The sequence below is a fragment of the Leopardus geoffroyi genome, chromosome D3 (assembly GCF_018350155.1).
Source record: "Leopardus geoffroyi isolate Oge1 chromosome D3, O.geoffroyi_Oge1_pat1.0, whole genome shotgun sequence".
Lineage (NCBI taxonomy): Eukaryota > Metazoa > Chordata > Mammalia > Carnivora > Felidae > Leopardus > Leopardus geoffroyi.
In genome coordinates, this window is record NC_059339.1 from 34,417,577 (window position 1) to 34,489,665 (window position 72,089).

General features: G+C 39.3%; 2 protein-coding genes and 1 long non-coding RNA gene across 5 annotated transcripts in view; 1 reads left to right on the forward strand and 2 right to left on the reverse strand.

Moving 5' to 3' along the window:
* Positions 1–2,645: 2,645 nt before the first annotated feature.
* On the reverse strand, positions 2,646–48,563 carry VAPA (VAMP associated protein A). 2 transcript variants are annotated; one of them, XM_045459256.1, is made up of 7 exons: positions 48,153–48,464; positions 24,969–25,121; positions 20,904–21,007; positions 20,415–20,495; positions 11,241–11,375; positions 6,547–6,720; positions 2,646–3,427 (listed from the first exon to the last, which is right to left on the reverse strand). In XM_045459256.1, the coding sequence occupies exons 1-7, from the start codon at positions 48,229–48,231 to the stop codon at positions 3,269–3,271; spliced, it is 885 nt and encodes a 294-aa protein (XP_045315212.1). In that variant the 5' UTR covers positions 48,232–48,464; the 3' UTR covers positions 2,646–3,268. The 2 variants fall into 2 exon arrangements, with proteins under 2 accessions (XP_045315212.1, XP_045315213.1); XM_045459257.1 differs by lacking the exon at positions 11,241–11,375 and having other exon boundaries at positions 48,153–48,563.
* A 17-nt stretch (positions 48,564–48,580) lies between these two features.
* Positions 48,581–50,527, forward strand: LOC123588376. The gene is made up of 2 exons (XR_006707825.1): positions 48,581–48,775; positions 49,130–50,527. It is a non-coding gene; the product is annotated as an uncharacterized LOC123588376 (long non-coding RNA).
* An 18,520-nt stretch (positions 50,528–69,047) lies between these two features.
* The window catches only part of TXNDC2 (thioredoxin domain containing 2), a 4,284-nt gene continuing 1,242 nt past the window's right edge, over positions 69,048–72,089 (reverse strand). The window contains exons 1-2 of one of the 2 annotated variants that reach the window (XM_045458821.1): positions 71,094–72,089; positions 69,048–70,748 (exon numbers count right to left, since the gene is read on the reverse strand). The exon at positions 71,094–72,089 is cut by the window's right edge and continues 1,242 nt beyond it. In XM_045458821.1, coding sequence (XP_045314777.1) covers positions 69,220–70,748; positions 71,094–71,181 — 1,617 coding nt within the window. In that variant the 5' untranslated portion in view covers positions 71,182–72,089 and the 3' untranslated portion in view covers positions 69,048–69,219. Of the gene's footprint in view, positions 70,749–71,081 lie in introns of both variants that reach the window. The other variant, XM_045458820.1, reaches the window with a different exon arrangement.

Below are 72,089 nucleotides of genomic sequence, written 5' to 3' on the forward strand. Positions count from 1 at the left end.
AAGAGTTTATTTATTCACGCAATAGTTTGAGTTCTTTTGAAAGCTAGAAAATAAAGATCATTTACCTTCTTAGTTGGTTGTTTTTCCACACGGTAAACATTGATCTTTCCCTCTCATAAAGGTTAATTTTTAAAAATCTATGCACACACCAAAGTCAATGAATAGGAATGTGCAAAGCTCTAGGAAAATCATCACTTGAATGTTTTCAAAGTACCCTGGTAAGAACTTTGTGTTTATCTTGATAAAACTTGGTTTTCAATGTGGTGTATTTTGAATGATTAAAATCCAAAAGAAATCCCCAAAGCAGATAGTATCAGTTTTAAGAGAACTTCTTAGTTAAGATACTTGAAGGAGAAAGTAAAAATACTTTGTTTGACCAGAATTTTTTTTTTTTTTTTTTTTTTGAAATTAACACATACTTTTTTTCCAAGTGTCATCGCTTTTTTTTTTTTAGAGGTAACAAACCACACACTCAGAATACAATTCTTAAATAGGTTTCTTGTAAATACAAGAACGGGCAGAGTTAAGGTACATTAGTTATAGAAAGAATGAAATAAGGTAGTGCGTTTAGCGTCACATATGAACTTAAGGCCTTAGTTACTTGACTGTGATTTCAATATTAGCAACAGATTTCCCTCATGCTTACATAAGTAAGCAGGCAGACAAAGCAAAAATTTCTAAACATGTAAGGAGTGAAGACAAACAATTTAATCTATATATTATCAGTCAATTATAATACAGTTGGAGTCTTTCAAAGTAACTGTTGGTAGTAAAATAATCTGATCACATTTGATACAGCAATTAAAAAGAGTAGAAATTAAGTCTTCTATACAACAAGAGCATCTCCCGACATGTAAAGCAGTTAAAAAGCCCATGTATACTTTATTTTGCAGATGCTGCCCAGACTACAATCTACCCCAGGATCAACCTTTGCAGAATGCATTCTGTAAAATGCCTATCTAAAAATACATTCTATTTCACAGTATTCATTCCCGGGGGGGGGGGGGGGGGGGGGGGGGGGGCGGGGGGGGATTTCTAACCAAAACACTAAAACCAAACATATACATGAGACTATTCAACAGTAGCCTGGAATACAATCTTATGATGGGAAATTTCACATATGTTTATCAAATAGCATCTTATGTTTGTAATTTCAGTCATGTCAAATTAGGACAAATTTCTTTCTGCAAAGTTACCAGAAAAGACACTAGAGTCAGGAGAGCAGATTTCTAGTTCCAGCCTGCCTCTACCTACATGTGAGACACAGGACAAGTTCCCTTGATTCTCAGAAAGGCCTCAGATTCCATGACTATAAAACAAAGGGGCTGAAATAAATGAGTTCTAAGGAGCATTCCCATAAAACGGGATTTTGCTAAATTTTTGAGAACTTAAATTTTTAAAAAAATTATACCTATGAAATATTAAGCTTGGTACTTATCACCAATAATGCTGATTACATAGAGAGCTTTAAGCCATGGAAGTACTGATTCTGCATGTATGGGACAAAATGCAACACGTTTCGTGAGCATGCTTTTCCAGTTATCAGAAAGGGAGGGAAATTTTACAGTGACTATAAAGGGTTGGAACAACAATGGAAACATTACCTGTAGTAGCATGCTAGTGATGGACAGGCATTACTTGTGTTTTTAGTAACTTTTGCACACAAGCAAGAGGTTTTCTAAAAGATACCATAGAGCACAATGACACAATACATGTGACCTGACAAATTCAAAACATACTTGAAATGAAAAGGCCAACCAAAATACTTCAAGGGAACATTTCACTCGTTTATAAAATGTAGACACAGACCTGGGCCTAACATACTTCATTGTACCACATCAAGTCCCAAAGTCCAATTGCCCTTTCAGAAAGAAGTGCATCTTTTACAAAACTAACACATATTTTCAAGAATCAAGACTCACTTGTGACAGACTGCACTCAGTAGAAAACCCGAATATACTGTCTCTGGTTCCAAAGTTTTCTATGCTAGCACAAATGAAATTAATGAATACGTAAGACTAAGTGCATGAAAGTATCATACCTTAAAATGCGTATTTATACTGAAAATGTGTTTCACATTGACAGGTAGATTTGCAAAGGATAAAGTCATTTTCCACAAAGAAAATTCCCAAGGCTTGCTTAGTAATTCCAAATTTCCCTAACAGAAATTTCCTCTTGATGTCAGATTGGATAGGAAAAACAGCTACTTTTAACTATTATTATGAAATGTCCTAAAATAAAAGTAATTATTAGGCTGGTTAAAAAGCACTTGACGAGAACCACGAAGAATTAGTCTTCCTTGAGAAGACACTAGAAGAAACTGTTAAGAATGGGATAAAGCAAATGCAACAGAGCCACAAGGCACATACATATAAACTGACTAAAATTACAGTATTTTTATTCTCATGGGTTTCCTTATTTTATATTATCTTGAAGACAAACTGACTGTAATCTTCCAAAATACCAAAAGTAGCTTGAAATGTTATCAATTCCTTTCCTTAACAGAATGAGGACTTTTAACTACAAATACTGTAATATATGAAAGGGTTTCAATACAAGATAAAATTATGCATCATAAACTTCAAATTACCACACAGTGGACTCCCTGGCATCCCCACCTAATGACACGACACACAAACAAGCTATCGAGCAAGAATCTGTTAACAGTTTTATTTTTTTTTTTTATGTTAAATACCATGGGACAGGATTGTAAGGATGAAAAACTCAGTCAACAACTGCCTCACAAGGGATAAGAAAAATTCTGCCATGATATTAGCAAAGGTAAAGGAGAAAATTTACACTGTAAGAGGCACCATTTCCCCACAGAATACCTCTTGGCATTTCCTGAATGAGTGGGATTAGCAATCTAAATAAATCATATTTCAAGAGGTAACAGCAACAGATAAAATTTAAAGGGATTATTAAAATAACATTTACAAGACTCTGAACAATTCTTGAACTCTTATTAAAACCACAAAGAAAGAACAATTCTTTATTTATGAATTTCATAAAGGACTGAATGTGCAACTGACATCTGCTAGTGATGATCTGGTAATATACAATTTGTCCAGGAGCCGAACAGTTTGTTTTATTGTGTTTTCTAACCGTAAGAGATCATTAAAGGCAAAGCCTATATGACGCTGTATACACAAAAAAAAAAAAAAAAAAAAATGGTCACCGTGGGCCATACTACCAGTGAAATGGTAGGTAAACAAATCTTTTTCTGGTCAAGAGAAAAAAAAAGAAATAGCACTCTGCATGCTTCACTCTACAAGATGAACTTCCCTAGAAAGAACCCGATGAAAATGGCTGCAATTACGACAAGAAGGGAAGGAAGAGGACTGGCGACATTATCTCTGAAGGATGCAGCTGAGGTGGATCCAGGTTTATCCGAATGTGCTACCTTTCTGAGCCTTAAGCCTTCATCCTAGAAAAAAACATACGCACAAAAAGAGGTTTTAAAAACAAGTATGCACACGGTAAAACTGCCGAACTAAAAATCTATGGGCAGAAAGCAGATCAGTGTGCACGTGGCTGGGATGGGAACAGGGATTAACCACACTAACCAGCATTAAGAAGACTTTCTAGGGTGATTTTAAAAAATAGAGCTGAAAATTGTACTCCTGACAAACTGAAAAATCAGGTACAGCTATATTTATACAGAAGGAAAACACCCTGCTAAAATGTACTAATACAAGTAAGGAAGAGTTCTGTGCATGCACTGATTTCCGTGGTGGCCCATAGTATTTTTACACTGGTTACCAAAGACCACCAGGAACAAAGCTGTGGTGTGACAGGTTTATGGACACACTGCAACCAGGGCATCCACACAGCAGAGGCACAGGGACTATCCGGCCAAAAAGAAAAGGCAGGATTTTACAAGATTTGGAGGAAGAGGGAATTTCAGGATAAAACTTAAGTAACAAGTGTTTTGATAAACTCAAAGCAGGAGGCCCCTGTGTCAGCACTGGGTCTTGACTACAAAGGAGACACCAAACCCTGCTTCCTCGGAAACAACAAACTACAACAGCTACGGAATGTTGTATACAGAACCCACCCCCTCTTTTGACACCGTGCCCCTAGATCTGGAGAGAAAGGCTGCTTCTCTGTGTCAAAGTGACTCAGATCCTCTAGACAAGAGTGGGTCGCTTGGTTCTTACTGGTATCATTTCACACAGCAACGTTTTCTGACAGTATGATTTTAGGGGACAAGGTTTCTCAGTAAGAAAGCAGAAGTCACTCAAAGTAGGAAGTTGTTAGGACCCTTTACCGGCCACAGTGTGACCTTGGGAAAAATACTGATACCTGTTACCTAGGCAACTGACTTTATCTGTGTCCATCATCCCAGCCAGATGAATGACAGGGCAGATTTTTACTTCCTTACTGCAAGCTAATTTTTCTTTTCTCACATTGATTCCTCTAGTATGCTTACTAATACCAAGTAAAAGAGTCCACCTCAGCTCATACTGTTTTACGGGCAATTAGTAGATTCTCTGAGGGTTTGTGGGATTTTTTTTAGTCTTATGTTCATTAGTCCTGTGTGAAGAGAACAATGATTCTCAAACCTGGCATGAACTTTAGAGAATCCTCCTAGTGATTCTGATTTCCTAGGTCTGGGGAGGGCCTAGACATACGTATTTTTAAAAAGCGCTAAGAGATTCAGATGCACAGCCTGGATTAAGAACCATAGGCCTAGAGAGATAAAAAGGAACAGTGATCAGACATGTTCAAGAAAGTTAATCTGCCAACAAATTATCATGGGCCTTATGTATGAAATGTTAAAGGGCCTGTAACTGATTCTATAAGCCAATGGTCTTCAAGTTCTTTTGTTTCACCTTTTATACAGCAGAATGTTTTTTTCAAATAACATCTCCTACAGAACATCAGCCTATAAAGAGAGACCAGCACCCAAATCTCACTCACCTCTCTCCCCGTCCACTCTTCCTGTTTTCCAGCCCTGCCCTACTTATGCTATTCTTACTATTTCCACTTCTCCCCTCCCGCAAAGAGAGGAACAAATGTACTGAGTATGCTAAGGAGCACATCTTTCATCAAAGAAGAGAACTGTGCCACGGACGTCATGGCAGATAAAATAAAGGTAACGAAAACAGCATCCTTAAAAATCTATGGTGTGTAGATATAGGTGTGAAATGAAGATAATCTTTCCACTATCCAGAGAGGTGCTGGGGGCCCCTGAGGGGTACTGTGAAACAGGAAGAGACAATTATTTCAGCACAGATCAATTCAAGATACAGTGCTTCTGATCCAGAGTACATATAGTTCTATATACATCTAACAGATGGAATAATCAAATGTAGATTAAGTCCCTTCATTTAGCTTATTTATTACTTCTATACATTTTTGTATCATCTACTTTTGATACAAAAAGCTTCAAAGCCTAAAAAAGGTAATTTAAAAGTATTCAGGTCTTGAAATAAGTAATTATTTTTCAAAGGCGTATTATTAATACACTCCACACATATTCAAATTAGTCCTCATTCACCAGTTCATCCATTTATTCATATATATGAATGACTACTGTATGCATGTTCTATGAATGCAAAGATGAATGAGTACAGTCCTTGCCCCCAAAAGCACTACCGCCCACTAGAGGGAGAAAGACCTCTGACAAACAGGAACAGTAACTTGACAGAGTCTTCACAGAAACAAAGGAGACAGCATTCCAAAACCGTGTTTCTTGTCTTCTAAGGGGAAGAAAGTCCTAGAAAAGGTTATACTGAAAAGATGACAAGAACCGAGTACCAAAAGACAAGAGCACATGTATGAAAATGCTGGTCAGGGCAGAACAGGATTTCAGGACATTCCAGTCAGAAGGAAAAATTTGAGAAAGCAAAAAAGAGATCATAATCAGAGAGGCTTCTTCAGGATACTCTAGTCCAACGCTGTCCAATACAAACATAATCTGAGCTTCAAATGTGAGCCACTTACATACTTTTACATTTTCTAACAACACATTGAAAAGGTAAAAAGAAAATGGTTAAATGAATTTTAATAATAAAATGCAATCCAACAGAACCAAAATTCAATCCAATATATTCCATTTTATTCAATCCCATTTAACCAAAATACTATTTCAATAAATAACAATATAAAAAAGATCTATTTTACTTTTCTGTACTAAGTCGAATAAATCAAGGAGTATTTTACACTCCCAACGTGTCTCAATTCAAACCCCATTTCAAGTGCTGAACAGCCTCCTATGTCCCTACTTTGTGGGGCAGCACCATTTCAGGCGCTTCACATGACTAGGGCATATGTGAAGGAAGTTACTAACAAGAGAGGAAGCTTAATGCCACAGGCCAGATCACAAATAACTAAGACATCTAGTAGGGAAGGAACCTGCAGGCAATGAGAAGCCATGGTAAAACTGTAAAAGAGGCCAGAGTAGGAAGCAAAGATATAATCAAATTGGAAAAAAAGAACTGACCAAGGATAAATTTAAAAACGGACAGATAAAATGGCCTAATAATATTCACATATCCTATGCCTTCATTTAACCCAACTTATTTTCAAAAAGCAACTTACTCTCAGGTGTCGATTTTCTTCTGATAGTTTCATCATTTCTCCCTGAAGTCTTTTACATTCTTCCATGAGTTTCCTTGTTTCAGTATCATTGAGTGAAACACTATGCGGTTTTGGCATGGGTCCATCTTGTTTAGAGGCATTCAGTGGAACAGTTTTGCTGGGTTCCAGATCATTCTGTATTACAAAGACAGTGGGACTTTTTTAACTAACCAAATCTCCTTAGAGATTTTAAACAAATAAATACAAGTTGAAACTCCACACTTTTCTTTTCCAAAAAAATTATTTAAATGCAAATTTTTGAGGTTGTGATTCCATTAATACAAATTTTTTTTTAATTCCAAACATTACAGTCATCTGTGAACAATTTTTAGAAGGACTAAATCAATAAAGGTCGGCAGTTAGAAAAGTCAAAATAAGCAGCCCACTCCCTCCTCTAGTCCCCAAACCCTCTGCACTTACCTCTACCATAGCACTTATCATATATTATAATAATGTATTTTTGATGTTCTTTCCTACAACACTTCAAAGGCTAGGAGAGCAAGAGTCATTTCTCTTTGCATTTACCCCTAAACCCAGCACTTTGGCCAAGAGTGGTTATTCAATGAAAGTATGCTGACTGACGCCAACCAAAATCCAAATATGAAGGTCATTTTTAGTGCTCTGATTCTGCAATTCAAATGAGATTGGGGGGGGGGGACATTATCGTAATAATTCCAATGAAATTAGGAGACTACCTAAGAAAAACATTTAAAAGAAAACCTAACTTCTATTAATGGGAAAAATAATTGAAGGATATAAACACTAGAGGGGAGATAATGAACACAAACATATCATGGGGAAAAAAAGAGAAGGGGAGTTAAACGTAAATGATTCTTTCAAATCATTTTGAACACTGTTTGCTTTAACTCATGAAACTTAATATGGAATCACCATAGCACTCAGACAGCTTTAAAACTGTGAGCCCCAAAATTGTCATTCTTACCAGCTTACCCAATACAGGTAAACATCTAGGGCAGTGCCTAATTAAGTAAGCGTTCCTGAGCCTGTGGTCTAACGTGCCTCAATATCCTTTGCCCTTAAGTCATTTATACCATCACACACACATCTTAACAGTTATTAGTGCAATGAATCATCTCTTTAACTAAAATTTTACTTGCTAGAAATGTAACACGTTATATTTTAAAAATTGTTTTATTCAGATATAAGCTCTAAAAAAACACTTCAACTTTATGGCATTCCACAGTCCTCAGTAAGATTTAATTATAGGTTATACACCTATCACACCATCCCAGGTTCCAAATTTATATTAAATGTAAATAGTTGTTTGTTCAAGGGGTAAAACTAGTATTTCTTATGAAGGGAATGTGATTTGATCACTATCCCTAAATCCATTAAAAATTAATAATGTTATAATGAGGTTCCAATGTACAACACCACATTATCTGACCTGTCAACACTCAAGAGTTTTATATTTTCCTTCAGAAGCTTCTCAGGCTGTGATGGGTTTCTAAGAAGCCTACTTCCAATTTCCTCCTCTGAGTTTTTCTCTTGCTAGCTTTCTTGTTCTTCACCCTATCCTCCCTTGTCCCTCTCTATTATTAAAAATCTGTATCAGATCTATCTTCTCTCCACCAATCTTCTTACTCTTTCCCTTAACAGTAATTAGAATTCATTTCAAAATGACTTTTCAAGTATGCTCCGATTCCAACCTAGAACAAGTCCAAATTCTGAAAATAAGGGCAGTTCACTGCCTTCCTCTATAAAGATGAAACCAACAGTCAATACTACGCCAACTAAAGAATCCTCAGGTTCTAAGAATTTGGAAAAAAATAGACTCATACCAGAATGTTGACTAAAAATTAAGAGGAGATACATGAGGCCAATAAGAGAAAAAAATTAAAATGTAGAATCCTCAAAATCTTCACAACTGGCTTTTTTATTTTTAAATAAATTCTTTAAATTCCAGAAAATTTAGAATTATGAGAGGGAAGGAGAGGAAACTACCAATCTCATCAACTCAGCCCAACTATTATTTAAATAGTATCTTCCAGGGGCGCCTGGGTGGCTCAGTCAGTTGAGGATCCAACTTCGGCTCAGGTCATGACCTCACAGAGTTCATGGGTTTGAGTCCCACATCAGGTTCTGTGCTGACAGCTTGCTCAGAGCCTGCAGCCTGCTTCGGATTCTGTGTCTCCCTCTCTCTCTCTCTCTCTGCCCCTCCCCTGCTCGTGCTCTGTCTCTGTCTCTCAAAAATAAATAAATGTTAAAAAAAAAAAATTCAAATAGTATCTTCCAATATTTTCTCATATGCACATTTTATAAAACCAGCATGCACTGTAACATTTTTATCGTTATCCATTTATATGTATATGTTTTATCATTTTAAATGACATGGTGAAATTAATTACTCTATTCTGTGCCTAACTAAAATTACTTAGGATGCCTGGGTGGTTCAGTCAGTTAAGCCTCCAACTCTTGAGTTCAGCTCAGGTCACTATCTCAAGGTCATGAAATGGAGCCCATAGAGCTCCATGCTCAGTGTGGGGCCGGCTTGATATTCTCTCTTTCCCTCTGCCCCTCCCCGGCTTGTGTGTACATGTGTGCACACTCTCTCAAAAAATAATAAATAAATAAACATCTCACTCTTGTTACACATTTGATGGGTAGCTTCCCTCTCTCCAGCATTTTAAATAACATGTCAACAAATATCTCTCATGGTTGGTAGAATTTGATTTTTCTTTTTCACTGAAATTTTTCTTAATGTTATACTGCTTTTATAACAAAAGGAAAATGTCATAACCAATTTGTGGAGCATAAACATATAGAACACAAAGGATACAGTGAAGCTTAAACACATTTTCAACAGTGAATCAAGTAAGACATAAAACAAGTTACTTGGAGTACACTTCCACCAGATACTATTATTTAGGCCCCCTACAAACCAGTCAACATACGTAGCAGATGCAATGAAATCTAATTTATTTGTGTATATTTAAAGTATAAGCATATATAACCTAACTTAATTGTGAGTTAAAAAAAAAAAAGGGCAGGGGGCTGAGTCATTCATGTAGCAACCATCTGAAGAGCCTGATGGGAACACTAAGGCTGCTGGGACTTTAAGTATATACTTCCATTCAGGAGCTCCATTAGTGAGGTTTGGCTCCAGGAAAACAGCTCATTCCTTGAGAGTTGCTTCAGAAACTGGTCCAGAAAGAGGAGACTGGTTGCTCTGAGAACCATGAAACAAGCACACTAGAAGGATTCAACATGCTGTGACTCTTAGGAAACTTGATGAATAGTAACAGTATATGAACATTATATTTAACACTACAAACTAGAATAAATGGGAAGGTCAAGGCCATGGTATAAAGTAAGACAAGAAACTATGCCACATCTTGTACATTTTCCACTATTTTAGATTATTGAGCCTCTCTGCATTAATCCCTTTCCATCCATTCACTTCCGTATTCCTTTTTAACAACCTTCAGAATTTCAATTCTAATATTTTAAATTATTCCTGTTAGAGGTAATCAGAAAAAGAGAGCAAGGGATTGGAAACAGAAGGGGAAAAGTAAAATAGAAGGCAAAACAGGTGTTTGCAAGTGAAGCCCTGAGAAGGACAAAGGAGCTAAAGAATTTAACTACAGGGTTACGTTCTTGTGAGTATTAGCAGTTAAGTGGTATAAATGTACACAAAGGGAATTACAAGACTAACATTAACAGCTATGGCATAAAACTGTCAGAGGCATAATTAAGGCCTTAACCTGGGAAGAGAGAGTATTTGAATGACAAGGTTACTGAAGACTTATTTTCACTCTAAAAAACCAATTTACTATTTCTGTAGAATCATGATTCCCAGAAATAAGTAACTAAAATCACAAAATCAATAAAGTATTAGACATTTAGATAAAGGATCAAATTTTTAAGCCTTAGTATACATATTCTCTGCAAAGCCAAATCAAAGTATAACCAACCTGTTCAAACTATGGGGTTCCCGAAGTTTCTAGCAAGCAAACAATGGTAAAGAGAATCATATAGCAACCATTACACCACCCAAAGTCACCATTTATCTTATTGATGTGCTGTCATCTTACTTGAGTGAATGTTAACTGCACACACACACACATACAAACACACGCGTTCAACTATGACCTAAGATATTTAGGGTTTAACCACAAATCCTCCTACCATGGGTACTGTAAATAACTAACAATAACAGTTAAAGAGGGGTTACCATTATTCGTGTTTGATAACAAAATATAAAATAGTAATTTTATTTATCTTTTTTAAAAATATATATGACAAAATACTTGCCTGGATAGCAACATTTGCCAGCTCCTACCTTTACTGCTCATCTATTCAAATAAACTCCTAACTCCTTTTTTAGAGAATGAGCCCCAAATCTCAATGAAAGAAAAAATTATACCAACTTCATAATAATGTTCAACTTCCATTTGTCCTGCTCACTACTGAGATTTTATTAAGTATTCAATTTGCTTTTTTAGAACAGAGAATAGTTTCAGTGCATGATTTTCAAACAATTTGTGGTTCTATTGTATTTTTAAACATGGCTAAAATGTCAATTCTATCTGCTTCACATAATACACTCAATACCATATACGTGCTAGGTAACTACATTAACGTAACCAGTAACACTAGCAGACTCCTATAGCTGTTAGCTCCCTAAAACAAACCTTCTGCTTCTCCTGTTTGAACACACTGAGTCCCCTGGGGTCATTCTTCGTATTATAACTGGCAGGTGTTGGAACTGTGTTGTTGATGCTGCTTATTGAAGCGACAGCCGGAGCAGTCCCTGGTGGAGTTATACCCTGAGGTAGCATGGGAAACATATTCTCAGATTCACAAACTGACTTCTCCTGCATGGTACTGGGAATGACTAACAGAGAAATCATTAGGCTCTAAAACATTCACATTTTATTCTATAAAAATATATTATGCATTAAGATAGAACACTAATAATAACTATGTTAAAGCAAAAAATACAACAGTTTCTGAACTAGCTTTTTATATTATTTCCCAAACAAAATTACCTAAGATCAATTTGCATTATACTAATTAAATGTATAATCCTTATTCAATTTATGTTCGCCTCATGTTGTCCTAAAATGAATACCTTCTAATTTTGCACTCTTAATTTTCATTGCTAATCAATCCTTGTCAATATTTGAAAAACAAGCACTTGATATTTTCTTACCTTTGGTGACACTCAGCCTGAACAATTTTAAATTAAATGTATTTTTCCCCTTTAGGTTCAAAAAATTTATTTTATAAACCTGCCCTGTACTCAACACACACACACACACACACACACACACACACACACACACACACACACACCCTTCCCAGGACCAATAAACAAACTTAAGGATGCACATAACATTCCGGTTTACCAGTATCTCCATAGTTTTATTCCTATTTTCTCAAATTCCTTTAATATAGATGAAAATAATATGATACCAAAAAGTTGAAACACACTCATAAATAATACTTATTGACATCTAGAGATCACTGTATATGACTATGAGAACTCCATCTCACTTAATAATGCAGTCCCCAATCTGTTCTTTGTCTCAATACAAAACAATGTATATTTAATCATAAAACATCTTTATACAGAAGACCACAGAAAATCCTTGTTCTTGACAATCCATTAGTCTTCATTAAGATAAACTGATATTTTTTCCTAGAAAATATGTCATTAACATATATTAAATGGAGGGCATAAATGAAATGCAATACATTTAGGAAATCTGACAAACATCAAGAATAATTGGAGGCCTCAAAATAAACCAAAAAAATTTTTAACGGAACACAAAGAATTAGATAGGTGATAAAACATCACAAATAACAAGCTAATTAAAACCACATTCAATCATGAAAAAAAAACACTTCCACTAAATAAACACTAGATTTCATAATACACAGTTGATAATAACTAAAAAGAGCTAATAATTCCAAGAACCCAACTTTGTAAAATATAAAATAGTCAACACTTTAGTATCCTCTGCCTCCTCCAGCTGTCAACAACTCAGGGAACATGCTGAATGGCTCCTGTGCTGAACACAACTCAACTCAAAGACTTTCTGCCATTAATTTACTGAAATATATCCAAAGACCTGCATTCCCTAAAACTAGGATGACCACAAATTTTAGCACACTTAAGGACAGTATTAGTTAATGCTTGCTGCCCTGGAATAATTATTAGTAGCACCTTCATTTATGACAAAAAGGTTCCTGAAATCCTAGGTCACTCCATCTATGATGCAGATCAAAGAACTATGTCCCAAAAAGAAGCCCACTCTAATGATGGCTCAAATAAATTAGAACTGTTCTGTCAAGAAATGATTTCTTTAAATTACAAAAATTTTAAAAACAAGAACCCAAGCACTATACACTTCTAAAGCCGGTACCTTTCTTACCACAGAACTTCAGTCTTTTTTTTTTTATATATTCAGTATCAAGGTCCTACAAACCTAAAGAAATCAACAAAATAGTAACACTTCCTTTTCCACTATTCTTAGAACATGTAAATGCCTTAAAACTAACAGCAAACCTAAAAGATCCAGATCCTCAAACAGGTAAGGTTCACTTACATGATGTAATTAAATGCCCATCTACTCCTTTTGGGAGCAAGATGGGTAAGGTGCTGGGAGCACAACGGGAAAGTGGGATGGGGTGGTTAATGTAAGATACACTGACTCAACATCAGAGTTTGAAACCTGCTATCTACAGGATAGCAACTTGGAGAAGACAGCATCAGCAACTCTGACAGCTACTGTGTTATCTGCTTTGTGGATACTAACCAAATTCTTCTGAGTTGACTACTAAAGATCAAAAATGCCAATGATCAACGCTTTAAATGTGTAAGGGACCACTAAGTGGATATACATCTCAACTGCTCTGACCAGTAAATAAGGCTAAATACAAAGTACACATGTCACCCTTAAAGAAAGTATATTAAACCTGAAGTTGTCACCAACAACTTAGTTAATTTAGTTAAAAACTAAACTGAAATTCTGCTTAAATTAACATACTTTTTATAACATATTAATAAATTAAAAAAGAACAAAGGGCCAAATGATCAAGGAATTTACAGTGATCTTAACTATAAACTAAAAAATGTATTTGTACTCTACTTTTAAAAATATACATTACCTTTTAATGTTTATTTATTTTTGAGAGACAAAGAAACAGAGTGCAAGCAGGGGCGGGGCAGAGAGAGAGGGAGACACAGAATCTGAGCAGGCTCCAGGCTCCGAGCTGCCAGCACAGAGCCTGACGTGGGACTCGAACACATGAACTGTGAGATCATGACATGAGCTGAAGCCAGACGCTCAACTGACTGAGACACCCAGACGCCCCTCATAACATTTTTTACATGTATCTTCCTTGAATAAGGGAGTGTCATCTTTAATCAATTTGTCAAAGTGAGGATTCAGCTTCATATAGCATTTTATCAATTTATTTGTAGTAAACTAACAAACTTTGTCTAAGTATAACACCACTGAATAATGCCCTAATTTCCAGGGCTCAGACAGTTAAGCAACTGACTCTTGATTTAGCTCAGGTCATGATCTCATGGTCTGGAGGACTGAGCCCCACTGCTTGGGATTCTCTCTTTCCCTCTCTTTCTGCCTCTCCTTTGCTTGCACGCACAGGCACATATTCTCTCTCTCTCTCTCTCTCAAAATAAACAAACATTTAAAATAAGAAGAAGAAGAATGCCCTAATTTCCTAACAGCAAGCTTCACGCTAAACTGAAGGTAAATATACAGAAAAAGGGTGTTAAGTAATTTTGTAACTTTATCTATAATGCTAGAAAGAAGCTAGTACGTCAAACATACTAAGGTATTTAAACAGGTTTATAAACTTCATCTATAGACAATACTGACTTGGAAATGGCAAGACACAGTTATCAACATGAATAAAGTACTATAAAAAAAGGGTGTTTTATATGTATTTATATATTATTTATATATATTTATAAATATATATTTACATGTATAAGATTTTCTCAATTGTTAAATATTACATATTATAGTTGTTATAATAAATAAACAAAAACTTTATACATAAAGTTATAATAAGTAAGAAAAACTATATACCAGATTTGGTTACTTTGAGGCTTCTTATTTTCTACAAAAGATGAGAAGCAGTATTAAACAGGTGAGTTGACAGAAAGTCACCTAACCACTCTGAAAGAACTTGGGGGTGTGCTTCTCAGGTTGTCCTTCTCAATAATGAAGATTTCTTGTAGCATCTGCAGATTAGTAGCACTACAAGAATGCATTTAAGCAGTAATAATCAGTGTTTCTCCAAAGCGTATTTTGCAGAACATCGATATTTATGAGAATTACATTAAAAAAATTTTGGATTAACATATTTCCTTTATTCAGGACCATTAATATGCATATGTGCAATGTGTTTATTGGGAGACATAGTACTTGTAGTATTTTTCCAAATTCACTGGACCACATAACCCTTTCAACCCAATACACTTTGGGAAATACTGCCTTATAAAACAACTGTGTTTCAGTCCATCTTTTTAAAACAAGCACATTACTCAATTAAGGCCACCTCTAGATAGTATAGATGCAATTTTTTTATACATTTGAAGTGTATAAATTTGAAATACTGGGGGCGCCTGGGTGGCGCAGTCGGTTAAGCGTCCGACTTCAGCTCAGGTCACGATCTCACGGTCCGTGAGTTCGAGCCCCGCGTCGGGCTCTGGGCTGGTGGCTCAGAGCCTGGAGCCTGCTTCAGATTCTGTGTCTCCCTCTCTCTCTGCCCCTCCCCCGTTCATGCTCTGTCTCTCTCTGTCTCAAAAATAAATAAAACGTTAAAAAAATTTAAAAAAAAAAAATCTGAAATACTGATATATTGAAATATTAAAAGTCTCATTTTATGTGCAAAACTGGAAAGGTGAATTCCGAACACTTAAAAATCCCCATCAGGGGCTCCTGGGTGGCTCAGTCGGTTAAGCATCGACTTTGGCTCAGGTCATGATCTCAGTCTGTGAGTTCGAGCCCCGCGTCGGGCTCTGGGCTGGTGGCTCAGAGCCTGGAGCCTGCTTCAGATTCTGTGTCTCCCTCTCTCTCTCTGTCCCTACTCTACCTGTGCTCAGTCTCTCTCTCTCTCTCTCTCTCTCTCTCTCTCTCTCAAAAGTAAATACATGTGAAGAAAATTAAAAAAAAAAAAAATACCCATCAAGGAATCATGACAGCAAGGCTAGCAAGCCAACAGAGACCATACATGACAACTGCAACTTACTGATTCACTGGATACCTGCTGGGTACCCAGGGTCAGGGTTGGATTTTACACATTTTAAGTTATCCTACATCTCCAAAAACATATCCCAATCATAAGATCCAATCACTACCATAAGAAATAAAAGGAGACACATCATCCTATGTGCTGCTAACACATAGGATGATTTTAACATTAAACTTTTACCATCTAAAGAAGTGTCTTCAAATGACAATCAGGTTCCCATTCTAATCTTGGCCAGAAGAATGGTCTTACACAAAGTCTGACAAAACTAAAAATCATTGTTTTACCCCAGTGCCCAGACTGTGGTCTTCAAATACCATCTCCCACTGAAAAGTTTCAGAGCTTGTGAAAGAAGGGAATGATTCCAGGTCTGGGCCTGGAAATATCTTGCCATACTAGACACCAAGAAAATTCTCTGGGTGATGGGTATTAAGGAGGCACTTTTGTGATGAGCACTGGGTCTTATATGTAAGTAATGAATCACTAAATTCTACACCTAAAACCAGTTTTACCATTTATGTTAACTTAGTAAATTTAAATAAAAACTTCCAATTAAAAGAAAAAAGATTCCCAAAGACAACTATAGTAAAAGGACTCAGGAACAAACAAGAGGAGGCTCCTATATATGAGATTAATACTGATAGTAACTGCAAGGAGTTGAAACACAAACATGTTCAAGTCCATGAGTTTACAATAATGTGGGAAAGAGGGAGGGAAAAGGGGAGGGAAAGAAGGAGGAAGGGAGGCTGACTGATTGTAGTCACATCAGAGGGACGCTTGTGACCAACTCATTTTTTGAAAACCCAGAACTCAAGAGAAAGACAGGAAATTTCCCTTGCCTTTGCAAACTCTATACCACTGAATAAATAACCAAATATTAGATGAGCCAAATTTCTGTCTACAAATGTAACTAATAAAATGAAGAATAACAAAATATCATTATGCAATCTTAAATAAATTAATATACTAAACTATAGCTTCTCAATTTTGATTTTATTGTTGTTTGGGGCCAGATAATTCCTTGTGAGTGCAGTCTTAGGCACCACAGGAGCTGAGCAGCATCCCTGGCCTCTACCAACTAGATGCCTAGTTGAGAAAACCAAAAATGTCTCCAGATTGACAAATGTCCCCTCAAGGGCAATTATCCCTGGCTGAGAACCACTCACCCACACACTGCACACCAGTGGTTAGTGAACTTAACAAAAAACAACCCAACATTATATGCCTCCTTGAGAGAATGTATCAACACCCACAAAGCAGTCTTGCCTCTCCCCAGCCAGCAACAACAAATCAAAATCTGATCAAACCTCTAGATCTGATTTTAGGATATACGAAACAAGAAAAGTTAAACGACACCACAAAAAGATGCAATCAGCAAAATCTAGTCTATGGGGAAAGTCTGTAAGACAAAGCCAGCTTCTTCAACAAACAATTTGCAAGAGAAAAACAGAGAGGGAATCTACAGATTAAAGAGATTCAGGACCCATATCCTCCAATAGCAGTATATAGGTTTTATTTGAATCTCAACTGAAACAAACTGCAAAACAAATGGCATCTGTGAGACAAATTTGAATGCTGCCTGAATAGTTTGATATTAAATGATACCTTAAGCTAATTTTAAAAGCTTGATGAATAGTACAGTCATTAAATTATTTTTCCTTTTTTTAAAGTTACCTTTGAATGATATATACCAAAATAGTTACAGACAAAATTATATTACGTATGGGTTTGTCTTAATACGTGAAATGAAAAGTGGTGAGGGTTAGATAAAAGAAGGTTAACAATAAACTGGTAACTTAAAGCTGGTCAGGGGTTAACGGGCTCACTGTACCTTTGTAACTGTTTGAAGTTTTTTCAAATAAAATGTTTTAAAAAAAAATCATTACCTTTAACACTTACTCCTTACCATTTAAATAGGTAGTAACTGGGGCGCCTGGGTGGCGCAGTCGGTTAGGCGTCCGACTTCAGCCAGGTCACGATCTCGCGGTCCGTGAGTTCGAGCCCCGCATCAGGCTCTGGGCTGATGGCTCAGAGCCTGGAGCCTGTTTCCGATTCTGTGTCTCCCTCTCTCTCTGCCCCTCCCCCGTTCATGCTCTGTCTCTCTCTGTCCCAAAAATGAATAAATGTTGAAAAAAAATTTAAAAAAAAAAAAAAATAAATAAATAGGTAGTAACTACACCACAAGCCCAAGTAGTTCTATTAGCAGAAATACATTCTGCAGCTAGTTCATCTAGGCTCAGAGGCAGATAGCGTCTGAAGTACTTTGAAATTACTGAACAGACCTTAGGTTACTAATAATACCTGCTCTGAAAAGGTTCCAGGGCCAAACTATTTCTGTTCATGCTCCACGGTATGGGACTCCAGAAATTCCACTCAGTACTTACTCAAGCCCTTTAGCAGATCCAAAACCACTTTCTTGGATTACTAGTCTCCTCTATGGGGTACTTGAAACAGCTAGGCACTACTATCATAGCCATATCACTTCCATCAACTTCTGGTCTGGCTTTTTCCTCTTAAGCAACAATATCAAGTACTTGCGTTCCAGCCTTTTTCACAGTTAGCCTCTCAAACTGTCTGCTACACAGAGTATAACAGAAGTCCAGATAAAAAGCCAGTTCGTACTACGTTTATTAAGGCATTATAAAAGCTGACATATAACTCCAAGTGAGGAAATATCCAAGTGTGCTTTTCAAGTAAGTCAATCCTTATTCCATTCAGTTTTACTTTGGGGAACAGATCCAAAGGAAACAAAAACACTACATCAAAGAGATATTGGCATCCCCATGTTCACTGCAATATTATTTACAACAGTCAAAACATGAAAACAACCTAAATGGCTACTGACTGATGAGTGAATAGAGCAGTTGTGATATATATGGGGGGAGAGGGAGGGAGAGGAATAAAATGGAATATCATTCAGTCACAAAAAAGGAAATCCTGCCATCTGTGACAGTACGGATGGACCCTGAGGGCACTGTACTAAGTAAGTCAGAGAAAGACAAATATTGTCTGATCTCACTTATATGTGGTATCTAAAAAACAAAAACAAAACAAACCTATGGAAAAAGAGATCACATTTGTGGTTACCAGAGGCAGGGGGTAGGGAGATGGGGGATCTTGTTGAAGGTGGTCAAAAAGTATGATACTTCCAATTAAGAGACAAATTAAGTCCTGGGGATGTAATGCACAACATGATGACTATACCTAACACAGGTGTATGGTATATTTGAAAGTTAAGACAGTAAATCCTAAGAGATCTCATCACAAGGAAAAAAACATTTTTTTTTCCTTTTTTGTATCTAAATGGCATAATGGATGTTAACTAAACTTATTATGGCAATCATTTCACAATATATGTATGTTAAGTCATTATGTTGTACACGTTGAACTTGTACAATATTATATGTCAACTATATCTCAATAAAACTGGGAAAAAATAACATATTATTAGTCAACCCAGACAATGTGCTATTTACGTTTTCTCAGTTCCAATACTAAGAGCTATGCAAGCTATGAGCTTTCTAGCAGCATTGGCAAAAGACAGAGTAGACTACAAATGGGAAGCATAAACATGCCACTGAACCCCCACTTTCCAGTAAGAATATATGCATTTACATTTTTTATTTTTGGCAAATACCTCAACATGCCTTTAAAAGAGCATTAAAAAACACAAATAATTTGACTGACACCTAGTTACCATTCAGGGACTCTTTCATTTCAGCTTATCCTAAAAGAGGAACCCAATAATTGAGCCCATGTATAAATCTAATCTGGGAATTTACTTTTCAATAGGGCAAATGGCTTCCAGATCAAGGCAACAGTCATGTCACACTGTAACCTAACTGTACTCAACATTTCTATTTACCCACATTATTTTATATATTAAGTCACCAAAAGAAAAAACTCACTCAACTCAACTTTGTCTAGTCCCTCCTACAAATCACAGAAAAAGACTAAAATCTGAATTTAAGAAGGGTAATAGGGAAACTGACCACAACTCATCCTATACAATCACAGACGACTTTCCAAACTAAACACATATATCTCAGTCCTCCAAACTGTATCTGCCTCACATCAACCCAAAAGCAACACAAAAATTACTAAGAAATAAAATCATATGGATTTTGACCAAAATCAATAGTAAGTAAAATACCTGGCAATAGCCAAACTTGGGAATAAACTGCTTGTTCCTGTAAATTACATCTTTTATCCCCAGATTGCTGGTACACAGTTGTCAAAAAGGAGTTTATGTCTATTATTTAATTATATTTATGCATATATATGTCTCACTCTAAAGAACTTGAAGTGGTTTAAAAAGTGGCAAAAATTGGGGAGAATTAACTGATTCTTCTCCATCATGCAGATTGTTATCTAAAAGCATTTTTCTTCTTGAATGGACAAAATGTCTAAAATGAAAAAAGCATCTCAAGTTTTTTAAAAACTTAATAAAGCACTGAATCTTATAAAGTAGAACAGCATCACTACACAACCCAAAAAGGCCAAAAACAGAAGCAAAATTCATCTCAAAGTAAACGAGAACTTAACAGCCTCCAACCTTCTTACATTTTCCTACTTACCAATTTATCATTTTCATTGGGCATTTCAAATACACATCTCAATTTAGAATCCATTAATTCATCAGGTTTTGCCTCTTTCCACTACAAACAAACAAAACCAAACATGAGACAGAGAAAGCATGACCGTGACAAATAGTTTCCCCTCAGGGACAACCGTAGCTGTCTGAAGCAGGGGTAGTCAGGAGGCACGGCTGCACCCTGATATTGATCACTCTGCCACTGTTATCAAGCAACGCCACAGAACTGTTTACAAAATCCTAAAGAAACCTACTATCGCCAGCATTCTTAGTAGTAGCATTTCTAAAGTGTTTCTAAGAAACAGTATTTCTACTATTTCAAAATTCTTTCATTTTTGAAATTATCTGTAATAAACAGATTTACAAGGGTTTTTTTTTATTTTAAAAATTAGCTTTCTCAACTGAGAACTATACAAATCCATGGTTTAAAAAACATTCCCCAAAATAAATTCGGTTTCACATCTATACTTACCACAGCTTCCATATCTGAAGTGTTTGGTGGAGCAAAAATTGTTTGTACCATAAACTTGTGTTTACTCTTCTCATTGGGATCATAGTCAAAAGGCTGTAGCATTACTAAATAAGAAGAAAGGACACATTACTTTGTGTATTCTGAATGTGTTTGCTTCTTATCACTCCTATTACCTCATTCACTAATATGCCAATTTAAAGAAAACCAGAAAGGGGTGCCTGGGTGGCGCAGTCGGTTAAGCGTCCGACTTCAACCAGGTCACGATCTCGCGGTCCGTGAGTTTGAGCCCCGCGTCAGGCTCTGGGCTGATGGCTCAGAGCCTGGAGCCTGTTTCCGATTCTGTGTCTCCCTCTCTCTCTGCCCCTCCCCCGTTCATGCTCTGTCTCTCTCTGTCCCAAAAATAAATAAACATTGAAAAAAAAAAAAAATTAAAAAAAAAAAAAAAAAAAAAAAGAAAACCAGAAAGAGTTCAAGAAACCTAATACTGGATTATTTACAGTAAGGATCCAGAATCACCTTTATAGCTCCAACTATTTTAACAACCCACAAAATAAATAGCTATTTAAAAAATAAATATAAACCTATGATTGTCCCGTCTAAATTTAGGTTTGGGTAAATTTTCTAAATATTGCCGACATTAACTATGATAATACCTGTAAACTCAGATTAAAATCTAGTAAATTGTTTATTAAAACTAGGCATAAATACAAGGCTTCATTTTGGTATTTAGTGATAGTATCTTTTAGAATTAGCTAGGATATGCAAAGGAGAAATTAAAAGCTAACTTCAAAACTCCCAACCATTTGTTAGCATTCTCATAAAACTAATTTTTGAGGGGTGCCTGGGTGGCTCAGTTGGTTAAGTGGCTGATTTCAGCTGAGGTCATGATCTCATGATTCACGAGTTCGAGTTCAAGTCCCACATCGGGCTCTGTGCTGACAGCTCAGAGCCTGGAACCTGCTTCTCAGATTCTGTGTCACCCTCTCTCTCTGACTCTCCCCCGATCGCTCAGTCTCTCTCTCAAAAATAAATAAAAACATTAAAAAAAATTTTTTAACTAATTTTTGAAAAATAGATTTTAAATAAACACCTACTCAGGAAGTCTACCAATCTGTTTATATCTGATTCTAAAAAACAAGGTATACGAGGAAAAGGTATATACTCTCATGATTTCAAGAATTTTTCTTGAGTCCTAATTACAAATTCAAATATTCCTAAGCACTTAAGCTTTTCAGTAGCCTTTTAAAGGATTTTTAGAGGTTCCATATGATTATAACTGATGCCAAATTATGTAATATAAACTTAATAAATGGCTATAAGAATGGATCTACGATTACACAAAATATGTATATGGTATTGTATAAAGTATTCCCCTGTTAACAGGTAAATTACTTCTAAGATATACCTTCTATATATGTGTGTCAACACTTTCAAAAAAAAAAAAAAAAAAACAAATGCAATTAAACAATGGTGAGAAATACCAATCATATAAGAAAATCTTATTTCTAAGGTGTATCTGAGAAGTCCATTAACTCCCATCATGGTTAAAAAAAAATCTTTAAAGGGCCAAATACATAGCAGAAAAAAAAGGCACAGGATGTCTCAGAATCCAGATAAAGCACAATGAATGTCCATTAATACCCTTCACTGAGCAATCACTGTAGGCTCATCACTAGGAACTGAAAAAACATGGTTGTGACTTAATGACAGTTATAGTCTAAGTTACTGCAGACCATATAGTAAGAGTTACATCATCCTAAAAATATAAATATATACACACATACATACATGAATACATCAATTGAAAGAAAAAAAAGAAATGAGTGTGTAGCACAGTCAGTCAATCAAGGAACAGTTGCCAGTGGAAGAACAGTTTGAGTGACTCCTTAAGGGAAGGCAATACACTAAAAATTGAAGAGCTAAATTCTCAGTGGACAAGATCTAAAGGCACACCATGGAAACAGTAACTAGTATGTCTAGAGTTTTTAATACAAGTGCCCAACACAAGGGGCTACGTGAGAGAAAGTGTTTTGAAAAGTACAGGCTGTTCCCTGAACGACACAGGGACTCAGAATGCCAACCCCCCATACGACTGAAAATCCACATCCAACTTTTGGCTCCCCAAAAACTTAACTGATAGTCTACTGTTGACCAGAAGCCTTGCCAAGAACATAAACTGTGGATTAACGTTTATTTTGTATGCCGTATGTATTACGTACTGTATTCTTACAATAAAGTAAGCTAGAGAAAAGAAAATATTATCAAGAAAATTAAAAAGAAGAGAAAATGTATTTATAGTACTATACTGTCTTTACAGGGAAAAACCTACATGTAATTGGGCCTGTGCAACTCAAACTTTTCTTTAGAAACATTAATACAATGAACTTTAGCAATCTAGAACCCTCAAAGAAAAAGTCATTCTGAATAGTTTTATGGATTCCCAAGGATAAAACTGGTAGCACCAAAAAACTATTTTAAACTACATGGAGAGGGGCGCCTGGGTGGCGCAGTCGGTTAAGCGTCCGACTTCAGCCAGGTCACGATCTCGCGGTCCGTGAGTTCGAATCCCGCATCGGGCTCTGGGCTGATGGCTCAGAGCCTGGAGCCTGTTTCCGATTCTGTGTCTCCCTCTCTCTCTGCCCCTCCCCCGTTCATGCTCTGTCTCTCTCTGTCCCAAAAATAAATAAACGTGGGGAAAAAAAATAAATAAATAAAAATAAACTACATGGAGAGAAATAATTCTGTCTTCCAATTTAGCTAAAAGGCTTAAAGATTTAGAGAGCAACTTCCAAAATGAGTGTAGTCATTGTTTTATCTTCTTTTCCATCTATCTTTCCCATCAGCTGACAACTTGGACAAACACCAACACATTCCTCCTCGGCTACCACATCATAAGATTCACTAAAAACATCTTTTCTAGAAGGACTCCTAGCTCTGAGTCTTTGAGTCTACATACTGAAACAGGATTCAGTGTCACAAAGAACTCAGCAGTGTGTCCTTCACTGCCTTTGCAGTCAAGTTCTACTTCTAAGCACTCTCCATGGGCTTGCTATAGGCCCTCACCCTTTGCATAATTTGGTGTTTTTAATCTGCTGTGGACGTAAAAACCAGGCAACTGAGACACAATTATCTTAGGAATACTTATCAGGATCACACAAGCATGTTTTGTTTTTGTTTTTTTTCAAAAAAAAAACATATACGTGGCTGGGTCACGCCCCCAGAGATTTTGAGGTGAAAGATGGGAGGTCCATGTGTATTCCTGTTCCATGTGTTATCGTGACATATAATGGGAAGCGAAATCTACTGCTAGTAAGGAAGAGTAAATGGTCTCCATGTGAAGCCTAAGAAGGTCCCCCATAATTAAGGTCCCCCATTCTCATACTTGTTTCCTATTTCTCAGCTATGTCAGGTAATACTGTTAAGGACAACTATCTTGGGAAGTCTGATGGAAGAAAGGAAGTTTATGGAGGGCATTAAGGATGACACCAGCACAGACTCCACAGCAGGAGTAAGCAATCCACACAGAGAAGGAACCAAGCATACTCCCTGGATTACAAGTAAACAAAAAAGGGAGTCATGAAACTAAACTGTTTGGCATTTACAATAAAAGGCAGAAACACTCATCTAATTTGATACAACCAGCAAAAAAGAGGCACTGTACATTTCTAAGATTCTGAATAATACTTGTACAGCTGCATGCAATATGTAACAATAGCTAAAGATCTGAAGAGAAGGATCAATCACAAAAATGATACACTATTTCAAAGATAAAATAGTAAGAGCAGAGAATGTGGTAGCAAACTGTAGAAATAAAAGATATAAAATTTTAAACTGAAAATAATTGCTTATAAATTGACCACAGACACCCCCAACCACAAGGGTGAGAAATGTTAAACAGCTGGCATATAGTAAGGTAACAGAAGAACATAATTAAAGGCAAGCCAGAATAACTTAAAAACAATTTCTCTCCCTCCAGATGAAACTCTATTAATTAAGACCAAATTAAACATAACCATAAAAATGTCGGAATTTAATACTGTTCAAAATCAGAACATGATTTGCTACCTGAAACAGTCACCGTCAACCCTGGGTCAATAATTCCACTGTTGGGCCTCACACAGTACCGACGAGGTGCTGTAGTCTTCACTTTGAAACACACTTTTCTATCGGATGGATTTCGCAACTTAAGATTTGTAGTGACTACATCTGTGAAGGGGCCTGTAAGGTTTAAAAAACAAAAACAGAAAAAAAATTTAACTGGACTCACACTTATACGAAGCAGAATTCAAAATTCAATGTATACAATCTCAATTTTATTTAAAGTATATAATGAAATCTGTGTGCCTAACTGTATCAAAACACTAACAGTACTTCTTTCCAGGTACTACACTTACAAGAGTTTTATTTTCTTCTTCTTCCCTTATTATACTTTACAAAATTTCTACACGAACATGTATTATTTCTATCAAATAAAAAGTATTCCAAACATTGTAATTTATGAAGTAAGCCCACAATTTTATTATACGTAGTGTGCTCTTGCCACATTACTAAAAAGATCAGGTTTTTCCAGTGGTCTGCAAACCAGTGCCAGTCTTTAAATCCATTTACCAAGAAAACTGCAAAAATGTGTACATCTGAAGATACTACATCCAATGACAACAGTGCTCTTGCTTCACATCTCAATTAGGTTCAATTCATTCACTCATTCATCCATTCACTCACATATTTGTTAAGTATTTATTATGAGCACTGTGTCAAATGCTCTAAATACAGAGTTTTAAGTTTTGGTGATGTACCCAAACGTGAAATTATAAAACAAAGAATCCAGAAAGGTAATCCAGTCCTGCCTAAACTGAGTAAGTCCTAAACTACTAGAACCTCATTTTGTTAAAGGGGGGGTAAAAGAAAGGTTGTGACCATTTTTTACCTTGGCAAAACAAACAAACAAAAACAAAACAAAACTGTAGGGCATTATGTACATCAATTCAGACAATAAAATGAATACTTTTTCCATTGGGCATAGAAGATAAATTTAAAAAGTATGTCCCAAGAGGAAGCAATAACCACATAACTTATAACTAACACAAAAGCAATTTTAAATCATTTTCAAAGCAATCAGTTTTAAGTTATATTTTTTAATGTTTTTATTTATTTGCTTACTTACTTATTTAGAGAAATAGACAGAGACCGAGCAGGGGAGGGGCAGAGAGAGAAGACAGAGAATTCCAAGCAGGCTCTAAGCTGTCAGTGCAGAGCCCAACACAGGACCAGAACTGACAAAACTGTGAGACCATGACCTGAGCCAAAATCAAGAGTGGATGCTCAACCAACTGAGCCATCCAGGCGCCCCATTAAGTTATATATTTTGAAAAGCAAAAAGGCTGAAATCAAAGACTACTATTACAAAGACTATCTTTATTTAAGGAAACAAGAGTAAGCATGTCTTTTAAAACTTTATCATTCGGAGCCCAGAATGAGAAATTTTCAACTCTACCAGGTAGTTTCCCATTTAGTTGAACACTGGAAAACCATCTAAGACAAAGGTTTGATGGGGAACAACAAATACAGTCAAATGAAAAGAGGCACTAGGAAGAGTGCAGGAGCAACTAGAGGAAAAGAAACAGACTTCAAAGTCAGGCCATTAAAAGGTACTTATTTCAAGTACTAAGGAGTGAAATAATCTTATTCTATGCTTGAAGTTTTAAGTTATAAAATATTTTCTAACAAAGACTTAGAACCAGGAAGAGGGAAGAGACAGAAATGAGAAAAGGTTAGCACAAAACATAAAGACAGGGAAACAGTTACAAAAAAAGATTAAAGAAAAAGTCATTTAAATCAACAGTTACATGTCCTTTTTTAAAAAAAATATATATATGAAGTATGATCTTTTAAACGGCTACCTTTAATTACATGATCAAATAAATCATTTAATTTGTATATTATCTTACTCCCTTTGATTCTTTAATTCTAAATGCTTGCATTTTTCAACAAGCAGCTACTTAACAACCCCACCACACACTAGCAAAAGAGAGGTACAGGGGAATATTGCAATCTATCCATTTTCCACTTGAACCCACAATACCATTGGCTAGCAACACAGTTTAAACTACTGATGAAACTAGGGGTCTTAAAGATATAGATTCCATTTCTTAATATTCTCAAAATTCATAAGTTACTACAGATATTTGAGAATACATAAATTTTTAAAGGACTATTTCAAGTAGGACTTTAACATTAGTAGTAAGCATGGCCAAAAAAACAATTTATTAGTAACATGACAAAAGAAACCTTTCACAAAACTTTAATTTTGAACAATCCTATACTTTTATAACATACGTAAGATTTTTTAAATGATCCCAATTTTAGAGGAAAACAATTTTCCAAAATAAGGTAAAATAACTTTTTTAATTTTTGAGTGTGTGTGTGTGTGCGCACAAGGGGGCAGGGAGAGAGGGAGGGAGAGAGAGGGGGAGAGACAGAAAGAAAGAATATGAATGAATGAATGAATGAATGAATGACTATGAATCCCAAGCAGGCTCCACACCTCAGCAAGAAGCCTGAGGTGGGCTCAATCCCAGGACTGTGAGATAATGATCTGAGCCAAAAGCAAGAGTCAGACGCTTAACCAACAGAGCTACCCAGGTGCCCAAAATAACTGACTTTTAAAACTGATTTAGAAAATGACCATATATCAATTTTCATCAACATATAAACTCTGAAAGAATACTGAAAATTTATATGCAAACTATCTAAAGATGAAGATAACAGCCCACCAAAAAGAAAAAAGCCCACCAATTTAAAACAAAGTTCTTAACTGGATATGTTAACCGTATGAGTAAAATGTGAAATTACCTACTTACAAACGAATAAGCCCACCTAACATATGAATTTGAAATTTTCTGCTCCATTGTGTCCCTATAACCAAGCATCTTAACAGTGCTCTCCCAGTAGAAATAACTCCCTGCAGATAGTTCAGAGTCTGAGCCCATTTTCCCCGGTTAAAATGGAAAATCAGCAGTTACTGATGAATGTTAGCATAAGAATGACCACATTTAACTGTTATAAGAGGTCTTGGAAAGAAACATCAGGTCCACTTTTGTGGGTCACAGAACCCTTTAAAAATGTGATGAAACCTATATACTACCCCAGAAAATAACACATGTGAGTGAAATGTTCACAAAAATTTTACATGGAATTTTTTGGGGGAATATGGGTGAGACAGGAAGATTAGGGTGGGTGGGGGGTGCTGGGGTGTATCATAGATCCCTGAGCCTACAGGTTAGAAAGACCTGATGAAATCCACCTTTACAGACCCTCAAAAATAGAGGGAAAGTTACATAATTTATTGTAAGCACTACAACCAAATCCTAAATCCAAGGGTGATTCTCCTCACGGGTATTTTTGTCTAACATCAGGACTGGGTGGGTGGTGCTACTGGTGGGGGGAGAAGAGGAATGAAGATCTTAGACATTCTGCAATGCCTGGGCAGTCCCATACAATGAAGTATATCATGCCCTCATCCGACCAAATTATCATATATTCCTTCAAATTATCAAATATGCCTTCAAATTCATATTGGAAAAAAATCTCTTTTCCAGAAATAGATCTATTGTGTAAAAAAGGAAAAATTTGTTCTCCTTCCTCTTGAAAAGGTTACATTTACCATCACAGAAAATTATTCTACCAACAGTAATGCCACTCATGATACTTGAATCACCACAACACACTTGTTATCAGTCAGGAGACATTTGTAGGTGACATACTCGATTCTATCCTTATCCACAAATTTTCTTATTTTGCCCTTATTTCCAAATGTTAAAGAAAACCAGTCAGTCCAATTCAGGTAACTGTTGAATTCTCTTAAATCCAAACTTACTTGTTATTAGGAAGGTTACAAGTACCTGGCTAGTTCACTACGTCTTTTGTTATAGTCATGCCCAAACATTTATACTAAAAGGCATATTTCATTATAAATTTATTTTTTTAATTCTCTTTTAGGGTATAGTTAGGGTATTATATTAAAATTTTAATTTGGGGGCACCTGAATGGCTCAGATGGCTAAGCATCCGACTTAAGGTCGGGTCATGACCTCACCGCTTACAGGTTCCAGCCCGCCTCAAGCTTGCTGCTGTCAGCATGGAGCCTGCTTCAGATCCTCTGTCCCCACCTGTCTCTATCCCTCTCCCGCTCACACTCTCTCAAAAAAATAAACATTAAAAAAAAAAAAAAAAAAAAAACTTTAAAACTTTAATTTTTATGCTGGTAGGTAATTTTATATATGAATTTCATTTTGAGATAGTAAAGCAAGTATTAAAGAATATAAAATATACAAATGGGGTACTATGTCCAACAGGGTTAAAAACCACTGCATCACCTCAGTAATCTGCTTGACTGACTGAAAACTTATCCTCTGCAATGCTTAAGTGGTTAAACCAGTAAGAAAAATAAGTAGGGGCACCTAGGTGGCTCAGGTGGTTGAGCGTCAGACATCAGTTCAGATCATGATCTCAGTTTGTGAGTTCAAGCCCCAGTTCCAGGCTTGCTGCTGTCAGTGCAGAACCCGCTTCAGATCTTCTGTTCCCCGCCCCTCTGTCCCTCCCCCACCTGTGTTCTCACTCTCAAAAATAGATAAAACATCAAAAGAAAAGAGAAAGAAAAAGGAAAGAAAAGAAAAACAAGTAGAAGCACCTGGGTGGCTCAGTCAAAGTGTCCAACTCTTGATTGGGCTCAGGTCATGATCTCACAGTGGTGAGATGGAGCCCTACCTCCGGGCTCCAAGCTAGGCGTGGAGCCTGCTTAAGATTCTTTCTCTCCCTCTCTCTCTCTCCCACCTCCCCTTCCCCCTGCCCCTCCCCCGCTTGCATGCACAGTTTGTGTGCTTACTCTCTGAAAGAAAGAAAAAGAAAGAAAGAAAGAAAGAAAAAGAAAGAAAGAAAGAAAAGGAATTACCTTAAAGTCAGCATAGGGATCAACTTTGCACAGAAAGAGACAGTAACTGGGATTGGGTACAAGGAAGGTTTTTAGAACAATAGCCAAGTTCTAGTTCTTGTCTTAGGCAGTGATTACACGGGTATTCACTTTTTGACAATTCTACAAACCATACATATTTTTCATTTATGCAAAACAATTTTTTTTAGAAAAGCTGATCCTTGATGTAACCTATAAAAAAAAAAAACCTGAAAACAACAGTGAAAAGCAGTTTGGATGAGAAAGTGAACATCTGAAGCAATTTATGTAAAAACCAATATTCATGTTTTGAGGACTACTAAAAATCCCTGTATTGAGGAAAATCCTGTTAGGTGTCTAACGTAACTGCTTAGTTTAACATTTACAAACAATTACTAAAAGCGTCCATTTTTTTATTTTTTATTTTTTAAAATTTACATCCAAATTAGTTAGCATATGGTGCAACAATGATTTCAGGAGTAGATTCCTTAATGCCCCTTACCCATTTAGCCCATCCCCCCTCCCACAACCCCTCCAGCAACCCTCCATATTTATGAGTCTCTTCTGTTTTGTCCCCCTCCCTATTTTTATATTATTTTTGTGTCCCTTCCCTTATGTTCATCTGTTTTGTCTCTTAAAGTCCTCATATGAATGAAGTCATATGATTTTTGTCTTTCTCTAATTTCACTTAGCATAATACCCTCCAGTTATATTTCATTCTTTTTGATTGCTGAGTAATACTCCTTTGTATATATACCACATTTTCTTTATCCATTCATCCATCGATGGACATTTGGGCTCTTTCCATGCTTTGGCTATTATTGATAGTGCTGCTATAAACATGGCAGTGCATGTGTCCCTTTGAAACAGCACACCTGTATCCCGTGGATAAATGCCTAGTAGTGCAATTGCTGGGTCGTAGGGTAGTTCTATTTTTAGTTTTTTGGGGAACCTCCATACTGTTTTCCAGAGTGGCTGCACCAGCTTGCACTGCCACCAACAATGCAAAAGAGATCCTCTTTCTCCGCATCCTCGCCAACATCTGTTGTTGCCTGAGTTGTTAATGTTAGCCATTCTGACAGGTGTAAGGTGGTATCTCATTGTGGTTTTGATTTTTATTTCCCTGATGATGAGTGATATTGATGAAAGCGTCCATTTTAAGATGACCTCATAGTATACTAGTCACCAATCACAGCTACCATACATACATCCTACGTTAGAGATGAAATTTTACTGTTTATATGTAAATTTCACTATTTATATTCCATATAAAACAAGAAAATTACACAAAATAGTTTACATTTATGTGTACTCATCAACTAGAAAAAAAAAAAAAGCTACAGTCAAAATAACCTTACCTTTTACAATTACATGGGTTGTCTCCTCCTTTAGTCTCACTTTTAAGCAGCCACCACATTTTCTGTCACTAAGTATTCTAATTCCAACTACAATTGTTATTACTTACAATTGTTATTCCAACTACAACTGTTATTTTGTTATAGCCAAAATCCTATACCCAGAAACAAATTCTAAAAATCAGAAATGTAACACACACAAATATTGTCTCTATGTAAAAAAAACTCTGAACATAAATTTGTAAAAACCTGGAAGCTAAAATCTCAAAAATGTAGCACAAGGTGAAGTCACCTCATCCAGAAGGAGGTCCCAAGTGGGAATGGCCTGCCTCCTTTACCTAAGAATATTTTTCCAGCATGAAATACCCTTTATACTCAGTATACCTAAAATGCTAGCATTCAGAGCAATGAGTTCCTTCTAAATAGTGGGACCCTTATTCTCCAAACCCACAATCTTAAAAGGAACCCCAATAAGCTTAAAAAAGTACAACCACTCTGACTAAACAATTTTTTAAAATGTTGTCACCCATCCACATTTTGATACGAACTGCCATTGAAGTTTTCTTGGAATGTCAAGATGAGTTTAGGTGCAAAGAAAACTGAGTTGTGGAAGAGAACAGTTGGCTTTTTCCCCAACATTGTATTGAAAATTTTCATACAAAGAAACTGAAATCATTGTAAACAATCATATACCCGTTACCTAGATTCTACAATTAACATTTTGTTGTATTTACTTTAAGACTTATCTATTTCATCTCTCTGCCCATCCATCTTATTTTTAATGCATTTCAAAATAAGCTGAAGACATCAGTACACTCACTTCTACTAAACACCTCAATATGCGTATCAATTTGAGTTCACTATTTGCTTACTCTGAAAAGAATCAAATTTTAATTCATGATAAGCAGTAATACAGAGCACAGAGCATTTTAGAAATAGAAAAGGCCTCTGAGGGGCACCTGGGTGGCTCAGTTGGTTAAGCATCCAACTCAGCTCAGGCCATGATCTTGCAGTTCACGAGTTCAAGCCCCGCATCAGGCTCTGTGCTGACAGCTCAGAGCCTGAAGCCTGCTTCAGATTCTGTTGTCTCCTTCTCTCTGCCCCTCCCCTGCTCATGCCCTCTCCCTCCCTCCCTCCCTCCCTCCCTCCCGGCCTCTCTCAAAAATAAATAAAAGCATTAAAAAAGAGAGAGAGAGAGAAGAAAAAGGAAAGAAATGCCTCTGAGATGAAGCTTAAAATAAGCAGGCAACATACATGAACATTAATTCATGAACTCTGTGACTTCCATTTATTTTTTTTTCCAATATATGAAATGTATTGTGTGACTTCCACTTAGATGACCTACTCAGAGGCCTATTAGGAGAGAAGTCTCCATTGGCCTCTAGCATTTCTACATGTTCTGCCAATAGGAGGCCCTGGGGCTTTCATCCAGACTATCTTCTCAAGGATGTCTTTAAATAGTGAACAGTCTTGGAAAACAATGTCTCCTTCCTAAGGAGAGAACAGGTTTGCTTACTGGCTAGTAAAATAGGTCTTCCTCTAAGAAAAAAGGTGAGGTAAGTTTCCATGTAGCCCATTAGGAAAGATTCAGGCTCCCTACGCTCAAGGGACAGTCTCAGCTATGACACAGAACCACTATGGGAGCAGCATCTGCCTAAACTGAACCCCTGTGTGTTGCCCTTTGAGGAGGCAAAGGAAATTAACACAAATATAAAGCTCGTGCTGTATGTAGTGTCATGAAGAATAAAGTCCTTTGTCTCTAAACCCGGGGATCACATATATCTTTTCTACCAATATTCATAAAATTGTAGTACATTCAATTTTTAGAACCTTTAGTTCTTGACAAGATCTTTCTGAGTTCTTGGCTATAAGGAACAGACTCAGTTAGCAGCCTCTGTATGATTAAAAACAGACAGTGCAATGAACCAAAGCACGAATCTTGGAGGAGAAATATGACTGACCATACAATTCACACAATACATAGTCTATACCTCTCAATGGCACTTCTCACTTACTTTTTTACATACATGTCTTATCCAACAAAACTACAAGCTCCCCTAAAAAGAAACATTCACTTCCTCCTTGAATGAACTGAAGTAATTAACACAGACCTTAAGTCATAGTAGCTGTTCAATATTATTTGTTAAGTAAATACACACTGGAAGTATCGTTGGGACAGTCACATGAATTCTTTTTCATCAACATACAACAATGACAAAAATGTCAGAAATATGTATGTTCTGTTTCAAATGCTACGACTCTAGGTCTTCATAAGTCATTTATGTTGACCATTACATTTTTACTCCTTCATCCTTCCTTTATTGAAACAGAATAGGTAAAAATTCTAATAAGGAAAGCTGGATGCTCAGCTCAAACATATAAATAATTCTGCTGCAGCAAAGCAGGTGATGACTACACTTTATTCAATGTTTCCACAGGTTTTAGCAAATTAATAGCTATATCACTGATTAAACAGTTTTCCAGTTACATGAAGATGACACTGAATACCTGTCATACTAAATTATGTATGTGAAGTAGATACAGTATAGTATACAGAATATCAATTAAGAATTTGCACAGTAATAGTAGCATGGCAGTAGTAACAGTAAAAATAGTGTTAACAAAAAAATTTTTATAACAGCTAGCCTTTATTGAGCCTTCACCCTGTATCAAGAACTTTGCATGAATTATGTCCCTCATAGGCTTTAACAAGACACTTTATTATCCCCATTTTACAGATAACTTGCCTGAAACAAGTTAAAACACCTGTCATAAACTACAAAGCAGTGGAAGTTGATCGTCAAACCTGGTCTGACTCCAGAGCCTGAACTCTCATAAATTCTATATGTATTTTATGCAAACTACCTAGCTACAATTGCTTCCTAATTCATAAGCATTCCAGGCAGATTTCTGCAGCAATAAAGCATGAAACTGCAGTCAAATCATTAATATATGATAATGATTTTTAAATGGATATATTTCCCTTGGTCCCATGTACAGGTCAACAACTGAGTATTTCCTGAAGTATCATAAACACTGAGAAAATATCCTGTGTTTTACATCCAAGAAAGCCCTGTAACATTTTCTTTAGAATTTTTAAAAATGAAGTCACCTTAATTTATTTCATTTTCTATTTTTTTTTTCAAACATATTCAAATCTCAGACTTGAATGTGGGGTCCACAAAGACTGGGTCTTTGTTCTGTTCTCTACCATATTCCCAGCAGCTGTAAAAATCCCTGGCATAGAGGGTAGTGAATAAATACTATATTGTACAAATATTTTTGTCCAAATAAAGAGTTTTTGTCCAAATAAAGAGTACTACTTTCTGGAAAACAAAATGAGTCAATGCTATTCAAGAAGGTTTTAAAAACACTAAACATATTTTGTTATAAAGTTTCACTAACATTAATTATAAAAATATGGATCCTGACATTAATAATGTGTCATGAATACATGATGAGAGTGCATCACAAAAAAATCTCCAAAATACACTGAGTACAGCAGTGTGTAGCCATTCAAAAAAAAAAATCAATTTTCCCATTCTAGGGTCTTAAAATCATAGTTAAAAGAATTCATCAATAAGCAGGAACCATGTCTTATTTCTCCTCTACCACTTTCAAATAATGTAGTAGTGTTCTGATCACACAGTTAAATACTCACTCATTACCTTCACATGGAAAAGCACCTAAGTAAAAAGTCAAAGCATCTATTTTCTTTGTTCCTTTGGAAGCCTTTTGGAGAGGGAGGGGCTAGTTCCTGTCATCAATGGTGTACTATGACTTTCATAAAAACTGTAACACAGTACACTGGTTTTGAGGCTTAAGAGCTAAAACTATTAACCAGGTGATTGACCCCGACCAAATCACTTGACTTCTCCAGGACAGTCTAACCCCTGCAGTAGACAGGGGTCATTAGTAGACAGAATGACCTTCCAAGGCTCCTCTGGGCTTTAAAATTATGTAACATTACGGGGGCGCCAGGGTGGCTCAGTTGGTTAAGCATCCGACTTCGGCTCAGATCATGATCTCACGATTCATGAGTTCAAGCCCTGCATCAGGCTCTGACAGCTCAGAGCCTGGAGCCCGCTTCGGATTCTGTGTCTCCCACTCTCTCTGCCCCTCCCCTGCTCATGCACTCTGTCTCTCTCAAAATTAAAAATTAAAAAAAAAAATAAAGTGACATTATGATCAACTTCACCTACTGCCTATCTTCTACTCCATGGTAAAATGGCAGATAATTCAATCCTAAATTCTCACAGCCTTATTAACATTTTGCATAAAGTTATTGTAAACATTTTAGAAGTGTTTTTTCAGACCTTTTGATGCATAGGCTGTTCACTCTGACTTTAACAATCCCAGTGTCTTGAAAACAGGAAGGAGAGCATAAACAATAAATTATCTTTTCACAGAAATGAAGTATCCTTCTGATTTGTAACTTTATACAAATTATGTCCTTCCACTGTGTAACCATCTACCAAAGAAAAGATGCACACACACCTAAAAAATTATTTGAAAGAGAACATTTCTATTCACGGCCAAACATAAAGGATGCATGCTACTTAATTTAACATCTTTATTTGGGGCGCCTGGGTGGCGCAGTCGGTTAAGCGTCCGACTTCAGCCAGGTCACGATCTCGCGGTCCGTGAGTTCGAGCCCCGCGTCAGGCTCTGGGCTGATGGCTCAGAGCCTGGAGCCTGTTTCCGATTCTGTGTCTCCCTCTCTCTCTGCCCCTCCCCTGTTCATGCTCTGTCTCTCTCTGTCCTAAAAATAAATAAACATTGAAAAAAAATTTTTTTTAAAAAAATAGAAGTGCTCCCTATCTGAAGAGTTTAGAAAAGTTTTTAAAGTCTAGATAAGTAAGATGGTAGGAAATAAAAGGAAAATGCATATTTGGAGAGAAATTAAAATAAATGTTTTTAGCACCATTTACAGATCTAAAATTCTTGAAAATATTTGTACTATGGGAAATGCTAATATTAACAAAAATACAGAATATAAGTATGCAGAATTATACACACAAAATATATAAAAAGAAATATATCGGGGCGCCTGGGTGGCGCAGTCGGTTGAGCGTCCGACTTCAGCCAGGTCACGATCTCGCGGTCCGTGAGTTCAAGCCCCGCGTCAGGCTCTGGGCTGATGGCTCGGAGCCTGGAGCCTGTTTCCGATTCTGTGTCTCCCTCTCTCTCTGCCCCTCCCCCGTTCATGTTCTCTCTCTGTCCCAAAAAAAAAAAAATAAATGCTGAAAAAAAAATTTTTTTTAAAAATAAAAAAATAAAAAGAAATATATCAAATGTTAACAGAGATTATTTCTAGGTGGTAAGATTGAGTAATTTTTATTTGCTTTACACTTTTCCATCCTTTTTCAATTCTCTACATTAAGCACTTATTTTATAATCAGATGGGACTTTTAAACATGTACACATATTAGTTTCATTTGTTCATGAAATCTTTTATTTGTAACGTGCTGGAGGAAAACTGAAAAGATTCAGAAAAACACATCTGAGGATTTCACTGTTATTGAAGTTTTTGGCAGTGGGAAAAGTACTCAGCAAACAAGACCAAGTGATTCATCTTCCCTGATAAGTTATAAAGGTAATTTTTTTAATAGAGAAAACTAAACAGGAAACAAAGATACCCTATACCTTTAAAAGTATGGTAATCACTCCAATTCATGTCAGATTATCCAAGTACTAAAGTAAATATATATATAAATGGATATATGTACGTACACGGATATGTATGGAAGCACAGAGCTACAAAATAAAAGCTGTAAAAATGCAGCCCGTAAGAAACCTAACAAATTGTATTGCAAGCTAAGTATTTTAAAGTCCTCTCATGTTAATTCTTTTTTAGTTAATATCTATTTGTAAAAATGGTAACTAAATTTAATCACACCCTTAAAAAGCTAAAATACACATTAACTACACTAATTCATTTAAAGCTGAATTTTGAAAACAGTACAAAATGTTCACGATTACTCTAGTTATAAGAACATTCCAAATGCCAGTGAAAAGCAACCAGGCAAACTATGTCATATCAATGACAAGTCTTCAAAAACATCTATGTGAATCTTTTTCCCATAAAAATTTAAGACACTGGTTTTAGATTATTTTCATAAAGTGAAGTATGTGGACAATCATTAAGTTGAACATATTTTCACAAATTACGAAGTCCAATCTTGTTTAATCAATGAATTTATTATGAAGAACAAAAATCATGCTTAAGAGTTTATTATAAAGATATAAAGAGTCTCTAGGACACAGGAAATGAAGTATAGCTGGCCTCAAAAGAAGAGGCTGCATTCAAGAGAACCTGGTTCCTGGGACTTCAAGATCTCTGGCCTGCTTTTCTCTCCCTCTTCTCTCTCAACGGAGTTGCTTCTGCTTAAACGTGGCACAAATCAGCCTGCTTTAAAGACCTAAAGCCTATCATCTAAACTAAGTGTGTTTAAAGGGGCGGCATCAAAATTTTGACTAATCAGTCATCAGCATATGTATTGGCTGGCCCTGGGTTAGGTGCTCTCCATGAAACAATCAACACTGGAGGAAGAGGGATCCTAAAAATCTATCTGCTGCTTAGAGCCACCTGGCTCTTTAACAGAATCTATAAACAGAAGCCTTTCTCAGAGAAGTAAATACCCCCAAACAAACTTACATACTTCTTACAAGAGACCATCAATTGATGCCAATAGCAAGAGCTCAAAGAAACGACACACTTATATACAGTTATGATTTACAAATTAGATTTAGATATATAAAGAAGATCTACTTTGAGATAATCATGGTTTTCTATTTGTCTTTATATACCTTGATTTGTGATCTGTTACTGGAAGGTTGCAAACATTGGACTTGTTTTCTATTTACCTTTCTATAACTTGCCCTATTATTAAAAAAAATTAAGACCTCAGACTGTTAACACTTAAAATATTAATTAAAAATTAAACAAAATAATACAGGAAGGACAAATGAAAACCTTCTGATCTCATCTTCCGAAGCTATCTAGTAACAAAACAATTTTAAGTTTTTCTCTCTTATAAAAAAAAGAGTTCACTGTATAAAAAAAGAGTTCACTGTAGAAGTCCTGGAAAACAGAAAAGTAAAAATACAAAAGACACTCACATCCTAAAGTAGAGCCAATGACTTGTTAACATTTTTTTTCCAATCTTTTTTCTTGCACATATTACCATAAACAGGCTCATATTTATGCAACTTTTTAATGCGGAAGTAAGGCTGTTACCACCAATCAACATCACTAAAACTGGGAAAACCAGACACTGTCTATCCCTGATGTGACACAATTCTATCCATGAATTATTTTTACCACCAAATACTGACCTAAATCTAATCAAGCCCTCAAATCTAAATCCAAATTTACAGGAAAGACATCCCACACATACCTAGACTATTTGACAATTCAACCACCTGATCTTCTCAACAAGAGTATGATTAAAAAAAAAAAGTGAGGGAAGCAGTGTTTAAAATTAAGACTCGGATACACGACAAACAAATGCAATGCGTAAGCTGAACAAACCAGCTAAAAAACAGACATACAGGGGAGACCGGGTGGCTCAGACTCTTAAGCATCAGCTGAGGTCATGATCTCACCATTCCTGAGTTTGAGCCTACTTCAGACTATACATTGACAGTGCAGAGCCTGCTTAGGATTCGCTTTCTCTCCCTCTTTCTGTCTTGCTTTCTCTCTCTCAAAATAAATAAACTTTAAAAAATAAAAAATAGAAGTACATACAACTGGGGAAATCTTCAACAGGTTAAATATTAGATGATGTTAAATAATTATTTTTGGTTTTAAGATAATGACATCACAACTATGTAAAGAAAATGTCTCTGTTTATTAGAAAAGCAAACTCAAGTATTTAGGTTTGAAATGTCGTTATCCAGAATCTATACAGCAGCTGGGGCGCCTGGGTGGCTCAGTAGGTTAAGCGTCCAACTTCGGCTCAGGTAATGATCTCACAGTTCGTGAGTTCGAGCCCCACCTAGGGCTCTGTGCTGACACCTCAGAGCCTGGAGCCTGCTTTGGATCCTATGTCTCCCTCTCTCTGTCCCTCTGCCACTCATGATTTGTCTCTCTCTCCCTCTCTCTCGAAAATAAACATTAAAAAAAAAAAAATACACAGCAAACAAAAACTAAACAAATATAAAATGCTAATAATCATTAAACTTAAGTATATGAAATTTAAGTATATAAAAGTTCATTATGCTTTTATGAATGTTTGAAAGCTTTCATAAGAAGTTTTAAACTTTTTATCTAGTAATCTGTGTCCCATTTCAGTTATAATAAACAAGGATTTGCATACAATAGCTCCCTTCTTACATTTAATTTTCTTCCAAAACAACTTTTTAAGGTTGAGGATCCATCCTGTATTAACCACTTTCTCCTCTGAAAGGCAGATAAGACTTCAATGAATCTATCAAGGTTAAGATACAAAAGCACAAGAAAAAGATCAGGAAGTGCCTCTAAAAAAATAAAAGGGTGCTTACTAAACTCTCTTCACAGAACATCTCTGCATGGTAAAGGAAGGACTTACTTAAAGGAAATTAAAACGTAACTAATACAGGGGCACCTGGGTGGCTCAGTCCATTATGCATCTGACTAGATTTCAGCTCAGGTCATGATCTGAATGTAGTGAGATCAAGCCCCACAGGTTCCACACTGGGCCTCTGTACTGGATGTGGAGGAGCCTGCTTGAAGATTCTCTCTCTCTCTCCCTTTACCCCTCCCCTGCTCGCTTTCAGTCTAAAATATAAAATTAATAAAAGGTAACTAATGCAGTAAACCAATAAGAAAATTACCAATACTGACAATCAGAAAATATTAAACTCTGAAGTATAAATCAAGTTTTCCCAAGTCCTTACACTATAAAACCCTGGATTGTGGGTAACTTGGTCTGCAAGTGTTCCGCAAGACAAGCAAACATTTTCAATAAATTTCAACTTGATAAATGAGTGATATATTGCGATACGAGTAGTACATGATGCCGAACATCACATGATCACAACTGAGCCAATGGTTAAACTTGCTTTGATATACGAGAGCTTTGAATTACAGCATGTTTCCGGAACAAATTACGCTCACAAACCAATGTTTTACTGTATATTATTTGTCTACTTTACTGAAAAATCGTGTTTTCTTTTTGTTCTCAGATGTCACACATATTCAAAATCCTTAGAGCCAGAACACCCAGGAAATCACCTAATCCTGCCTGTCACTCCACAAATGAAAAAGGTGAAGCACAAAAAAGAAAAAAAAAAATCTATGGTTAGTCAGCTTTTAACAAAATACCCTATTATCCCTTTCCCGAAACTAAAAAATTTTAAAACCACAACTACCTGCAAAGGCAGATGAAAAACCCTACAGAAAAAAGATGCAAGACGAAAAACATGGGAATTATAGGAGAAACCACTGGAGTCCTATCAATACATCAACTTTATTGGGCAATCACCCATGCCAGATCCTGTTACCATGGATGTAAAAATAAAAGAAATGAATATATCCTCAAGTAGTTAACCTAAAGTTTGGGAGAGAAAAAATACATAAATATAAATACTATGTTATGTGGTATGTAAGTGCTGATTATCACAGATAAGCACAAGCTTCAATAGTGGTCTGAAGAAAGCAGTGACCAACTTGGACTGCAAGAATCCAAGACTTCACAAAAGGAAGAGATTCTTGGAAGCTCCTTGACGGATATGAGGGAGAATGATAATCTGGACAGAGCATGTGCAAAGTCTTGCAACAGCTTAAAGTGTTTGGGAAAATGGTTTCATATAACCTAAAGCTATGTGTAGAAGAGAAATGGGGTGGCAGGCAGTGGATTCTGGACTTTTTCATCTACGTAATGGGAAAATATGCCAGGTTCTTTATTAACCAAGGGAGCAAGAATATGAGGTTTGCATTTTACAAAGGGTAGTTCTAGCAGCAGTGTGGCTAAAGAGAGAGACACTAGAGAAAAGCAGGCCTGTTTACAGACTAGTAGAGAAAAGACAAGAGATAATCACCTGAAATAAATAATTCCCCAAAGCCCAGACTTCTCCCTGAAAAACACATCCATATAACCAAAACCTACTAGTTACCTTTTCATTAATATCTTGAAGGGTCCTAAACACATCTAACATACCTAATGAGATGAGGATCCTTATCCTACCACTCTCCCACAACCCCAAGTAAAATACATGTGGTCCTCATTCAAATATCCACTGGTTTTTTTTTTTAATTTTTTTAAAATATTTATTTTTGAGAGACAGAGACAGATCGTGAGCGGGGGAGGGGCAGAGGGAGAGAGAGGGAGACACAGAATCTGAAGCAGGCTCCAGGCTCTGACCTGTTGGCACAGAGCCCAATGTGGGGTTCGAACTCACGGACCGTGAGATCATGACCTGAGCCAAAGTCGGACCCTTAACCGACTGAGCCACCCAGGCGCCCCTCCAGTGTTTCCTTTTTTAGCTCAGCACACAGCACCACCATTCCTCCAGTTACATAAGCGAGGAATCTCAGAGACGGCCAAGATACCTGTACTCTCTGTGAGCATATCTAATAGACCACCAAGTTTCACTGGCTTGATCCTCCTGAACTTTTCACCATCTCTAATACCAGTCCCTCAAATCAAGTAGTCACCTCTTGCCTGGACCGAGGAAACTAATTCATCTCTATCTCCCTTCTAATACTACTTTACGTTACCAGAATTATGTTTTTTTAAGTTTATTTATTTATTTATTTACAGAGAAGCAGAGACCATGTGAATGGGGGAGGAACAGAGAGAGAAGACAGAGAATCCCCAGCAGGCTCAGCACTGTCAGCATGGAACCCATGAAACTGTGAGATCATGACCTGAGCCTAAACCATGGACATTTAACCAACTGAGCCACCCAGGCGCCCCCAGAATTATGGCTTTTTTTAAATACAAATGTGATTATCACTCCATTCCCTCTATTTCTACCATTCCACCCGCTTAAATCTCTCAGTGGGCTAGGATAAAAACAAAACTCTTTAGTCAACCTACAAACCAGCACCACACTCACCTTGGCTGTCTCCACTACTGTTACACTGACTCAGGCTTGTAAATAACATGAGATATTACTTTAACAGGTTAAGTAACAGTAAACGCTTCATGTTCCCTCCTGCCACACGATCTTTGTAAACACATGCTGCTTCTACTGTATTTTTCTTTCTTTTTCACCTAGGTTAATAGCTTCTACTCATATTAGAAAATCTTAATCCAGTTGTGTCTTCCCTGACCAGGAAGATATTTTACTTTTTTTTAATTTTTTTTTTTTAATGTTTATTTACTTTTGAGAGAGAGAGACAGCGCACAAGCAGGGGAGGGGCAGAGAGAGATGGAGACACAGAATCCAAAGCAGGCTCCAAGCTCTGAGCTGTCAGCATAGAGCCCAATGCAGGGCTCGAACCCATGAATTGTGAGATCATGACCTGAGCTGAAGGCAGACGCTTAACTGGCTGAGCCACCCACGCGCCCCCATTTTTTACATTTTCATAGCACTACACTCCTCTTCATAGTTACATTTCCTTCTTCTAATTAGGCAATTAGTGTCTATCTCTCCCATTAGAACTGCCTCATGAAAACAAAGATTGTATTTTACTCAAACTGTAATTCTAACACTTACTCAACACTTACTACATAGAGCAGAAAGTCAAATCTTTATTGTATAAACAAATTAAAATAAGTGAATTTAAAAGTAAAGCTTCATTAAAGGGTACAGATTCAAGAATTATCTCTGGGATGTAGAAATACAGATTTTAATTAGTAGACATACAGAGTATTTCTGTGTGAGTAATCACGATGCCACCAAAATATTAAAAAGATGGGAAGACTCACAGGCTTGGGTTGTAAAAAACAAAAAAAAAAAAACAAAAAAAAACACCTGTTTGGGATATGCTGCATTTGAAGTGTCTGAGTTACAACTCAAATCCAGATAGTCACTAAGTAATTCTAAAACTGACAACAAAGCCCCAATTAAAATACAAATTTGAGGGACACCTGGGTGGCTCAGTCGGTTAAGCACCCAACTTCAGCTCAGGTCATGATCTCAGGGTTCATGAGTTCGAGCCCCCTGTCCGGCTTCTGTGCTGACAGCTCAGAGCCTGGAGCCTGCTTTGGATTCTCTGCCTCCTTCTCTCTCTCTGCCATTTTCCTGGCTTGTGCGCTCTGTCTCTCAAAATTAAATAAACATTAAAAAAAAAATACAAATTTGAGTGTGTACCAACATGTGCAAAGAGAGCAGGAAAAGAGAAGCCATCAAAACAATGAGACTGAACAAGGAAAGTTTACAGAGATAAAACAAAAAACAAATCAGAACCTCAGAAACATTGGCATTTAAAAAGCCCACAAATGAGACAATAAAGGGAGCAAATTAGAAAATTAGAAGTATATGGAAGTGAAAACAATTGTTTAAAAAGTGGAACTGCCAATAATGTCAAGTGCCAAAGAGAGATAAAAATTGGAAATGATCAATGTGGTTGGCAATCAATAAGCAGTGAGGAGAGAGTAGTACTACAGTGAACAGGAGGTGAGATACAGGACAGATAGTAAATGAACATGGACTATTTTTCCAAGAAGTTTGACTGCAAAGGAAACGAGGGACAGGGAGGGACATGTACCAGAAGGAGTTGGGAGTCAAAGAAGTATTTTGTTTGCTTCTTTTTCAAATGAAAAAATTAAGTGCATTTATATGTTTAAAAGAAGAACCCAGTGGTTGAAAACATGAGAGGGAAAATATCTGAGGGAACATGGTCTAAGCGTGAGTCATGAGGGATTCTACCTTAATCAACAAAAACAGCAGAACAAACAAGCTTGGATATGAGGAGGGTTTTTCTTTCTCAGGCAAGAAAGTATGGATGTGTGCAGATGAGCAGGTGTTACAAGAGAAGACAGCACAAAATGGAAGGGCTTAAATGCCACACTAAAAAAAAAAAAAAAAAATCAGACTTTTATCCAGTGGGCAATCAAGAGCTACTTGAAAGCTTTTAAGGAATGGAGTAGTAAGACGTCATCCGTGGCCCAGGAAAGGGGGGAAATCACCTCAGGGATCTGATGCAGCCACTGTGAAATAGGAGCTGATGCGAAACACCTAAAAATGTGCCAAGTATCTGCCAAGAGCAAAAGCACTCTCTATCCTCATTTGTACTTCTTAGTAACGTGCTATTCAAAGATGCTCTGGCTGACACACCACAGGTTCCTGGGGTCCTCAGAAAGCTTAATTTTCTTTATTGGCATGATATTGTGACGGGCCACCTTCAACACAACGGTTTTGCTCTATTTTCCTTTCTCGGATTATTAGTAGGAAGAATATGTTCACAATTTATTTTAGCATTTTCTAAATTTCCTTCTTCCAACTTTTCTCCAAAACTACTAGTAAGTAGGAAAAACAAAATGTATACTACAAAGGAAGAAATTTCATAATAGTAAAAAATTTAAGGACAAAAAAAAAACAGCCTCTCATATGTTAACATCAAATTTCAAATCTGACTTCTGTGTCAAATTACTGCCAGGGTTTCAACATAATTTGAAAATATCTACCTCTTTTTCATTAAACCAATGCAACAGAAGAGCTACTGTAGAATTCATTACACCATTATAAAAGCACTTTCATATATTGACAATCATATCAAACAAAAAAATTTTTTAATATTGACTTATTTTTGGGAGAATGCAAGCAGAGGAGGGGCAGAGAGAGGGGGACAGATGATCGGAAGCGGGCTCGCGCTGACAGGCTAACAGCAATCAAGTCTGGATGTGGGGCTTGAACTCACGAACCTCGAGATCATGACCTGAGCCGAAGGCTGGACGCTCAACCGACTGAACCACCCAGGTGCCCCTAAAACAAAATTTTTAAGTAAGATACAAAGGTATTTAAAAGATGCATTAAACTGGTATCTGTTTCTCCATAATTGTGCAAAACGCTGATAATTCGTACCAAGATGATTGTTAGGCATATGACAGAAAAATTCACCACCTATTCTCAGAATGATTAAATGAGTCACTTAAGAGAATCCATCCTAGTCAAACGTAGAGTTCAAACTAATTCGAATAAACCTACTGAATGATAAAGAATTTTGCAAACTATCCTTTAATAGACTTAAACTAAAATTTACAGGTGATTTAGGGCAAGTCAGAATGAAATGACTTTATAGCCTTATCAAACTAAGCATACATTGTTGATTCTAAATGAGTCTCCTAGTGTTGAACTGTGCAACTGAATACATCAAAGCAAATGATTTACCTCTGACTAGATAGAAGAATAAGATTAAAAAAGAAAGAATCAAATGACACCAAAGGTCACCTCCCAATTCATCCTATCCCTCCTCCTTCCCAATCCTCTCCTTTATCCCACCCTAGAACAGAAGCACACAGCAAACTGACAGGGTACTTAAGTATAAGCCACATGTTCTCTCCCATCAGGGGTTGAGTAAACAACCACTCCCTAGCCCAATCCTTCCCCCCAAAATGAAAATAAGCCTCTTCTAAGAAAGCTTCCTAACGGGCGGGCTTCTTTCTTCATTCAAGTTTTGCCTCTTGTTACAGCACCTATCTGCCTTTTACGTCTCCCTCACTAGTCTCAGAGTTCTTCAAGGGCAAAGACAAAACCTAACACAGTTTACTGTTTAACCGTATACTTTTCCCATTAAACTACAAACTGTAAATCCTTTCCCCACCTTGTTTAGCACTCAAGGCCTAAACAGAAACTAGTAACTTGAATTAGTCTTAATCAAATATAGGGATGGCACAAAGCTTTCAGTAAGTGTTCGCTAAGTGGCCCAGCTGAATGTGTTTCTATAAACATTTCAATGAAACACTTTTTTTAAAGTCAATTTTAAAAAGTGGTTATAGATGTCCAAACTTTTAAAAATGGTCCTCGTGAATTACTTTCATCCTAACACAAGAAGAACCTGTTCTATAACCATAAGTAATAACTCTTCAATACCTGAAGTAAGTGAACTATATGAATATTACTGTGTAGGGTTTTAGGTGGTTTTTTTGTTTTTAGCTTGTTCTCCACTATTATTAGTCTCTTACTATGGCAACATTACAACTTCTCTAGGGAGAAAGCTTCAAACACTGTAGACATTTCCTGGCCTAAAATTGGCTTTTTAATGATTCTAAGTCCCTAATGGTAATACACACATGCTCATCTAGTAAAAGAAATTTACTTTGTAAACTCAGCCTGTCAAAAAGTAAAAGCAAAAATTCTTTCAACTTCTCAAAAATATATGTTATATACAATTATAGAGATTTACATTAAAATCCTCCAACCAAAGATAATGTCTACCTAAAATAAGTTAATTTCATGATTCCCCAAAGGTGTTTTTTTTTTTCTTTCAGCTAAAGCTATGTGACAGCATGCCACACACATGAACTTGTTACAATAAGACGCACTTAGTGCCCCTCAAAATATTTAAGAGTGGTCTTGAAACCCTTACTAGAAAAGGAGCTCACTTACATTTCCACTCAAAGATATTTGGAAATGTACTACAAAGCTTACAAAATAAAGAAGTTACACAATATTACTCTCATAATACCAGAAGACAGTATTTTAAAATCCCTGAAACTATTCAAAACGTTTCCTATGGAAAACAATTGTTTTTCCTTTGGACTCAATCTTGTACAACAGCGAAGGATTTCATTTGTTTTAAGCACTGGAATAGCTACACATTTCACAAAAATTTTATCATGGGAGCTGCTGAAATTGAAACACAAGATAAGGAATCATCCAAAAGGCGATTCGCAATACACTTAAACGAAGACAGCAAGGAATCTGCTTTTGGATCTCCACACACTTTCAGTATTCCTAAAAAGAAACTAGTTTAACTCTCTTCCCTAAAGTACCCAAATGGGCCAAGGGGCCCCTTAGATTGTTCCTCAGGAATCACCAAAATCGGACTAACAATTTATCACAGGCGTTGCTACAAAATATACAAGGACGCTCCAGAGCTGAGTAACACCTCATCGGCCCCCACATAAACCGCAACGTAAAGGCAAAAGTCACCAATACGGAAGATTCCGCAGCAAATAAGCTAAGTTAAGGGGCTCAACAAGAGCAGTCAAACACCAGGTCCGCCCTGCACAGAAGGTGAGCTGAAATGTCACACGGGAGGACCAGGAAGACGTCTACTATTAACCTACTACTATCAATTCCCGGGCTGACGCATAGCCTTCCTGCCCGCACGCGCTTGGGTCTCTGCCAACACAACCGGGTAAGTCATAACCAGAGAACTTCACGGGCTTCTCCGCCTCCCTAGCGCTCCAGGTACCTGACAGCGAGTTCTAAACAAGGTAAAAAGGGAGGCAGCAACTCCCTCTGCGAGGGCCGAGGGCCGGCTCCACCCAGGCCCTGCTCGAGGCCGAAGGGTGGTTCTCTCTCGGAACCGAGTCCAGGGCCGACGCACCGCTGCCTCGCCTCTCGCCTCTCGCCTCCCACCGCCGCTGACAGCAGGCGCCGGCGACCGACGCACTTGCGCCACCCCCAAAGCCCCCCTTCCCGCCGCAGACCAGAGCGCACGCTCTAAGGTCACCGCCCACCCACACCCTCCCAGACAACGCCCGACGGCCCTCGGGGGCCAAGGACAAGTGCCAGGCGCGGGCAGCGGCGCGGACAGCACCCGGGAGGCGCCCCCGCGGGACCGCAAGATGGCGGCGGCGGCGGCGGCGCCAGGGCCGGGCCCCTCCGCCTCGCCCCGGCCGGCGCGCGCACCGAGGCGCGAGCGGGCGAGGGAAGGAGCGGACCGGGCGCGGAGCAGGCGGGCCGAGGGCAGAAGCGGGGCGCAGCCGGAGAATGGAAAGTGCCGGGCCGTGGGGGAGGGGACGCTCACTCGCGGCCAGCCGCCGACCTTCCCTCGACCCCCCCCCACCCACCCTAAATCTCGCCGTCCGCCCGTCCCACCCCGGTCAGCTGCCCTCTCCCTGCCTACCTTTGAATTTGAGGTCTGTGGGCGGGTCGAGGACCAGGATCTGCTCGTGCTTCGCCATGGCCCCGGAGGCGGACGCCATCGGAGAGACAGCGCAGAGCGGGGGCGCGCCCGCGGCGGCGGTTTGCTAGCTGGGGGCGGGGGACGACGGCGGCGCCGGCTCGGCCGAGCTCTATGATGCGGCCAGCTCACCGCTCCCGAACCCCCGACGCCTGCCGCTCTGTGGCCGGGCCACTGGGCCGCCCGCTGGGTCAGCAGCTCCGGGTCTCACAACTGACTCAACCCCACACCAGCCGCCGCGGCCACGCGCACTGCGATCCTCGGCGCCCCACGTGACGGCCCCTGCGTGCCTACGTGCGCGCCCCGGCGGCCGGGAGCCCCTAGCTCTCGTCCCGCCCTCAAGTCCTGCCCAGCGCGGCGCCGGCTGGTGCGCCTGCGCAATCTGGGCCTCTCGGCCGCCGGGAGCTCGAGCTGTCAGGGGAACGGGTGTGGGCAGGGGGCGGAGCTAAGATCCGTGGCACCGACGCGATGCGCAACGCAGGGCAGAAGGGCGCAATCTTTGGTCACGTTTAGCTCCGATTACGAAAGTGGAGTAACTGCTATAGCAGCACATCACCATCTTCCAAGTGAGAATGCCTAGTGGAAGGAAAGAGTGGTCAGGTTCATTCACTACAACTCCCAGCATACCAGTGGGGCCTGGCCCTTGTGCGGCACTGCGCGATGCTTGCTGGGAATTGTAGTAGTGGCTGTTTGTGGGCGGGAAGGAGACTGAGGTCCGTTGGCGGCGAATGGGGTGGGGCTCGCTGACGCTCATTTTTGGCTCTCAGATATCGTCTCGTCTGTGCTAAGAAGAAAAAAAAAATTTTTTTTTTGAAAACTGACCCGAGGTCTCCCGCTTAGAAATATAAAATATGCCCTGTGGAAAACAGGCCAGGATTTGTCAATCTGTTCTCTAAATCGACCCATCCCTCTGTTGGTAGGGCTACATTCTCTGTCGTATTCCAAGCCAACGTCTACTGCTTCCTGAATTCAATCCAGTGATGGAAAGCAAATGAGGAAACACACCACGTTTAGGAAGCAAACGCGGCGTTGGAGAAATCTGACAAGGCACATTTACCAAGCTAGAAATAGAAGTCAAAATCTACAGCGTTCAGTTGCTGGCGTCTGTTCTTGGGTTTTATTAATGATAGACCAAATCCGAAACAGTTGTTCACGTTCCCGTATTGGAAATGAATTCCATCTGCATCGTTATGATAGCGTGTAGTAAACTGAACCCAATGAGGAAAATCTCGTGAGCAAAGGTGGTGACAAATCTTTCCCCGATTGCCAGGGTAATCAGGGACACGAACATCAAATGAAACAAATGAACGTGCCGTAAATAAATCTGTCCAGTACTACTTGAAGTCTCTAGGAAGCACCACAAAAGAAAGGACATATTGATGCTGCCACCACGAAGGAGGAGCCCAGTTCGTCTTGAAAATAAATGAGCAAATGAACAGTAATCTAAGCTTAGGCACAAAGTCCAAAGTTTTCAAGTGCAAAAAATGTATCAAAGCCCATCTGGGAATAGCTCTCCAGAATAGCTAACCTAGCATCCGCAGAAGATTGCACTACACAAGAAGAATGTATCTTAAGCCGTGAAAAACCTCGGAGGATGGGATGGGAGTGTTTAAATAGTTTGAAAAGTATATTCTAAATTTACCTTTCCTTTGATTTCTTTTTATTCACAAAATTTATTTTGAAATTTCAATCATCATTAAAGGAAAATACAACGATTGTATGTTTACCAAAAGAGGGCTTAAGGTTAAAAAAAAAAAAAAAAAAAAGGTAAGGTTAACAATTACTCCATAGGATGGTGTCTCACACATGTTTAGTTGTGAACCGGCAACCCGAAGCTGTCACAACTTCCAGTATCTTTGCTTGCCTCGGAACTGTTATCCACGGGCAAATTAGCCTTGGCTGAACTGGCTTCTCCACGGCTAGATAGACATTTCTCTTACCAGAAACTATTTGGGAATCCCAGTGTACAAACAGCAATTAGCAAGTATAACATGCTGAGGAAGTTCTCAGTCACTTCCATATGGGACAACGGTTGCCCCTTCACCATGAATTCAATGGGAAGCCTGAATTGGATGTATTCCAGTTTTCCAGTCCATTTAAGTCATCACCTTTGGGATCAACCGTTTTTGTCTTCTCGGTATGGCTTCAAATATCATATAGATATAGGTCTTAAACTCTATAAGAATTTATCTGGTAGTCTAAGAATACATGAAATATCTTTGGAATAATTCCCCTATTACTATTTTAGAGCATTAAATTAATAATGACTCAGAGTCCTCCTGAATCGTCTATTCCTCATTAAATAGTGCACTATTTAAGTGGCTTCTGCTTTGGTATTTATGAATACATTTCTTCCAGCAGTTCAAAGATCCTTACAAACATCATCACACTCTTTTCAGAACAACTGAATATCAGCAAGTTTTACTTTTGTGGTTAAATAGAGAAATGAAAACGCAGGCGAGAACATCTCATGGCAGTAATAGAGCTAAACTATGGGGGAGAAGTTGCCCAATTTTCCATCCTGTGCATTTTTGCCTTTCCCAAAGCCACAATGAAATGAAAACTGAAAATGATTAAGAGAACAATGTTCATTGTTTGTGCTTGCTCTCTCACTCGTGTGCAATCCCTCTCTAAGGTTTTATATATATATATATATATATACATATATATACATATTATATGTATATATATGTATATATATATAAAGAGAACTTTATATAAAGTTCTCTTAAGGTATTAGCAAAGAGAGAAAGTATATATGCATGTATGTTGAGTATATGTATACTGAAGTATATTTCTCTAGCTACTAAGAAGTTTTTATGAGTCTCAGAAGTATGAAGTCCTTGAATATTACTTCGACACACTTGAATCACTAATAATATTCACCTTTGGACAGATTATCTCATAGGTTTGGCAAGGATAAAAATAAAAAAAAAGTTACCAGTACCCATGGTAACAAAGTATAACCATCTTCTCCATAGTTAAACACGTTAAACTTTACTTTATAAAGGTGCTCTGTGATTTTGAATTTGTATATGATCAGTTATTCTCAGTGGAATACAACTCAGTAAACATTGAAACGCTCATGCCTGCAATAAACATTGAGGCAGTAAAGCGTGTTGAGTAAGAGTACAGACCTTGGGTCTGAACTGCTTGGTTCAAGTCCTGTTTACCACCATATGATCTTAGCAGCTTACATCACCTCCCTGTGCCTGTTCTACATGTGTAAACTGGGGAGGCTAAAAATACCTACATCTGAGGCTCGTTGTGAGAATGAAATGAGTTAACACACACGGAGAGCTTAGGGTGGTGTCTGGATCCAGCATTGTTGCCTTATACATGCTACATGTGGAATTGTTGCTGTGTGCCCGGGACCGTGGTAGGTGCTGGTGGCATAATGGTGAGCCAGTAGACATGGTCTCTGCCCCTGTACGGCTACATCCAAGCAGGAGAGACAAACATGAAGTAGCTCTCTTGTGGCTAGGATTCTGTTCTTGAAGTAAGTTTGAGTAGTAAAATACACTCCAACGAGATTTGAAAGTTAGACGTGAGAGTAAAGGCCAGCTTTCTGTCCCTCCTGGCTGTTTTCTGCTGAGGCAAGGCGAGGACCCCCAGACACTTGCAGTTTTCTGCACCAACACTCCAGCAGCCATTTACTAGCTTGCTTCCTGGATGTCACGAGACCGTTGTTACAGGTCAGCAGGAGCAGCGGCCCTTTCTTGGCTCCAGCTTCCTGATCCCTGGGTCAAAGGCAAGAGGTGCAGCCCCAGAGACGGCAGCTGCCCAGGTGGGGCAGGTCAGTCTTGCCCTGGAGTCACTCCTGGAGAGCCTCATCCAGAGCCTGCTTCTCCACCCCTCCCCCAAATTTTATAAGCACCTGCTTCCCTTCGATGTGTTCTTTCAGCTTAGGATGTTAGAGTATTGCAGTGAGGGAGGCAGCGGGGAAGCCAAGAGTGGATCAAGAAGGAGGTCAACAGGATGGAAATCTGCTGAGTAGCAAGTGACTCCTGACTGAGTAACAAGGATGCTGCAGGTAAAACAGGAATGAAGCTGAGTCAGTGCACGCAAAAACATGGGTCTAAAACAGAGAGACATCATAGAGACCGACCACTGACCAAAACAGGTACAAGGCCCGGAAGTATCACTGGGATGCAATGTCATGTAAATGTGGATTAATTGGGGGTGCTTATTGGGGCATATTTGTCAGACATCCGTGAGAAATATAGATTCTCAAAGAAGGCAGATGGGAGTCTCCCCAGATAAAATCGAGGCTGGAAGAAGTGTTAGAAAAAGGACTTATCTTGGGGGTTTTTCTTTTTATAACCATTTAAAACAGTGAAGACTGTGAGATTAATCATCTTTGTTTATGAAAAATCGTTTGAAGACTACGCGTTTTCTCAGTTCATCTTTTCTACTGTAAAAGCAACATGTGTCATTGTAACAAATGACATAATCCACAAGCATATGGACAAAAAGTTTCTTCCTACACCTCCCAATTTCTACTCCACTTAGAGTAACCCGTTTAACTGCCTGAGTTGTGTTATCACTCTCTAACTTTATCCATACTTATACAAACAGAGCCAGTTTGCTTTTTGGTGTGTGTGTGGTTTTTCTTTTTTTTTTTTTTTTTTTAACACGAATTCTAACATATTACCATACCATTGCTTTATTCACTTTACAGTATATTGTTGATATCTGGCCAGGTCTTGGCATAGATCTAACTCAGTCTTTTATTTATTTATTTTTTTAATTTTTTAACGTTTATTTATTTTTGAGACAGAGAGAGACAGAGCATGAACGGGGGAGGGTCAGAGAGAGGGAGACACAGAATCAGAAGCAGGCTCCAAGCTCTGAGCCATCAGCCCAGAGCCCAACGCCGGGCTCGAACTCACGGACCGCGAGATCGTGACCTGAGCTGAAGTCGGACGCTTAACCGACTGAGCCACCCAGGCGCCCCTCTAACTCAGTCTTTTAACAGCTAAATCCATAGAATAGATTACCCTACTATAGAACTCTTTGCTCCCTTATTGGTAAATATGTAAAATGATCTAGGCTTTTATCACAACCAACAGCACTGCAATAAGCATCCTTGTGTGTGTATCTTTATCATAGAACGCTTTTATTTCCACAGGGAGATTTCCAGTTCTGGGATCACTGGATCAAAGATATTTTCTATTTCAATATATATTGCATACTTTTATCCAAAAGGCTGCAACAACTCACACCTCCATCAGGAACAGAGTGAGGATGTCTGTCTCCCCCATTGTCACCAGGCCCTAGTGTGGCTTTTAATGTGTTTTCTCCCATGAATACAGTTATTCTGGAAGGCAACCCAGCAAGAAGAAATTAAAAGATGCCTATGAACATAAAATCCACATCTGACACCTTGCCTGACTTCTCATAGTCTCTGAACACACAGGCTTCTTTGTATAGCCTTAACAAAACCTAGAGTAGATATGGGGTGAAAAATATAGATTTGGACATCAGACAGACTGGAATTCAGACTCCATCCCAGTCATACGATTAAATACTATGGCCTTATCTATCACATGGCAACAATACATCCTATATTCGATATTGGCTGTACATACTAGAAAGTATAACGTGTATAAAGTGCTTAGCATAGTGCTTGGCATTTAACGATTGTGACATGATTGTTCACAAAATTTGATATCTCCTTTGAAATATAAGCCATATATATGTACATTATTGGACATTTATTTTTTTTTAATTTTTTTTTTCAACGTTTATTTATTTTTGGGACAGAGAGAGACAGAGCATGAACAGGGAGGGGCAGAGAGAGAGGGAGACACAGAATCGGAAACAGGCTCCAGGCTCTGAGCCATCAGCCCAGAGCCCGACGCGGGGCTCGAACTCACGGACCGCGAGATCGTGACCTGGCTGAAGTCAGACGCTTAACCGACTGCGCCACCCAGGCGCCCCCATTATTGGAATTTAAACCCACAACCAAATGTTATCTTCTTAATGAGGAACTTTATAAACCAGAAATAATTTCCTAGGGTATTCTGAAAATAATGAGGATTCTCTTTTTGTTTTCCTTTATTCCCGTTGTTGGTTGACGACTTGTTTTGGGCCAAGTCCTGTGGTATAGGGGAGGGCAGACACAAAGAAGACTAATACTTTCAGTCCTGAAAAAGTTGATGGTCTAAATGGACTTAAGCATAATCCAATGTGTGATGGGCTTTAAGAGAAGGAATTGAAAGGGATTCTGGAAGAATTGTCGGAAGTCATTCAATCCTTGAGAGTCGGGAGATACGTTGCAGATATCTGGCCATTTCAAGATCGTGCCATTTTTTATACCCAGGTACATATAAACACACAGGCCCACACTCATACACACACACTCACACTCACTCCCCTTTCTGAGATTTTCTACTAGAGCACTTTATTTACTCTGGAGGGTGTTTTGCAGTTTGTTGTTGTTGTGGGTGGTAGTGGTGGTGTTTTGTTGTTGTTGTTTACCTCCAAGAACAAAAGAATTTGATGTTCCTGGCAGCATTATTCACCATAGCCAAAAGCTGAAAGCAGCCGTGGCGTCCATCAACAGATGCGTGGTTAAGCAAAACATGGGATACATACAAGACCATATTATTCAGCCTTAAAAAGGAAATTCTGACACATGCTCCTATAGGAATGAAACTTGAAAGACATTATGCTAAGTGAAATAAGCCAGGAAGTGAATTAATTAAGCTAAGTGAAATAAGCCAGGAAGTAGAATGGTGGTTTCTGGGGAGCAGGGGGGCGGGGAATGGGAATGGGGAGTTAGATTTTCATGGTTACAGAGTTTCTGTTCAGTTGTGGATGGATGGTGGTAATAGCAGCAAGATAGTGTGAATGCGCTTAATGCTGCTGAACTGTAAACTTAAAAATGGTTAACCTGGTAAATTCTGTGTCAGATAGCTTTTACCACAATAAAATGAAAGGCTAAAACCATTTGTTTTGTTTAGCACAAATAGGTTGTTCATTTCACTCTGTAACAGTATTATTACTATCTCCTTGCATTTCAGTAGCTTCTCTGGGGCTGTTTGTGTTTTGTTTGGTTTTGTTTTAATTTGTAGGGTTGGGTTTGCTTTGGTTTTTGAGATGGGAGGGAGGGACAGACGGAGAGGGGAAGAGAGAGAGAGAATCCCAAGCAGGCTCTGCACTGTCAGTGTGGAGCCAGACATGGGCTGGAACTCACCCACCACAAGATCATGACCTGAACTGAAATCAAGAGTCTGACGTATACGGGCGCCTGAGTGGCTCAGTCAGTTAAGCGTCTGACTTTGGCTCAGGTCATGATTTCACAGTTTGTGGGTTCGAGCCCCGCATTGGGCTCTGTGCTGAAAGCTCAGAACCTGGAGCCTGTTTCAGATTCTGTGTCTCCCTCTCTCTCCCCGCTTGTTCTCTCTCTCTCTCTCTCTCTCTCTCTCCCTCAAAAATAAAGTAAACATTAAAAAAAATTAAAGAGTCTGACTCTTAACTAACTGAGCCAAACAGGAGACCCTATCCTGGCCATTTTAAACAATAGCTTGGGGATGAGAACTCAGGCTTACTCAAAGCTGGGTTCAATTTCCGACTCTGTCATTTATATGGGGATAATAAAACCATTTGCCTCACAAGATTGTTGTGAAAATTAAATGGGACAATACTTGTATATACCTGTACACAATACCTGGCACGTGTAAGGGCTCAATAAATGTTGCCATTATTGTTATTTACTTCATAATTGCTCATTCATAGGTAGGCATGAATGTCCATTTTTGACTCCTTTTTAAGAAATTATATAGCTTGAGATACCTCAGACCGTACATTCATATGAAGAAAATAAAAATCAAGACATTGAATTGTTCCACTGGAAACTCAGTGGCAAACTTTGACAAATACTCACTTTCAGAACAATTCCCTTTAGGCTTTTCTCATTGAGCTTTGATGCTGGTGCTGTCACATCAGTCTGGATTATATGCTATCGGCATAGTAAGTAAGCTCTTATTCATTACATTAAAAATAGAAATATTAGTCTATTTGGGGATCACTTATTTTTATTGCAGAGATTTAGTAAAATCAGTGGTTTAAGCCAATGGGCCCAATGGAGGATGGGGACCCAGTGATGAAATAGATACCCAACCTGAGACCTAACCAGCTGCCAGTCAGGAAACTGAAAAGTTCAGTATAAATTCACTCTCCGCAACCATTGCTCCCGTGAGGTGGAGAAAGGCTGGCAGGCATGGACTAAACAGGTCAGTCCAGAGGTGTGCCTGGACTCCACTGATTCATTCATTTGGACAGTTTGTGCCATGAAATGTGTAAGTCAAGTAGACAGTGCGATGTAATAGGGGAAGTGTTCTACACTGTAGGCATTCTAGGTACTGCCCTTAGTGCAATGTTCCTTGTACGTTACTTAGTAGCCATTGCCAGTTTGTAGCATGTTTGAAAGAAGTTGAAGCCAAGTATGTAGATTTCATTTTATTTAGATACAATTGCATGGCCATGGAAACTTGTGGAAGACATTCATTGAGCTGCTTCCTCAGATTGGACATTCTGGTTAGAATCAAAAGGCTCTGAGAAATTTACCGTAGCCTCAGTGGTTCACAAGATTTTACTTCCTTACAGATGTGATAAAAATGCTCGGACCCTTGGAAAAACACAGACGTTGCCTTTTTTTTTTTTTTTTCCACATTCTGTTTATCTCCTCTCTGCTCCCTTTATATGACTGATCCACCAGTGCTGGCACACGCGGGCAAAGAATAAGTCACCTAAACATCAGAGCTCTGACTCCAGACTTATAGCACCCATCCTCATTTCTGGCCAGCTTCACCTTACAGGGTTTCTTCAATACCCCTGTAATTGCACTCTGTGGTCAGGGACAAGAGTCAGCATCAGAACCAACCCACCAGGCTGCCTCTGGCCCAGTTTCCTCACCCACAGAGGGTGATTGGACACAGCTCAAACAAATAAATCCAAGCACAAAGCACCTGGGATATATGATTCCTCCTATTTTTAATCTGGTTGAAAAATCAATAGAATCACAGATTTGGAAGAATTATAAAGCTGAAGGATGGAAATGAAATCGAAATTCAGTTGCGAGCCATGGATTTAATGTGTATGAATTGTTCTTTACATTTCTATAGTTACACCTAAAGTGCAATCCAGATAATGTGTGGTTTATCACACATCAATCTTACCAGCATGGTTCAGTTTCAGAAGAAATACATTACGCTGAAATTAGACTATGCTCACCAAGAAGACTTAGTCCCCATGCAATTTTAGAAAGGGCATATAAATTCCAAAATTGTTTGGCATTGTGGTAAACAATGCTCGGTCCTTGATCGTACATTGCCTTTTATGAAACCATTGAGATGGAAGCGGAGTGTCACCATAAATTATGTAAACCTTGAGTCAGAATAATTCTGTCTGTAAAGATTGTATTCTTGTTGTCTCTATTACAAATGGTCAGTGATTAACATGAGGCCTAGAATTTAATGTAGCCTCTGTGAGCAGAGACCTCAGTTTGTTCACTGCTGTATCTCCATCATCTGGAACAGGGCCTGGGATACAGAAGGTACTCAATATACATTTATTGTTTTCTAATTTTTCCTTGGAAATAATTTCAGGCTTACAGAAAAGCTGCAAAAAGAGTTCATCAAGTTCAACTTACACCTTGCCCTCCCTCAGCTCCCCCTAACATTAATATCTTACATAACCCTAGAACAATTACCAAAAACAGGAAAACAATATTGCTTCGATATTGTTGACTAGCCCATAGACCTTCTTGGAATTTCTCCAGTTTTCCCATTAATGTCTTCTGACTTGTCCAGGGTACAATTCAGATCCCCATCTTGCATTTAGTTGTGATCTCTCCCTCATCTCCTCCAAACTGGGACAATTCCTCAGTCTTTTTTGACTTTCATAACCTTGATATTTTTGAAGGGTATTGGCCAGTTATTTTCCAATGCCCCACATTTGGGGTTTGTCTGATTTCTTTTCCTGATTGGGTTGAGGTTCTGCATTTTTAGCAAGGATACTGCAGTAGTGATAGCCGGCCCTTCTCCGTGCATTCAGTCAGATGTCCATAATGCCAGTTTATTCCTGGTTTTCACAACTTTGTTCATGTGGTTAAGGTGGTGTCTCCCAGGTTCCTCACTGGAAAGTTGCTATTTTTCCCTTTGTGATAAGTATCTTGTAACAAGACACTTTGAGACACTGCAGACGCAGTTTCTAATCAAACTTTCACTTGCATATTTTAGTATCCATATGAGTCTTGTCTGGAACCAGCGACTATCTGTTTCCATCATTCCTTCCACATTTGCTCACTGGAATCTACTGGAAGGAACAACTGTCCCTTTCCCGTCATTTCTTTACTTATTCATCCACTTATTTATCTAAGTATGGACCCATGGAAATTTATGTTATTAGAACCCACTATTATCATCATTTATATTGTTGATCACCTTGTCCCACATTTGGCCAGTGGGGGCTCCTTCAGGATCATCATATATTTTCCCTGCTAAATCCCTGAAGGTCCTGATCTTGGGACCTTGGTTAGAAACCAAGATTGGCCCCTAGATGTGCTCATGCTACTGGAATGTCATTGCCTTCAGGTCCTTTCATGGACAAAGCTAGGAAATCCATATAGTTTCTATCTATCTATCTATCTATCTATCATCTATCTATCTATCTATCTACATCAAAAATGATGATCATACCGATGCCTTCCATCCCAATCTAACATCCCAGAGTTCGTTCTAGACTTCTTCCTCCTTATTTGCAGCTTCTTTCATGTAAGATAGTAGGAGACCTAACTCTCATTACCCACAATAAATGTACTTACTTGCTCAATCCTCAAATGCACGTAGAGGAATCTCAGAATCGCTAACCCATACCTCTGTGAAAAACAGATTTACCGACTAGGGCAGGATATTTCTGTACAGTTCATATTGTCTTTTACTTTACAGTAAAAGTATACTTTATAGTATACAGTCAGCATACTGTCTTCCAAGGTTACTTACGTAAGTGTTTTTCAGCGTTTATTTATTTTTGGGACAGAGAGAGACAGAGCATGAACGGGGGAGGGGCAGAGAGAGAGGGGGAGACACAGAATCGGAAACAGGCTCCAGGCTCTGAGCCATCAGCCCAGAGCCCGACGCGGGGCTCGAACTCACGGACCGCGAGATCGTGACCTGGCTGAAGTCGGACACTTAACCGACTGCGCCACCCAGGCGCCCCACGTAAGTGTTTTTCTATCTCACTTCCTTCACTATGGTTCTATTATTCACTATGATTGTATTATTCACTTATAATACACTTAAATTCATTTTTACTGTTTGTATTCCATTTTGCCTCTCCTCTTTGCTTCAATTACTAATTTTGGGGTATGTGAAGCATGGATATGCTTCCTAGAGTCAAAAAATATTCTTTTTTTCGTCCTTTGGCATAAGGAGCAGATACATGTGTATTTTCTAATATAATCCTCACTTTTACTCGAAGGGCTAAATATTATATTCTTTTTCATACTTCGCTTTTTTCACATAGTATATCCTGGAAATCACTCCATATCAGTTCATAGAGAGCTTCCTCACTCTTTTTTACGGCTGCATAGTACTCCACAGGGCAGATACTATCAACTGCTGTCCTTTGTATGAGTAGTTAGGCCGTTTCTGATATTTTGTGATAAGCAACCAAGGCTTCAGTGAACAACCTTATATATATGTCTTTTCATATTGTTGGAGGTCTGGAATTTGACCTAAAAACTCAAATGAAATTTTTAGATCAAAGGTAATTCTATGTATACTTTTAGAAGTTGACAAATTCCCTTCCCTTTTGCTTTGTTTCCTCCCCCCCCCCCCGCCCCGCCAAAGCTATGTGTTTCAAAGATTACTTCAAAACAAGCATATTTTTAATTCTCTGATTGATAGCCCCTGCTCCCAAACCTTTTCAAATCAAGTTAAGACTTGGGATGGGTAGGTGAGCCTGGACTTCTTGGCAATGGTTTTAGACCAACCTTGGACCCCACTGCTAGATCCCTTCATCTCCTTTCCTTGCAGTTTTTCTAATCTGTCCTTGCTGACCCCAAAGCCTTGCAGAGGCGGGGCTACAGGACAAAAGCAAGAGAAGTACACCCTGGGATTCTCATCTCCACTGCGTGTGTGTGTGTGTGTGTGTTTTTTTTAATTATCTTCTCTGAAGTGTGGCTGTAATACAACCACCTGTCTATTTTCACCTTGCACCCATATACTAAGCCAACCAATGATGTGTAAACCAAGTTTGAGCTCTTTCCTCTTCTTGAGCTGGTTGTACAGAACCTCTGCATGGCCACGGATGTGAGCTGGTGGTGGAGCGCTGGGCATCTACCACGAGTGGCGTGGAGTTTGGGCTCCCTGTTCAGACAATCTAATGGTACTCTTCTTCCTGCTTGGGCTCAGTCCCAGCGTATCACGTCCATCTCTCGTAATGAACTGCTGCAGGGCCCGTCCAGCTTTACGACGTGGTGGATCTGACAGAAATCTTTATGACAGCTCCTAAGGGGCAGTCCCAGGTGTATAGTCACCAGGTGTCCCAGTGACACACTGGGATCTGTTTTTCAAAAAGTGTTGGAATATCTGCCGCAGGTGATATGATCACGCCCCAGAACACCAGGGCTTGCCATCAGCTGTGTGACTGCCTCTTCTCCCACCACTGACACCTCCAACACCATAGACTCTGCTGGATCCTATGGGCCACGTGGCAAGGCTTGGGGCCCCACTCAGAGCTGGAGGCCTTTCTCCTGTGTCATCTGAGCCAGAGCAGTGTTCTCGATGTGGAGTGCGTTGCATCCAGAAGCCAGACAGACATACCAGGCACTGTGCTTCTGCCTCGTGGTAGGGGATGCAAAAACAAGAATTTATCTTCTAATCCGGAGGACGTATCTCAGCGCCCATCTGATCACTGGACCCCTGAGAACTTTCCTGAATGACAGGTCCCTGAATTTCCAGCATCCTGTCAAGGCCTTCAGGACGCTAGCTTTTCCTACTGTCCTGCTCCATCGCACGTCATCAATGTCATGGATCACTGTCATACAGGATGTCCAGGCACTTCCTATTTCTTCATATGGTGTTATAACGGAGGATGGAAAACTTCAAAACACCCTGGAACAGAACAGTCAGTGAATGTTGCTGCCTATTGCACCTGAATACAGGTTACTGTTGGGTTATTGTTGTTGTTTTTTCCCCCAGAATGGAAAAGAACATATTTGCCAAATCACTGGCCATATAATATGTACCCGAAGCCTTATTAATCTGCTTTAGCATCAATACTGCTTCTGTCCGGCAGCCTCAATGGAACTACAGCTTGGTTTAGTTTGTGGTGTTCTACCATCCATTTTCTGCAGGTGCCAGACTGGCTCTTCAAATGAAGATGTGATAGGAGAGACCACTACCCTGTATCCTTTCAGGCTTTAACACAGGCATGAATCTCTGTGATGCAATATTGCCCTGATTTACCGTTACGACCTGGGGAATGGGGGCAGTTTAATAGGTTCATCCCTAGTCTTACCCAGTGCAATGATTCTTACCCCACTGGTCAAGGACCCAAAATTGCCAGTTTTCCCCCCATACATTAGTAAACTTTGTTCTGTCTTTTATCAAGGGATAACGAACTCCATTATGGGATTAAATATCTTGTATTTCAAATAGACCTTTTGGGACATGCGTTCTATTACCTAATTTACAGTGAGATTGGTAAACATAATCTGGTTACAGTTTCTAAAAATTTCTTAAACAATATGATTTTAAATTTCTGGTGCAGCCCAATGATCTACTTAGAAAAGACATAGTAAGTGTATTGCTAGGGTGGCACTCAAATGCTAAGATCTTGTACATTCTGACCATGTCTCTTGAAGTCAAGGCGACCCAACTCTGCATGTCTGCCCCATTCACCAGTGGTTGTCCCAGGTGATGGCCTCCTCCACTCCACACACCCTCCACATGTCATCTCACCCGAGCCAATCTTGTCTCGATGCCCAGTAACAACATTTTGACTTTTATACCCACTGATCACCCCTATGGTTTGGGCAACTTCTATAGTCCCCTCCTGGTTTCTTGGGTCTCATTGTTAGTGCTTCATTTTCAGCTGTATAGGCATCTCTGCTGCCTGAGATGAGAGAGACCTCTACTCTCAGCCCTTGACCTTCAGGAACTCCCTATTCACTTGCTGGTCAGTTCAAGTCCTATCCCTCCTGGAGAGGAGACATTTGGACATGTTTTACTTGAATTATTGAAAAGGCATTGAATCTCCATCCCAGGGGATAAACTAGAGTTATCAAGAGTGCGTATTTAAGCAAGTCAATAAAGAATAGAAGAATCCTAAGAATTAAAAATCAATTTATTGATTTTAATTACAAACACAGGAGTTTTCCATTTCATGAACACCTCTAAGTAGGCTTCCCAGAGGACAGCCTATGGGCTCTGAATATTCCCTGCATTCAGAACAGTTTACCCATTGGCTATGAGTAGAGCTCATCACTGACATGTATACCTATCTTTCTGCCTTCAACATGAACACCAGTGGTAAACATGCATAGTATCTGAACCTCACATGATAAATCTCGGGTGTGTGTGTGTGTGTGTGTGTGTGTGTTTTAAGAACATATGAAAAAAATCAGTACACAGATGGGGCCTGTGGAGTATGAATGATGGCAGCTGGTATCCAACCTATACAACTACCAACTTTATTTTAGCATTTTTCTATGGATATGTATACATCTGAAACTTGCGATCCCGAATGGAGTAGAATTATAATTTGGATTTATAAATACTTTTTTAAAAACCTCAGATGCCAAAACAGAGATTAGTTGAAAGTAAGCATCTTTATCGTAGGAGTACTTTGGGGCTCACAGAAAGAGATCACATTTATTAGGGAAATGAACATAGGGAGATTAAGAAATCTGATTTAAGGGAAATCTTCTTTAAAGCCTTCCCAGGGAGGCAGCTAACCTCATCTGCCATTTCTAAACTAAGAATCATTAGCTAACTGGTGACTTCCTTCTGTATCTTCCTAAAGTCGGTGAAAGATATTGATCTCTGAGTCATTATGCTTGCATTTAGCTTTGCCTTTCAAACACCAAGGCATTGCGGCCTTCCTGGGGCACAGGAGAGAGAAGCAGTCCTTCTTTCCATCTTCCTCAAGCCCCACTAGTGCAGTGGCTCTCCAGAGGCCAGCAACCCATCGGGGCATTTAGGGAAAACAGCAACAAAGACCTGCAGAACCGCTCTGTGCCCTTCTCCGTTCTTCCCCAAGCCAGATCTCCCACTTCCTTGAAATCACCATCTCAGCCTCAGAGAAGATGACTCTCAACTTGCATGTGTAAAAGTAAGATACTTCTGGGGCGCCTGGGTGGCGCAGTCGGTTAAGCGTCCGACTTCAGCCAGGTCACGATCTCGCGGTCCGTGAGTTCGAGCCCCGCGTCGGGCTCTGGGCTGATGGCTCAGAGCCTGGAGCCTGTTTCCGATTCTGTGTCTCCCTCTCTCTCTGCCCCTCCCCCATTCATGCTCTGTCTCTCTCTGTCCCAAAAATAAATAAACGTTAAAAAAAAAAAATTAAAAAAAAAAAAAAAAAAAAAAGTAAGATACTTCTAACGGATGTGTGATAGAACAATCCCGTTTTCTTCCAGTGCTCACAATTCACGTTTGTTCATTTCAGTCACTGCTTGTCTTTACCAACCTTAACGTCCTCGTGTTTATCATTGTCAAATATCAGCCTTTTCTTTTTCAAGTAAGTCATCTTTTTTCCATCCTGGAATTTGCAAATCCTTACTTTCCCAAACCTTGAAGCTATAGGGGCTTTCTCTCGCTCCCTGCTATCTTGATCCCAACAATGGTCATTGTTGGCTCCGGGCAACTATTTTTACTGTGGGTGTTAAAGGATCTCCTGGCTAAAGTGCCACTATTCTTTGAAAATCTGAAGATTCCTCCTGTACCTTTTGGTTTATTTTTTTCAGTTAATTTTTATCTCCATTGACTGTGCCATTCCACGGTTCCCTTATACGAGCTGGGAAACTTCAAAATCTGCCAAAAATCACAAGAGAATTCTCTAGGCAACAGTATGAAAAAAGTTGTAAATATTTATTGAATGTGATTTATTTGAAATAAACATTTCTGCCTCAAAAAGGTACCCAAGTGTTGAGCACCCAAGGAGTATTTTATGTAGACCCTCCACCACTAAATCGAATTGCTCACACTTAGAGAAAAATAAAGTCCAAAAGCTTCACTTAGAAAAACAGACCCCAACACTGTCTTCTTTGAGTCTTTCCGAGCATCTGCTTCGTAAGTGTTTTGTATTCTCTTTTGATTCACATTCCATATGACATCTTGGGCGAAACTCACATGTTATCGTTTGTCATTTGAGCAAGCCACCAAGTTATTACTTAGTTCACAGAGTGGTGTTTAGTTCTTAAGGAAATCAGATTGGATTAAAATGAAGTGAGAAGGCATGTTTAAAAGGAATTTGATATGTGCATTTGATACGCCTTTTCTCATTGGGTTGAGTTTTTCATAGGAATTCAGAAGTTGGGATAAGGGTGATTCTAACTGCGTTTTTAGGGTAGCTTCCGGTCTAGTTGCAGTGGCACCAAATGTGACCCCATGATGTGGATATGCTTGTCTGGACAGCAAATCTTCCTTCCTCCCACTTGCCATGTAACCGGCTTAGCTCTTGTGGTTTCATGGCACTGTCCCTGTTCCAGGGGTACAGAGCAACCCAGGCCTGATCAGTCAGAGTTCCCCATCCCCACCAAATACACAGAATGGTTCAAGGATTCTCACATGACCCAGCCAATCAGAGAGAGTCTTTCCAGGGACATTTATTTGGAGTCATGAGGAAACAGACTCACTGTTCATCTGTGATTATGAGCCATGGAAGCAATCAATGATAAAACCCAAATGAGCAGCAGAATTGAGAGGTGGAAAACACCAGTGTCCTGATGATGTTGTTTGAACCACATACCCCGGAAGTAGTTTGCCCCCCCCCCTTAGAATTTCCAGTTTCAAAATCCAATACACTCTCCATTTTTGCTGGAGCAGGTTTGAGTTGGGTCTCTGTCACTCGCCAGCATAAAATTAAAATATCCCCCAAGACCTCCTCAACCACTTAGGCCCTTGATCTCCAAACAGAAGAACTTCTCAAGATTTAGTCGCTAAGACTGTAACATAAAGCTGGGAAGGCCCAGGATGCTCAACTAGAACACAAAGCCTCAGGTTAAGTTCTGCATTTGAAGACGCTGCCTGAGTATCCTTGTCCTTGAGCCGCATGCTTACTCCCTCTTATTTCAGTTCTCCCAGATTTTGTTTAAAAAATGTTTTAATGTTTATTTATTTTTGAGAGAGAGAGAGAGAGAGAGAGCATGAGCAGGGGAGGGGCAGAGAGAGAGGGAGACACAGAATCCGAAGCAGACTCCAGGCTTCTGAGCTATCAGCACAGAGCCCCATGCAGGGTTGGAACCCATGAACTGGGAGATCATGACCTGAGCTGAAGTCAGGCACTTAATGGACTGAGCCACCCAGGCACCCCTAGAGTTAGTCTTAATAATCTTTACTGTTCTTGTTAGGACTATTGCCAGATACTTGATTTTCTGTCACTGTTGTAAAGGAGACCTTTTTCCATAATGATACCCAATCGCTTATCATTGAATCAAAAGGAAGCTTTTTTTTTTTTTTTGAAGATTACCCTGAATACTGCCACTTTGTTGAATTTTCTTACCAAACCAAACAGGTTTTCCACTGAATCTTGTTAGGGCTCTAGTTAGATTATCATAATTTGCAGCTAATATGATTATCTAGAATCTTCTTTCTCATTAGTAATGCTTCTTATTTCTCCTGCATGTTCAGTATTAGAGGTTATAAAAATTGCTTGGCTCATTTTTTTAAAGCGCATGACTCTTAATTAGCAAAACAGAATGTCCATACTCAAGCTTTGTGCCAGAGAACATGACTTTGACCTGGTTACTGTTTAACTCTTATCCAAACAATCCAGAGAAATGGTGCTTAGGGTGGGTAGTTTGAAGGACGTGAATCGATTCTCTGGTAGTTTAGATTTTGTTCCTGGATCAAATTAGATTGTCCGAGAGCCTCACATTTGCTCTGCATTGTGTTGGCCCCTCAGAGTTGTGCTTTGTCTTCCTCCCTTGATTTATATCAGGAATAGTATAAAACCACCTGAAAAATCTACCACGATTATTTTCAAGGGTTTTCTTTAGGTCATTGTCCATGCCATCACATAGTAACCTAAATATATAGAAAGACACAGGATAGGGGCACCTGGCTGGCTCAGTCGGTAGAGTATGTGACTCTTGACCTTGGGGTCGTGACCTTGAGCCCCATGTTGGGTGTACAGACTACTTAAATAAAGAAAACTTTTAAAAAAGATTTTTTTTTTAAAGACAGACCTATGATTAAAAAAAAAAAATTCAATACTACAGTCCCAGAAATGGCTGTTGGCGTAATTCACTAATGTTAGATTTGGGAGTCCTTGGTCCTCCAAACTACACGGTCTAAAGTGCTGTGGGGCTAAGTTGTACAAATGGGGCTCTGGTAGCAGAGGGATTGGATTAATTCACAAATGTCTTAGCAGATAAAGTTATATATGGAAAACAGGAACACATCTGAGAGAAAAAAGTCAGAGGAAGGTCTCTCTACCAGAGGAAAAGAACAGATACATGGATCATTAGCAGAAGTCCATTTATATGAAAATCAAAAGCTGCATACTTGTACACCCTGAATCCCAAATCCTCTCATTGGAAAGTGGTTTATGATCATAGCTTTGGCTTTTAGGAGAGATTACTACCGGAAATAACTATATGAGAATTGTTTCTGAATTTATGATACCAAATGTTGTCGAGAACGTCATCCGGAGGTTCCCAGATGAAAGTGTTCATGCAAGAATTTCGTTATGGGAAATCTTTGACTCCTTTTTCAAGTTCCAATGTTTTCTCCTTCGGGGTGCTGACATCTGGGTATCCCTGAGTTTCCCTTTCCTCACCCCTCCACGCGGCTAAGCTCAGGACGAAATTTCCCACTCCAACAGAACGAGCCTTCAGATGACATCTTACCCATCTTCCTGGTTTTAATTTCCTTACTAATTTGTTTGCTTTATCATTAAAGCTTTTTGTAGGTCATCCCAAATGTTTTTGGAAAAAAGGCCAGGTATGCATCGCATTTTGTTTCTATTGTTAGGGGTTTGTTTTTCAGGGCTCAGAGGAGTCTACTAGGTTGAGATACTAAGGGGGAGTGACTGGGGCAGCCCCCTCCTACAGTCAGCTTAAGAAAAGGATTGCCACCACAACTGCATAAAGGAAGTCACCCAGGTTCCTCGCCAGAGGACTGGAGAATACATGCCCCACCTAGGGGAGGTAATGCCACTCAGCCTCTAAGAGGAGGTTGGTTTCTTGAGGTAATGCAAACCCAGATTGCCAGGTTTTACAATTTTTCAGGAAAAGCTAGAATTCAAGATTTTAAAGGAAATTCTGGTTTTTGAAATGTTGACAACCAGTTCAAATTCTTTAAAACACTTTGGACCCGCAGAAGACAGGATAGGATGGTGGCCGATGAGGAATAAGGGGAAAAAAGAGGAGTTGTTCCTTGGTGGGTAGAAGTTTTGGTTATACAGGATGGATAAGTTCTAGAGATTTTCTGTACAACATGGTGCCTACAGTTAACAACACAGTATCGTGCATTTAAAAATCTGTTAAGAGGCCTACTGGGGTGCTTCGGGGGCTCAGTCGGTTAAGCGTCAGACTTCAGCTCAGGTCATGATCTCACGGTTCGTGGGTTCGAGCCCCGCGTCTGGCTCTGTGCTGACAGCTCAGAGCCTGGAGCCTGCTTCGGATTCTGTGTCTCCCTCTCTCTCTGACCCTCCCCCATTCATGCTCTGTCTCTCTCTGTCTCAAAAATAAATAAACATTAAAAAAAATTTTTTTTTTTAATTTGTTAAGAGGTTAGACCTCATATTATGTGCTCTTACCATCACCACCACCACAACAAAAAAGACGACATACAAGGAAACCTCTGGAAGCGATGGGTATGTTTATTATCTTGATTGTGGCAATATCATAAGTCCATGCATATGTCCAAACTCATCAAATCGTATACATTAAATATTTGCTAGTATAGGTGTACGTATCCCATACACATTTTTCTTTTGTAAACACAAAACTCTGGACAAGCCACCATCTGTGACCCAGACCTGGGCCTTTGGGCTCTGAGACATCTGGGAGCAGGTTTTAGAAACCCAGTTACCAGGAGACAAAGTAAGAAATCTGCCACCGGGGAGCTGATGTCATAATGGCACTGAGGATCACCCTGACTTTGACCTGAGTAATAAAGTGCTTGGTCTGAGAAACCAGAAGCTTTGGGCTCTGTCGAGGTTTTTGTGGGCGTGATTAGGAGAAAAAGGCCTGCACTTGAGATCTGGGAAGCTGGCTTTGAGCTTGGCTGTGCCAGCCACGAATCCCACGCGGGGTGGGTGAAGCCATGGGATTTCCAGAGTCCTCCAGAGCACTCCCTGCACCCAGAGGAGGTTAGGCATGATCTGTGGATCTTTCAAATTCTGTATTTCCCAAAGTATCCTATCAGAAACCCCAAAAGATATGTGAGCATGAGAAAAGAAGTCTCCACTCATCTTTCAATCATGTACTTGTACCGAAGAATTGTCTAAATTTCCACTGTTGCCACAAACACCAAATGAGCTGGATTTCCAAGGGTGAGTTCCCAAACAAATCACAATACAAAAATACGAGACGGGTGGACTCCCAACCTCCACCAAAGGAAATTTTACTATCACCCTTTCCTACCAACGAAAACATGGTCACAGTAGGCTTCAGTGCTTTACCACTTTTCGAAAAGGTGGAGTTAATACTTAATAATTTATGAGCAGGGGGCCATTCAGACATACACTTTTGTTACGCCTCACCTTTTTTGGTAAATAAAAAAGCAATCACAAACTATCACGAGCCGACTGTCTACAATGCTTTCAGAATCCACAATTACTTTAACTCTGCAATGATCGCTTCGAGTTTTTCTGTAACGGCGCCGCAAAATTCGCCCACCTTTTCTTCTTTCTTATAAAACTGAAAGGTTGGGATGCACATGATCTCAAGGTCCTTCACCAGCTCATCACACTCATCAGCATCCACCTCCAGGAACACCACGTCCTCGTACTTGACCGACAAGGAATGGAAAAGGGGCTTGATGGTCCTGCAAGGCCCACACCACGTGGCTGAGAAGTCCACGGCCACCAGCCTCTCCCCAGCCTCCTTGAGAGCCAACTCGAAGTCCTCCTTGCTTAGGATCATCTTCACCAAGTCCACCTCCAGAAGCTCCATTGACCCTGATGCCTTCAGGACGTCTCCTTCTATGGGCGGGATGGCTTCTTTTGAGGACTTGGGGATATCACCTTCTTTAGTCTGGATGCTGTCTTCTGAGTACTTGGTGTCACCCTCTCTGGGCAGGATGTTTTCTTCTGAGGACTTGGGGGTGGGGATGTGTTTGGACAGGGTAGATTTCACTAATAGCTTGGGGCTGTTGATCTGTTTAGACAGGAAAGGTTTTGCTGAGAACTTAGGGGTGTTGGCCTGTTTGGGCAGAATGGATTTTGCTAAGAACTTGGGACTCTTGCCCTGCTTAGGCAGGATGGTTTTGGCCGGGGACATGGGGATGTTATCCTGCTTGGGTGGGATGTTTTTTTCTAAGGAAGTAGACATTCCATCCTCCTGCAGCAGGGTGGTTTTTTCTGAGGAACTGGGGGTGTCACCGTGCTTGGGTGCAATAATTTTTTCTGAAGAATTGGAGCTATCAGCCTGCTTGGGTGGGATCCTTTCTTCTGAGGGATTGGGGGTATCACTCTCCTTGGGTAGAATGACTTTTCCTGAAAAATTTGGGGTGTCAGTCTGCTTGGGTGGGATGCTTTTTGCTGGGAAATTGGGGGTATCAGCCTGTTTGGGTGGGGTGATTTTGGTTGGGAAATTGAGGGCATTGCCATGCTGGGGCAGGATCATTTTCGCTGAAGAATTGGGGATACTGCCATGCTTGGGTTGGATGATTTTTGCTGAAAACCTGGGGGTGTCAACCTGCTTGGGTGAGATGGATTTTGCTGAGAAACTTGGGATGTTAGCCTGTTTGGGTGGAATGGGTTTTGCTAAGGGATTGGAGATGCCAGCTTGCTTGAGCGGGATAATTTTTTCTGGAGAATTGGGGGTATCAGCCTGCCTGGGCAGGATCATTTTTGCTAAAGAATTGGGGATACTGCCCTGCTCGCGAGGGATGATTTTTGCTGAAAAACTGGGGGTGCCAGCCTGCTTGGGTTGCATGGTCATTGCTGAGAAATTGAAGATGTTACCGCCCTGTGCCGGTGGGAATATGACCTTGAGCTGTGGACCTTTGGATTGCTTTGCAGGCATGTGTTGTATGTTGTCGGCCTCCGAAGCCGAGGCCTTCTCCTGGATGTGTGCTGTGTCCAAGAATTCTGGGACCAGGGGAGTCACGTGGCTGGACAGGCCCTGTAATAATGGACTTTCTGAACAAAAAAGTAAATAAGTAAAAATGCAAAAGAAGAAACAACAACAAAAATTCTTATCACGTACTCCAGGGAAGACCAATGCCATGGTTAGAGCCCACAAATGTGGTTTTGTGAATGACGCATCACTGTGAAAAATCACATTCAACAGAAGGCCAAGCAGCATGTGATTACGCGTATCTTTTGGTAGAGTCGTTTTTTTTTTTAAACTACAACTTTTCTCTGCTGTCTGCTGTCTGCTACAACTTTAATACTGCTGTCTGCTCCTTGAACACGTAGGTCCCTAAGGTGACCTCCCCCCCCCATCCCCTGCCCCCGCCCCCCCCCCCTTACCATTAGCGTCACCTTGATCGGCTTCTTGTTTCTCTGGACTCATGTTCGGATCTTCTGGGGTTGCAGCTCTATCACTTTCCACTTCCTGTTCCTTGTCCATATCCACTCAGACTTCACACGTGCCTCAGAGTGGAGACGAGGCTGTACCCTCCAACTTTCTCCAGCCTCTCCTGCCTGACATCATAATATGAGTAACGACTTGCATTCGGGTGGTACTCACGGCTGGCTTTCCCTCTTTGTACTCAGAGCAGTAGTATTCGAGAGTCTCGTGACAGCCTTGGTTATGGTGGCCGTGCCGTGTGTTAGGCTGTGCCCGGTGCCTGATGTGCATTCATAGGCATTATTTCCTATAACACAACAAACCACTGAGGTAAGTACCATTATGATCCCCGCCTTACAAACAAGAATATTGAGCCCTGGAGAAGTTATGTAACTTGCTCAAGGTCACGAAGCCGGGAGATGGGCGGGTTCCAAGCCTGCTCCCTGAACGCTACGCTGAACTGTGCCGTTTGCCAAATCCCTGCCCAGCATGGTAACTCGAAACCACCTTTCCTACAACCTTCCTCTAGGACTCTCCAGCTCCAGCTGTTCCTTTCTGACTCACCCGCTCTAACCATCTAAGTGTTTCCTCCTAATCACGTTACCCTCCTCTGCAAAGTCCTGCCTGACCGTCAGGTGTTCGATTTGACTATTTGGAAGGGAGTAGATTATGACGCAGAGAAATTCCCTGAGAAGAGGTGAAAATGTCACACCTTCCATCCCAATTGATGGGGAGCCAAGAGAACAGGTACGTAGATGTGTTCAGAGGAAAGCTGACAGCAGAGGAGTATTTGCCTGGGCTCCATTGGGGAGGCCAGAAACACCCACATTCACATGGACTCCTCATCGACATGGCAGCGTGGGTCACTGGCAGAGGGTGTGACTGGATTCTTGGGCCTGGCGCAGACTCCTGGCCCCACAGCCTGCTGTATCCAGGCCAGGGATCTGGAAATCCTGCACAGCCAGTGC

Excerpts from the sequence above, each read along its gene's own strand:
- VAPA (XM_045459256.1), bottom strand. The coding sequence starts at position 48,231 with ATGGCGTCCGCCTCCGGGGCCATGGCGAAGCACGAGCAGATCCTGGTC. Across the intron at positions 20,496-20,903 it reads CTTCAGATATGGAAGCTGTG|TGGAAAGAGGCAAAACCTGA; the intron begins GTAAGTATAGAT and ends GTTTGTTTGTAG. Across the intron at positions 3,428-6,546 it reads AAGAAAATCGACACCTGAGA|GATGAAGGCTTAAGGCTCAG; the intron begins GTAAGTTGCTTT and ends GTTTTTTTCTAG.